Below are 58,671 nucleotides of genomic sequence, written 5' to 3' on the forward strand. Positions count from 1 at the left end.
GTCACGAATGAATATGCAAATTACAAATTACCATGCAAGTGTTGAGATCTTGTTCTGTAACGCAGGTACCATCATCCATCCGTGGAATATTACTGGTGTAAGTTCTACCACATTGAACTCTGTCCTTGGACGACGACGGTCATGTAATTGGTTTTTTACGTATGTTATTTTACTGAAAACTGAAACTCGATACAAGAAACGGTTTGGATCAGAGTTCTGATGCATGATAAAATATCATAATCATCGCATACTTTTGTCACTAAGGACACCTATTTTGATTGATGAGGAGGTACGTGTTCGGAGAGGTCATATAACTTTTTGAACGTCATGGAACATCACAATTCAATGAAGATTCTTGTAGAACCCAACTTAATTGGTATGAGATCTTTAGAAAAATATTAGAACGCTTTGAATGATGAGGAACATCATTATTGAGTGAGACATCTTGTGGGAAGAGCAAGTATAAGGTACATGTACTAAACAAACGAAACGGTCATATAACAAAATATATTGGTATTAGTTGCAGTGATTATAAAACAAAGAAAAATTGGGATCTTGATGTTTTTTTTTTTTCATTTATTTTGATCATTGAAACCATATACAAACCAACCATGAACAGAAAAACTACAAATTAGCCGTATTTTGAATTTTGTTTATTAATGGTAAGTTATTAATCGTGTCAGTTTAAAACCAAATCACTTTTTCAGCATTTTAATTTGCTCCTCAATCAACGCTGCATCTCTCTGAGGATCAGCTAACAGCTTCAATTTCTTCGCCTCAAGCTCCTTCGCTGCTCGATCGGCTTCCCGCTTCCGTTGGACTTCTTTTTCTTTCTCGTCTGCTTCATTTTTCTTCACCTTCAGGGACTCAACGTATTTCGAATGTGCATTACGTGCGTCCTGAATAAGTGTTTTTGTTATATCGACATCCTTCACTCCTCCAGCGTTCGTGATTGCATCATACACGATTCTCTGGGCCATGAGACTTTCTTCGGTTTGGTTTACTACCAAGCACTTTTCGTTAATACAAAATCCTCTCTCCAGTGTCGCATTACCATGTGAAAGAATGAGTACTTTCTTGGCAAACATGGTCAAATTTGGAAGTTCCTTCTTAGACTGGGCAACCAACTCAAACCAAAAACTGTCCAATCTTTGATCCTTTCTTCGGTATCCAGATAACAATGTTTTAGTTGAGAGCATTGAACACAATTGAACATACTCATCCTTCACTTTATCTGCGCAAGCACCGGTCAAATGTTGTTTATCGACGAAAGCTTCCAAACATAACTCCAACCGTCTCTTTGCGATGTCCGGAAAGTTAGAAATCACTTCAGGATTCATGCACGTTAGGTAACGAGTAGTGGGGTAAATCAACGGAGATCGATTGAGCAGTTTCTTCAAAAATCCACAGTAGAAATCCCAACAGTTACTAGCCCTATCAAGTCGTCAAAAAGGAAAGGGACCATCGGTGCCTCAGTTTGGTATTCTCTTAAAAACGATTCAACCATAGATGCTGAAGTAACGAGAAAACTCAGCTTTGACCCCAGCAGCTTGTCGTCCACAGCATTAGCTACAATCGTGAACACTTTCGACCGAAAAACTCCTTTTGAAGTTCGGATGACTTTGTTTGAGTTTTTTCTCCTCCTGTTTCCTTACCTCACAGACAAACTTCTTCAGGTGTGGTAGAAACTCGTTCGTTTTCCACCCAACGAACGTCACAAAATTTGAGCAGTGTAATCCGCTCTTCTTAAAGGTACATTTTTGAATAGACTATACAATGCCTGTAAAAAGTAATCCAAATGCCACTCCGTTTGGCTCAGCCCCTCTTTGAATGAATTGTGCACGGTGTGAAGTCCGCAGCTACCGATATTCAATACCTCAAACGCTGGATTGGATCGAAGCTGCTGAATTTCACATGGTCAATTCCTTGAACATCTTCCAGTTAACCGCAGGGCCATCCATGGAGCATTGAATAACTTTTTTCAGTAATTCAGGTTTTTCAGAAAAGCAGGATATCACACTGTTGACGAGATCATTGGAGCGTGTGGACGATACAAATGCTGAGCCAATATACCTTGCTTCCACTTGGTTGGTAGCTGGGTTCCAGAATTGAACTCCAATGTCCATTTGCTGACGCTGGACAATTTTATTGAGAGTTTCATCAAATCCAACGACGAACTCACTGCAACCTTGCAGTGTTTTGAAGAGGTCGTTGGCGAAGTACGGAGCGATTCCGTATGTGATCAAATAGCCGGTTTTCGTCCTTATCATTTCCATTCGTGCTGCAATCTCGCTGTCAGGAAACATCTTTTTGAAAATGGAAACATCGGCACCGGAGCTACGATAAGAGCTGTGAGTATACACAGTTTCTAGAGCCCACACAATTTCAGCTGTGATGACTTGCTCCTTCAGAACGAATTTTTTCAACACACTCGATGGTCTAATGTTTTGTTACTGTTTCGTCGGTTCCAGACTTGATGAAACGACACACGGAATTTCAATAGCTGGAGTTTCGTTGTCAGTTGGCTTAACGGTTGAATCAATTAGATGACCTAATCAAAATTGAAGTGGCTTCCTTACCTCCATTCACAGGTGTTTTTTAAAATGGAAAAGTTGTTGATTTGCAGGTTAGTCCGGCTCCGGCGAACTAGAATTTCGCGTTGATGATTCTTCCCTTTTTCGTGGCTGGAAAAGGCAACTTTGCCCATGGAATTTATCTTGAAGCTCCGATTACACCACTTGCAACGAGCTGAACCAGGATCCTTTGGATCAGCAGCACTCCACGGAAACTGTTCTTCATATCGAGAGGAATAACTTGTAGATCTAGTACTTGACATGATGCGAAATTGATTGATAACTTTATTCCCGAACTGAATCGATAATGATGCAAAACTTAAGAATGATATTGTTTCCCATTGAATCTCATCCTCACCCTCAGAACAAGCGGTTATTGTGAATGTATGCGTGTAAACACGGCAAAAATAAGAGCGAAAATATTGTCATCTCTTTCTCTCTATACTACACAACGTGAGTGTTGGAATCGTTGTTGGAAGGTTCGACCGTGCTGATCGAAAAAGCGAAACGAAAAAACATGCACATACATGTTCATTTTGTAGAGCTTTTTGACGTTTAATAGAGCTTTTTGACGTTTAATCGGCGCACACTATTGTACAATTTAAATCTAACAAGTGCGAGCAAGAGGGAAACAGATTAGTGGGAAAACAAACCGTCCATTCATCCATGTGTGCTAAAGGGTGTCCACGATGAAATTGCCACACACAAAATTGATTCGCAAAATTCGAGTTTTCATCCGATTGCCAAATATTGATTGAAATAGGGATTGAGAAATAACTATTAAACTTCATTTTACCATTTTACTCGTATTTTATTTACAGTCCATACGCAAATGCCCGCACCTTGGCCTTAACCCCGGTCATAAGATTCGGCACAACCTGTGAATCAACCGTTTTTTGCATGTAAACCCATACTTTCTTCAGTTCCTCGACTGTCTTCACTACCTTAGGTCGTTTAAGAAGGTGCTGCTTCATAATCGCCCAGTACTTCTCGATGGGGCGGAGCTCCGGAGTGTTGGGAGGGTTGAACATTTTCGGCACGAAATTGACCTTATTGTCCGCATACCACTTCAGCACGTCCTTGGAGTAGTGGCATGAGGCCAAATCCGGCCAGAAGATTGTTGGGACGTTGTGGGCCTTCAGGAGAGGAAGCAGCCGCTTCTGGAGGCACTCTTTTATGTACACCTGTCCGTTCATCGTGTCCTGGGTCACGAAAGGTGCACTCCGCTTCCCGCACGTGCAGATGGCTTGCCAAACCAGGAATTTCTTCGCAAATTTGGACATCTTCTGAGTGCGGACATGCTCCGGAACGCTGAACTTATCCTTGGCCGTGAAAAACAGGTTGCCGGGGATCTGTTTGAAGTCGGCGTTCACATATGTTTTGTCGTCCATGATGCAGCATTCAACTTTCGTCAGCATGTTGAGGTACAACTTCCTGGCACGGGTTTTGGCGGACTTGTTCTGCTTCTCGTCGCGATTAGGGGCCTTTTGTACCTTGAACGTTCGAAGCCCAGCCTTAGTTTTGGCCTTCTGGACAAAACTTCGGCTTAGGTGCAGCTTCTTAGCCACATCCCTAACGGAGGCGTTCGGATTTCGGTTGAAGGCCCCAACTACGCGGTTGTGATTTTTGGTGTTGTACGGAATACTTTTTTCTTCACTTCTGGGCTTCCGATCGGTGGTCAACCGTTCCTCGAACCGCTTAATCACTCGTGACACCGTAGGAATTCGCGATTCCCAACGTTTTAGCGATGGAACAATGCGAGAGATCCTTGTTCTCGTGATGAATGCGCAAGATTTTATCACGCACGAGCTGTTCTTTCGACTCCATTTCCGCGAGTTTTGATCACAGGACTTTAAAACTTGCAGGATGTAATAATGCACTATGAACTAAATCCACCCAAATTTTCATTAAATTCTACCCAACGGTTAAAAAGTTAGAGCAATTTCATAGTGTGGCAATTTCATCGTGGACACCCTTTAGATAGAGAAAGACGATTAAACGTCAAAAAGGTCTATAGTCTTTCTCTATTCAGCACACGATTTGCCTCTTGCTTGCACTTATTCGATGTGGAAAGTGCAGTAGCGTACCCCCCAAACACTGAAAAAACTACACCGACTGAAAACGTATGCACGGAAGGAAAAAATTCCCGACTAAATAATGCGTTTTTCCTCATGGATTTCAATTCCCGACTTTTTCCCGCATTTCCCGCTTTTCCCGAATGGGTGGCCATCCTGCCTAGAGAAAACATTAAGCATATCTTCGGAAAAAATTTACTCGTAAATGGTTGGTCCTATCAGTTTGGTGCCTTGAGCAATGTTGTACACGGATAGAAATATCCTTATACCTTTTGGCAAATTTCTATTGCTGATTATTCATAAAATGTATAAGTCAACTAATAAGCAGACGCCTTGCAAAAATGAAGATCATGTGTCAAATGAAATGTATAAGCGGTTACACATACCTTTTATGCATTCTTATAGGACCTATGTGGTTTGTCTTGTGGAATGTATAAGGCTGATGTTTTGGCAAAAATGTATAAGTGAAACGCATGAATAAAATAATTGATTTTCGTTTCGTGTAGGTAATGGCTGGGACTATTTGAAACAAATGCGTATACTTTAAAAATAATGCACAATATAAAAATAAAAGCTTAAATATAATTTTTCTGAAAAACTGATTTATTGTTATTTATTACTTTTTGATAGGATAGAGAACTACTTAGGCCCAAGCGCCCATTTTGGGCCTATCAAGCAGAAAATATCAAATAAATCCATGATTTCGGCTTTAGCAGGTAAATTACGCGCTTGGTACGATACTTTAGTTCAAATGCTACCGAACGAAGTCAATAAGAACGCGTGATTGTTTCCAATGTTCTTAAAAACAAATGAAGCGCTGCGACCGAATCAATTTTTATCTTCACCCGATAGGCCGAAGTGAATCCATAGACGTTTCAATGCGTTAGGCCGAGTTAAGAATCCGTAGGCTGAATTTGGCGTCAAGAAGCAGTGTTAGACTTTTAAAAATATATCAACAACTTGTTTCTCTTTATCAAATCTTATGGTTCGTACGGAAAGGTAAATGCATTTGGAAGGCATCAGTAATAATAACATTCCGTTTGGAGCTAAACTGCGCTAGATTAAGAAAGACTGAGTGCGGGTTGTGCTTAATAGGCCGGAAATGGGGTAGTTAACCCTATCGTCTATTTGGTATATGTTGCACATCAGAGATGCGCAAAGTATGTCAAAACGGCCAGGCCTACTGTGCAGCATTTAAGGGGCAAGATGATTCAGCAAACATCGGGCCTGTTTAAATCGTGTATAGTGTTTTTAGATTTTGAAGTAGCAGGAGATCGTTCTAACTGACTATTGACCTCCGTTGATAATTTTGGGGGGTAGAACTGCAACCATGTGGCATTCAAGGTGTCTTTTGAAATTTGATGATTTTTTTGTATGACTTTGGGAGTTTGAAGTGCAACAGCAGGGCGTTTGAGGTGCTATATAAAATTGCTGATTATTTGGATGATCTTGAAGTACCAGGAGGACTTTCTAAGTAGTGTTTCCTACCCGGGACATCCCGGGGAAGGTTACGAAAAATCACGTTTCCCGATTCCCTGGAATTTGTTTCAATTTGCCGAGAAACAATTTTAGAGGCATTTTTGGGTGAAAAATATAAGAATTTTCCCGCAAGAGTCATAAGAAACATCTAAGGAGAAAGTTTACAGAAACGTCCAGAGGAAGTCTAAAGATCTGGTGAAGTCAGAGGAATTTTCTAAGGGAAGCCAGAAAAAATTTCCGGGGATGTCTAGGAACAACTTGCGAGGAAATCAGAAGACATTTTCAAGCGTAGCCAAAAAGACATTTAGGGGAAATGGCTCTAATTGTTGGCCTATGGATCGAAGATTGGGCCCATCACTAAAAATCTGCTGTTTATCAATTTTATCTAGATGAACGCGTCATTTGGACGGTACTTATAGATATTTTTGGTCGCTATTGAAAATTTAGTCGATTGCTGAATTTATGTATAGGCCCAAATTAGGGGAAATTAAGCCAACATTACATCCATTTCCCCTATATCAAATTTACAATTAAAACCTCTTGCATAAAATTTTTCTAAATAACACCGTTTTCAAAATGTAGAGGTTTGAATGTGAATTTGATAATATTTGGCACTTTTCGAATGTATTTCGCGACTCTCCAGTTCCAAGAACATTCATGTTGATATCTAGTTCATAAGAACTTCAAGATTTTATTTTCAGTATAGTTTGGAGAGCATTAAATATCTTATTGATACCATTCCATTCAGATGATGTGTTGAATATGTCAGAAAAGTGTATATCATGCCACTTTCAGTCTATTATAATGATTAATGATTAATTTAGGGACATTCTTATCAAAATTCCAAACAATTCCGAATAAACAAGATCGTATGTGCTTCGTGGAAAAACTCCGCATCCCGAATCCCTACAAAACACACATTAATACACATTCATCAAAGTTTAATTGTTCACAGCTCACAGCACGGTTGGTTCTCACCGTGACAAGCGAAAAGAACGATTCTAGGCAACTGCAAATCTCCATCCGCAGCAGACTACCCATAAACTACACCTTTTGCGTTGTCTCGTGCTATGGCTTTGGGTGTAGCTTTATTGCAAGCGAAATGCATCAAAGCAAGCTTAGCAAACGTAATGCACCACGCAGGAGTAGGCTCCGCCAGCGAATCACACCCTTTCGGAGTAAACGAGATGCAGCGTCGAAAAAAAAAAACAAACCAAAACCGAGACAACATGTTTGCAGTAGGTTCTTCGATCTTTTCCAACGTGCGTTAGACCGACCGCCCGACCAACCAACCGACCATTGCCACTATAGACAGGCTTAGAACCTACAACTGCACTTGCGTATAAAAGCGAATTGCGCGCCCAGATTTAGTAACAGTTCTTTGCCGAAAGTGCATTCGTGATAACCCGTGAGTCTTAGCAACGAGAAGAAAAAAAACGCTTACAATGGCCTTCAAGGTATTTGGAGTTTAGTGTTTTGGTGTGAAGTGTGTGATATTAAAGTGTCGTTTTTTTCCCCCTCGCAGTTTATCATCCTGGCCGCCGCCATGGTTGCGTGCGTCAGTGCCGCCGGTGCTGCCACCTACTCGATCGCTGCCCCCAGCGCGGACTACCACTCGGTCGGAGCCAGCCACGAGCACACCGTCAAGGGACTGTACGGCCAGAATGTCCTCTCCCAGTACTCCAAGGCCGTCGATTCGGCTCACTCGTCCGTCCGGGTGCACAACTCCCGCCTGACCAACGATGGCATTGCATACGCCCCGCACTACGCCGCTGCCGCCTACCCAGCCGGTGAGTTACCAAGTAGTACTGAGTAGAGTTTATCCCTTTAACAATGACGGGCAAGCCACGTGGTGCTGCAGCTTAAGACGTCAAAATGCATCACAATTTCATCGCCACCGTGCTAAATCCCCGTTCGGAGAATAACACTTATCACGTTTGCGCCATCTATATCCTTCTTCTTCGTGCCCAGCAACCAACGGCGGGTGATATTAAGCGTGAAAGGATGTGCTTCCGTTTGACAGCTCTGCTACTTCGGTTGGTTAGCCGGGGAAAAAAAATCCAAGCAGTCATCTCTTTTATGAACGCGTGGCGTGGCTTGTGTATATCTCCTGGCAACGGAAATAGTGCCGTTTTTATTCACCTATTTGCATGATTCTGCACGTTTCGATGTAACTAACTTTTGATTTTTTATTCTCGTCGTTTCCAGCTCACATTGCTGCTCCAGCCATCCGTTATGCCGCTCCAGCCATTGGTGAGTAGGAAAGAGGGTGGGCGGGGGTGGTGGAACCTGAAACAGCTGAAAGTGTTCACGTTTTACATCGATTAGAGTCGCGAGAGTGAAATGTGAGTTGACTTGCTGCCGTGCAAAGCAGCATGCCATGAAATATTACTTTAGTGACTACCATATAGCGACGTAATGGTTGGTTAGTCGAATTTCTAGATTTGTTTTAATGGGATTTTATTCTTGAATATCAAAATCAACAGTGAAAGAGTCACCGCATAGAAGGATCATTTTAGCCAGTTACACTAAAGTGATGGAGGTAATAGACAGAACCGTGCTCAGCTTTTTTGCTTGGATGGCCCCCGCAACTGTGTTATCGGAAAAGTTCTGAGAACTTCAAGGCCGTTCGATTAATTTTAGAAAAATAGCAAACTATTATCAAGACATGTGCCAAGAACAAAGTCCAGAAAACTTCAGAGATTTTGGCAGTTCCATGAACGTCAGAGAAACCTTTAATGAAGGTACGAGAACTTTAGGAAAATTTTAACAACCTTATGTTAGTTCCACTTATGGCGGTAAGCTCCAACTCGGATTAACTTATAATACCGTCCCTGTTTGGATGGCCTGGAAACGGTTTTCTTAGAGTCGTGTTGATTAACTCTGATGTCGACATCAAAGCAGTCGGACATTCTTGATCGGGATTTAATCCAAGGACAATACCGGTTAGAGCTTACCACCGTTAGTGTTTCCAATTCCCAGCCAGTTTTGGCTTCCCGGGAAACGAGAAAATGCCGATGGCTCTTCCCGGGACTTTCCGGGAAACGGGAAATATTTTCGTTAAAAGTCTAGACATAGGTCGAATTCATGGCAATTATTCATCAGAATGTTTATCTCTTAACTTCTGTACAGCGATTTATAATATAGAAAATAGTTTAAGGACCCTCGGGAGTTTGTTTGTACCCAGAAGAGATTACCGAATTCTCCCAGAAATCTTTTCCAACTAGAAATAGTCATCGGATTTCTTTGGAAGCTCCTTCTGGCTTCCGCCGGAGCTTCTTTTGACTTCCGTTGGGAGATTCAGCCAAACTTCTCCAGAAAGCCTCTTAAAATGTCAAATGAAAATTTGAATTTAATCGTCCCCAGAATTTTTCCCGACATCTCCGGAAGTTACTCCCGACTTCCTTGATAAGTCTTTTTGCCTTCGCATGAAAATGTCCTCTGATTTCCTCGGCAGTTTTTTCTGGACTCCTCCAGAATTTTCTTCTAGCTTCCCTTGGAAAATTCCTCTGACGTCACCTAGAGAATTCTTCCAAGGGGACCAGTGAATCCCGATTAGCAATTTCCCGGTTTTCTCCAGGAATTTTGAAAATTTACCAGGTTGTGCGATAAACATTTAAATTAAACATAAAACCGAAAGCGGAAGGGATCTTGAACTTGGTTCTGCGTTCAAAGTCTTCAAAATTAGTTTGTTTTAACTACCTTTAATATTCACTCAAAACTCTTTATATGATTTTATTAAAATGATCTCAGAATGAATCTAAAATAAATTTTTTGATTCTACCTGGGAGTCTCTTGAAAATTACTTTATAACAGTCCACATTTTCTCTCCAGAACAATAAAAAAAATATGAAATTTATCCTAAGCTTTTCTCGAATTTTAAAGGTTTTTCTAAGAATTCATCCATAATTTAAAATTCGCAGTGCAATTCACTGAAGAAATGTCCTAAAACTTTGCTCGGAATTATCTTGGAGTTGTCCTCTAAATTCTTCTGAAAACTGACTCTCGTTAAAATACCCCAGATTTTTTTTTCCGGAATACCCTCAGAATTATCCTCGGAATTTCCTTAAAACTCAGAATTCCTTTGGAATTGTACCCTCAAATTCAGTTGGAGGCGAACCAGCGCAAGGCTGAAAGCCTCCCTAATAAAGTTAAATAATAATAATAACCTCAAATTCGATTCTCTTGGTATTTGTCAAGGACCCTGGAACCCATTTCACAATCGTCGTGGAATTTTCCACAGAGCTACTAAAAAATTCTACTCTGAACTCACACAACTTTGACTTGAAGTTTTTGCCAAAACTCTCTTAGGACGCCCCCCAGAGTAGATGCAATAAGCGACGTGACCCACACAACTGTGTACTATGGCGACCAGCTTAGAGTTCTCCTCTGAAATACCTTGGTGTTAACCCTGGAAGACATTCATTGGAAAACAAAATCCAAAAATCTGTTAAGGGACCATCCATAAATGACGTAGCATATTTTTGACCAATTTAGACCCCCCCTCCCCTCGTAGCGTGTTTGGCTATACCTAACTTCTGAACTCCACCCCTCCCGCCTAAAATGCTACGTCATTTATGCATGTTCCCTAATAATTCTAGTCCAATCCAATTTCCGGTCCAAAAATCTTATTTTTTTTTTCCGGTCCAAAATCTAATTTTTGTTTTCGAAGACTGGACGAAGTAGGCATATTTTTTTTCGATTTGTCATCGAAATTCCCGGGATTTTTCCCCGGTGACTTCAAATTCCTGTTTTTCCCGATTTTCCGGTTCACTGGTCATCCGAGATTTCCTTCTCTGGAAGTTTTTGCAAACTTTCTCCAAGATGTTTCTTTTGACTCTTCTGGGAAAGTTCTTATATTTTCCACCCAAAAATACTTCTAAAATTGGTTCCCGGGAAACTGGAACAAATTCCCGGGAATCGGGTTTTTCCCGGGATTTCCCAGCTAGGAAACACTAGTTTCACTAACCATAGAAAAAATGCGGGAGCCTTCAGGAAATTGTGAGAAGGAAATTGGAAGAATTTACAAGAAGTTCGAAAAATTTATGATAGTTCTGAGAACATTCAGAACTACGGGGAAGTTCTAAAGTCCTTTATGATAGGGTGCGACAGCTTCAGGGCAGTTCCATAGATTATACGCAAATTCAGGAAAATTGCAGGAGTTTTACAGAAGTTTCCAAAACTTCATTTGAGTTTAGTGATCTTAAGATCTTAAAGGACGTTAAGTGAAATTTGGATTGGTTCTGAGAACTTCTGTGCAGTTCCATGGAATCATCAGGCGAATTTGCGGGAACTTCAGCGAAGTTCCGAGAGCTTTAGGGACCTTCCAATACAGTAAAAGTAGTTCCATTAAATTCAGCAAAATAGCGAGAACCTTCAAGTTGTTCCAAAAATTAAATATATCCGAGAGATCATCAGGGAAGTTTAGAGAACTTAAGAATAAGAATTCGGAATCTTCGCAGAAACTTAGGGAAATTCACGGAACAGCAGAAAACTTCGGGAATTTCAGATATCTTTAAGGCAGTTTTCTCAATTGCAGGGCAAATCCAGTAGTTCTGAGAACATTCAGAACTACGGGGAAGTTCGAAAGTCCTTTATTTCAGGAGTTTTAGGGAAGGGTAGTTGCATTAAATTCAGGAAAATTGCAGGAGTTTTACAGGAGTTGCCAAAACTTCATTTGAGTTTAGTAACCTTAAGGGACATTACGTGCACTTTGGGGTAGTTCTGAGAACTTCTGTGCAATTCTGGATATGAGGAAAATTGCAAGAACTTCAACGAAGTTCCGAGAGATTTAGGTAAAGTTAGAGAAATTAAAGGCAGTTCCTTTAAATTCAGCAAAATAGCGAGAGCCTTCAAGATGTCCCAAACATTAAAGAAACTTCACAGAATGTTAGGGAAATTCACGGAACAGCAGAGAACTTCGGGAATTTCAGATATCTTTAATGCAGTTTTATTAATATCAAGGCTATTCCAGGAACATCATTAGAAGAGTAATGAAAGCTTCAGGGATGTTCCAAGAACTTCAGGGTGGTTCTCAAAAATTTTAGGAACTAGAAAATCGTTCCGAAGAATGGAAGAAAATAATGATATTTCCGGGGAAGTTTCATGAACAGACGGCGGGTTAATAAAAGGAGTTCCAAGAACTTCTATACAATATCGGGAACTTCAGGGAAGTTTTGATCACTTCAACGCCATTCCACCAGCTTCAGGGAAATTTCAGGAACTTTAAAGTAGTTCTGAGTAGTTAGAGTACTTCAGGGAAGTTAAGAAGACTTCAAAGAAGTTTCTGAGAAGTTGAGGAAAATTTGAAAAAAATCCAAAAATCTCACCGAAGTTAGGTCTAGAGAAGATCTTCCGGGAAGCTCAGAGACGTTTAGGGCAGTGCCAGTAACTTCAAGAAATTTAAAAATGAAGTTTCAGAAATTTCAGGAAAGTCCACAGCTTTTCAAGGAAGTTTAATGATTGTTTAGGATAGTTTCATTTATTTCCGGGCAGTTCCAATCACTTCAGAAGAATCAGGGAGGATCTGAGGGTAGTTCATTTAATTTAGAGAAAATTTCAAAATCAGTTAAGTTCGGAGATCCTAAAGGATGTCTAAAGAACTTTAGATAAATGTTGCACAGATGCAAAGGAAAAAAAGTTACGAAACCTTAAAATTGCAATACGTTTCTGAACCTTGAAGAAATGGTTCATGTCTAGGATCTCGAAAAAATTTGTCTAGTCCAAAGAACATTTCACTGGATTTAAATTGTTCCAGTGTAAGCCTTCTTTTAAAAAATCATTGTATCACTCTACATGATTGGTAATATCATTGTAGATGTAATGCAGTTATGAATAAGGATTTTTAAATATTTTCCGGAATTTAATGAAAATTCCCTGCGGTTTTCTAAGTTTACAGGTCGAAAATTAAATTCCCTGAGATTCCCTGATTTTCCAGGTTTTTTACAGTTAGTAGACACCCTGCCTTTTCAAGTCATTATCGTCGTTATTTTCCCTTGAAAAAGACCGAAAGCCACAGCCGAAACGTCCGGTAGATAATGGCTGAGAAAACCGTTAAAACAAGCAATTCCTTTCGGCATCACTAATTTAATCATGAAAGTGCAGAACTTTAGGAAAACACAAAGATCTTAAAGAGTAAGCTGCTGAGATTATTAGGCAGTTTCATTGATTTTGTAGGGACGTTCTTAGTACTTCAAGGAAGATCAGAGAACTTCAGAGCAGTTCAAGAACGTCATGAGAATTTAGCGAACTTCACGAATTAAAGAAAACTTCATGCAACTGCGAGAAATTCAGGTAGTTTTAGGGAGATTGAGATTTAAAGGGAAGTTCCGTGTGTTTCTCTGAGTTCCGAACTTCAAAGCCGAACGGAAAATTGCTGGAATTTTAAAAAAGTTCAACGCAATTCTGAGAAGTTTAGATTCAAAAACTACAGTGAGCGGATGCAATTCAAGCCCCGTGCAGGCCGCCATTACCGAGCGTGGAAAGCTGGATAGTTCTTGTCCATCTGAACAACTTTGCCAAAGATAGCAACCTTCTATCTAGTCAAACTGTCAAGTTACGACAATCAATTTGAAGCCAAATGACACGCTATAGCGTGGTGAGTGAATTGTGACCTGAAATGTCCACCATCCAATATGTCTTGTCAATGTGAACAACACTTCCAAAGACAGAAACCTTTTATCTACTCGTTCTATATAGTTAAAGCAATCCATTTGAAATCAAATGGAACACTAGCGCCGTCTGATAAGAACGTTGCCGCAGACAGCAACCTTCTAGCTACTCGGTCTGCAATCCAAATGGCACACTAGTGCCGCCTGATGCGTGAATTCTAAGCTTACTATTTCTCACCATTTTAACTGCAGCCGCTCCCGCTGTCCACTACGCCGGTCACTACCCAGCCGCTTCGGTCGTTAAGGCCGCCTATCCCGCCTACGGACATGCCGCTTACCCAGCCGCCTATGGACATGCCGCCTACGGACATGCCGCCTACGGTCATGCCGCCTACCCAGCCGCCTACGGACACGCCGCCTACCCAGCCGCCTACGGACACGCCGCCTACCCAGCTGCCTACGGACACGGTTACGCTCACTCCCTGGCCGCCCCAGCCATCGCCGCCTACAAGTAAGAACCACCACGAATCACGAAGAAAGCTGCCTTTGATTAAAAATTTACCCTTCTTTCCGTCCGATTAGGGCTCCGATCGCCACTGCCCACCCCGGAGCCGTCGTCCAGTTCGCCGGCCTTGGCGCCCAATACGCTTGGTAATCGATTTCAACCACCGACAACCGACAGCGAATCAACCGACCGGACCAACGCCTCCACCTGGCAATGCACACAGTCAAGGAAACCGCACACGAGAGCAATATCTTTTGTACATAGTATATAAAGCTAGGATTTTTTTATTTCTAGGTTAAGCACGGAATAACCGCAAAGGACTGAGATTTTTTTTAAAACTCCTCTTAGCGCGTAGGGAACAATCTTTCTTTTCTGCCACTAGACTTTCACAGGAAAGCTCCTTTAATGCGCACAAACTCCACTCGGAAAAGGAAAATAGCAGCCCTGAAGGGGTGGTGAATTCTTTGAAGGTGCGCCTGAGAATGGTTGTAAATATTTATTTACCTCATCCTTACCCCTCTCTCTTTCAACTTACTACCTACTATCTGTACAAAATAAATCGTCCATTTTCGACTGAGAGCAACTCATGTAGAATAAAGAACAAAACCAAAACAAAAACGGCGAAAAATTGTTCATCGATGTTCTTCGAAAAGACTGCTTGGCATCCCTACTCGGGACGCCCGAAACTGCAACTGTCAAAAAGTAGCTCCAATCCCAATCGAGCAAACAGCCTACTTTGATGCTGCAACCCGTTTGTCATTCTCCCGCAGTACATTAATTATTATCAATTTTATGACCAGCCATTCTTATTCCTTCCACCGCTCTTTCTGTGTGGGATGAGTCCGGTTTCGGTTCTTCGGAGAAATATCCAATAATTCTGCACCCCCACACAACTGAAATCAATGTTTTCCTAAGTAGATTGCTCCACCATTCTACTGTAGGCTCTGCTGTCATCTGTAATTCGATAGCTAAGTTTCGGTATCATGATTCATAAATCCTGTACGCTGAGCATTCAGTGAACCGACTAAAACTTCCATTTTTCGGCCGACCTAATCAGCACGCTGTCTCCGCCTCCGCCATGTTCGCGGAATCCGGTGGAAAATGAAAGACGGTTAATCGGAAACATTATAGATACCACGAGACGGTGGTCGTTAAGGTGGAACAAACCAACCCTGGCGACAAAATGATATGTCCCTTGGGAGGAGGGTGCTAACTCAGAATTGAAAAGAACGGAAAAGATTCTTCGCTTGGGTTTGTTCGGTTCGGCTGATTGCACTGCACCAGGTCGGCCGTGATGATTTAAAAATTATGAGAATGAACTTTCTTGTTGCCTTCTCGCAGGTCACACAAATGATGATAAATGCGTCATGAGAATATTCCATATATGACAGTGGTAGAGGAAACAATAGATGCAATTTAAAATTTTGAAACAACCGATAGAACCGTTTCCGCACATCGGACCTACATGAGCGAATCGGCGATCATTCCTTTTGCCAGTTGTTGAAATGTAATTAGTCATTATATCAAAGGTTCTGGTCGTTTCTGGATGTGGCACTATCGCGCTGAGGGTGAACGGCCATTAGGCCGAATGGTCATTAGCCCAAACATAAATAAATTTTGACGAACATTTAGATATTTGTTCTGACTTATGGACGATGCAGAATCTTGGAAATCATAAATTCTTCTAAACAGAAAATCTCAAAATTTATCTTGGATCTTGATTATTTCTGATATCCTTGAATATCTTAACAAAATTACTTCAATATTTTCTGAAGAATTAGCTTGAATTAGCTCAAAATACCCTCAGAGTTCATCTTAGACCTCTCTCGGGTATTTTTTTGGCCGGAACAAATCACAATTTTTTCTTTTGTCTTTTGTTTTTCTTAGCCTTCGCTTTAGCCTTATACTTCTTTGAAGCCGTGATTTTTGACACTAATGCATAACAGGAGCAACAAAAGTGGACTTTATTATGTGTAACACTCGGAAGAACATTGGTAATTGAGGGGGTTAGAAAGAAAGGGGTGTAAGTGACTTTGATCGATTCTCTTCATCGACTTTCTCTTTCGTTAATAATTCAGCTGCAAACACATTCCTTGAATAGCGCAAAATCTGTTCATAAAGCTGTAGCTATCAAAAGAGAAAATCGATGAAGATAATCGATCAAAGTCACTTACAACCCTTTCCTTCTAACCCCCCTAGGGGCAAGACAGCTCCTAATCATGAGCAATTTCTGAATTGCTTTTGATGCACCTCGAGTAACTCACATAGCTCAGTGAGAAAGATCACTGTCATTTGCTTTCTCATTTTTCGCATCACAGCAACATATGAACTGAAGGTGCACCTTCTAGCAAAGCCGAAAAGCTGCTAACAATAAAAAAACATGTTTAAAAAACTCAATAACTCAGCGAAATTTGGAGACACCTAAATTGATTGATTTGATTACCCTGCATCATATCTGCTTAATAACCTTCGTTCAACCCTTACCAACTGTGAACGTGAAGGAGGAGGAGGAGGAGGAGGAGGAGGAGGAGGAGGAGGAGGAGGAGGAGGAGGAGGAGGAGGAGGAGGAGGAGGAGGAGGAGGAGGAGGAGGAGGAGGAGGAGGAGGAGGAGGAGGAGGAGGAGGAGGAGGAGGAGGAGGAGGAGGAGGAGGAGGAGGAGGAGGAGGAGGAGGAGGAGGAGGAGGAGGAGGAGGAGGAGGAGGAGGAGGAGGAGGAGGAGGAGGAGGAGGAGGAGGAGGAGGAGGAGGAGGAGGAGGAGGAGGAGGAGGAGGAGGAGGAGGAGGAGGAGGAGGAGGAGGAGGAGGAGGAGGAGGAGGAGGAGGAGGAGGAGGAGGAGGAGGAGGAGGAGGAGGAGGAGGAGGAGGAGGAGGAGGAGGAGGAGGAGGAGGAGGAGGAGGAGGAGGAGGAGGAGGAGGAGGAGGAGGAGGAGGAGGAGGAGGAGGAGGAGGAGGAGGAGGAGGAGGAGGAGGAGGAGGAGGAGGAGGAGGAGGAGGAGGAGGAGGAGGAGGTTTCCATTTGAAACGCTTCATGTTGCTAGGCTTTAGCGATCACTAATAGAAATGGTTTGTTGCGATGAAAGGAGCTTGGTGGCTTAGCAGCGACCAATTTTGCTTACTGAGCATAATATGGTGGATTCAATTCAATTTTTTGCATCATTCCTAGATTTGTTAAAATTTGTATGGGTCGTGGATAACTGCCAACTGCCAACTGTTTACGAAGTTTATGAACAGCCCCTTTATGGTTCATTGTTGAACGTTCAATGGATAATATGTTTAGGGGTAACTCGTACAATTTCAATGCTCATTCTTTAGAAATTAAGCGGTACATTTTTACAATTACGTTGCTAAATTTTACATAAAATATGGATCATAGTGACATTTTAAGGATTTCACCGGAGTTTTATGGATCATTTAGGTGTTTTTAAGAATCGTTTATCAATTTGAAATGGTAGCGTATATCCAGGTGCTTCAGTCTCTTCTGGTCACAAGGTTCGTTGGCAATATGGATACACGATTGATTATCCTCGTAGAGCGTGGTGGGAGAACAACAATCGATTCCAAGGTCTCTTAGAAGATTCCTGAGCCAGATCGCATCGCATGCAGCCTGACTTAACGACACGTACTCTGCCTCAGTAGATGATAGGGAATCGGTCGGTTGCTTTCTTGTTGTCCACAGTACTGAATTTCCGAATACTTGGAACAAGCTGCCGGAGGTTGATCTACGGTCGTTGATGTCGCTTCCCCAGTCGGCGTCGGCGTAGCCCACCAGAGGTTCTGCAGTTTTGCTTCGCTGATATACAAGGTAGTATTCCGTTGTGCCGTGTAAATAACGCAAAACATGTTTCAAGTGCGTCCAATGGATGTCCGTTGCTTCACTCTGGAAACGGCTGAGGAAGTTCACGTGACGTGACGACAGCATGAGATACGTTAAGCATCCTACAAGTTCACGGTATGGATGTTTCGTTGCCGTTTCCGAATCGTTTCTCTTTAGTTTCAGATTGACTCCCAATGGAGTAGCCACTGGCCTACAGTCCTGCATTAGACTGATGCAAAATTTGACTTTTTCGCTCCACAGTGATTAAATGGTTTCAAATCGAGTCCTGATTAGCCTCCCAAAGTAACAACTCATTTGGTTAGAAACAGACTTCGCACAAGCCATTTGAAGTTTACATGTTAATTACTATGGGAAATCTCAACTTTTTGTTCATTGCCTTCTAGTCTTTTTCCTGGTTGAGCTGCGAAACAGTTCGATAGTCATTCTTAAAGAAAATGTTCGCAGCTACAAGTTTGCTGAAGATCGTTTCTATGTAAAACGAGACAGGAAAAAGTTATTAATTATTTAAGAGATTGATAAACTTATGACATGATCAAGCAGCTGCTCTGTAGGCAACACTGTATTTTGCAGTGTGACATAGTAGCCATGATTTTTGTGTCTTATTCAACGCCCCAGAAACACCAATGTTGCCTGGTGAGTTGGTTGAGCATGATCATAAGACATCAGCGCATTGAACCATTGATAACTTTTGATCCTTGCATTTAATCAAAAAGTAATTTTCAGCAAAGTTGTAGCTGGGAAAATTTCCTACAAGCACAGTTGAAAGCTTTTGAAGCAGATCGATATGGTGAATTATTAGATAGACATGAACAAAAATCTTGGTTTTACCATAGTAATTCCCATACAAACTTCAAATGGTTTGTGCCATCTCAGTTTCTCACCAAATGGGTTCAAATTTTGAGAGGTTAGTCAGGATCCGATTTGGAATCGTTTAAGTATTGTGGATTTGCATCACTCTAGTCCTGCATGCCAAATCGCTTCAAAAGTGCCCGAACGTATTGGGACTGGTTGATAGTTAAGACTCCTTTCTCTATGTTTCTTTCCACTTTCAAACCAAGAAAATACTTCAACTCCTTCATATCGTCCATCTCGAACTCCTTAGTCAAGCTACGTTTGATTATCATTAGCTCCGTCAACGAATTGCATGCTAAGATAATGTCGTCCACGTATAGGATCAAGTAATCGACCACGTCCTTCGTCTTGCGTACGTACAAGCAGCTATCGTATTGAGAGCGTCTGAAACCCAGTTTCAACATATACTCATGAAAGCGCTTATTCCAGCTGCGAGGCGCCTGTTTGAGGTCATACAAGGATTTGTTAAGCATACACACTTTATTTCCCCTCCCAAATCCTGGAGGTGGACGCATATATACGGTTTCCGATAGGCTTCCGTTCAAAAAGGCGGTGCGTACATCCATCTGATGAATGTGAAGGTCTTGCTGAACCGCTACTGCTAGCAACGTACGGACTGTACTAATACGAACAACCGGTGCGTACGTTTCCTGGTGATCAAAGCCGTGACGTTGGGAGCACCCTTTTGCCACAAGACGCACTTTGTACCTCGCGACACTTCCATCAGCCTTGTGTTTAATTTTAAAGACCCACTTACTTGGAATTGCACGCTTGCCAGCAGGAAGATTTACCAGGTCCCAAGTGTGGTTCTTTTCCAGCGACCGCAACTGCTAAAGCGTTTGTAGGGCTCCGGTTAACCACATGACCTGCTGCTTGTACTGCTTCAGTCCACAGGAGCCTATTCACACCCGATTAATCCAACATTGCCCGCGCGTGTTCGAGGATCGTTCTGTTCATACGTTCCGCGACACCGTTTTGTTGGGGATTATACGGCACACTTGGTTCCATAACGATTCCCATTTCACTGCAGTACGTTTTGAATTCTTCGTTCATATATTCGCCTCCATTATCACAACGCAGTCTGGCGATTTTCCGTTCGAAATGTGACGTAGCCATCGCAGCATACTTTTTGAATGCTTCCACCACATCACTCTTCGCTTTCAACGTATACACTGCCGTAAAGTGCGTGTCAATAAAAGTTACAAAAATCTTCTTTCCGTCCCAAGACTCCGGCTTGAACGGACCACACACGTCCGTATGTACCAGCTGGCTGGCATGCCGCCATGTTATTGAAACCAACATCTGAAACGTCACAATTCCAGTGTGAACTGCAAAAATGGCGCGACTGAATTGTCTTATTCCATCGACCATGCCACTTCGGATCAGTTTCAGCAAACCAGCATTACCAATGTGGCCAAATCTACGGTGCCACAGCGATAATTTGCTTTCTGATACACTCACCATCACAGACGACACTTTCATCACTTCGACGTTTAGTTCGTATAACCGACCTTTGCGATCCGCGGTACACACAATGTTTCCGTTTCTCGAGATTCGCGCACTGTCTTTTCCGAATAAGACTTCCATTCAGCGTTCCGCCACTCGTTTGACGGAGAACAAGTTGGTATATAGGCCAGGAACAAACAAAACATCGTACACTGTGCAACTCACCTGTTTTCCGTTCACTTCCGCGCTCATTCTGACGTCACCAGCGAAACGACTAATCAGCGACACACCTGACTTAGCAACATTGATTACGGTTGGTACCTCAAGCTTCCGAACGTTCACAAGACAACCCTTGTTATTCACCATATGCTCTGAAGCACCACTATCGAGCACCCACCGGAACTCATTATCAACAGTTTGCAGAGCGTCACACTCACACTGAAAGCAACATCGTCACTTTCTGCTTCAGCACTGTGCGCTCCAGAGTTGTTCTTCTTCTTCGTCTTCTTTCGTTCTTCAGTAGCACGATTCGACCACTTGATTTCAGGGCAATTCGCTCGTTTATGCCCCAGCTTTCCGCAGGCGTGGCACTTGAAGGGGAATTTTCCGCTCCTTCCAGCAAAAGCCGCTCCCGGTTCCAGCACTTCCACTATACTGGCGCTTCACGTCCTCACTGAGAAGCCTCGCTTTAACGAACTCCATGGAGCACTGCTCTACCGGAAGCGTCTCCAGTACGGTAATCAAATGTTCGTACGACTTCGGCATGGATTGCAATAAGAAAAACACTACTACTGGCTCATCGAATTTAATTCCTGCCGACTCCAGTTCCCGCACAATCTTCTCGAACAACAGAATGTGTTTCTCCATCGTCATGGACTCACCATACTTCATGCCAGTCAACTGTTTTAGTAAGAAAAACACTCCGGAAATACCTTTCTGCTCGAAAGTGTGTTGAAGCACTGCCCAAATAGCCTTTGGCGACGTCGTTCCACGAACATATTCGAGCTGTGAGTCCGCTATCTTATGAATCAGGATAGATTTACACTTGGCGTCTTCTTGCTTGCGCCTCTTCCGTTTTTCTTCTTGTTCCACCTTCACCGCTGCCGTATCTGCTGCATTTTCCGAGTAAAAATCTTCCTCTTCCAGTGGCTTTTCGATACAATGCAGTAAACTCAACTCTTCCAAGTATGCTTGCATACGAAAGCTCCACGTCGAGTAATTTTTCCCGTCGAACAAGTAGACCCGCTGCGTGCGCTCGTCTTCCATTGTCTCCAAAACAAAATGACGTCGTTCCTGACAAAATCTGCCGTCCAACTTTCCACCGAGTTTTCCGCTGCACTTTTCTGCACACTCGCGACCGAAATTCTGTTATTTTGTTTTTCACTTCCACGTTACTTTAGGCGTATCGTGTTTCGAATAAAACAAAACGGAAGATTATGGAAAAAGTACCCATGTCTGGGCCCATAACCTGACGAGAAAAAAGTCCAATACGTATGCACGCAGTGATAGTTATATTTAGAATAAAAGAAAGATCCAGAGCAATACAAATCAAGGTTGGAAGCTGACACTTGTTAAAACACTGTTAACCACTCAAGTTAAGGGTAAATATTACGCTTTTGTCTGGTTCACAACACGTTTGACTAGTAATGTCGCATTAATGACCCTCACCCTTCGCTCATTTTCAACTTCTATTCAATTTACATACAGCCGTACGCCAGCAAAACTGTTTACCTACCCTCTTCTCAGACCATTATCTAGCTCATAAACTATCGCACTAAAGTTTCACGTTAGATAGCATTTCTAACCAACTCTGAAAATCGTAAACTTCACGTATAAAGTAACATAAAAACACGTAGTTTTCAGTTTCGTATTTTTTCCTAGATAGCCCTTTTAAATACTTTTCATTTGCTAAAAAAAGTTCGAAAATTGGTGCAGTAGTTAAAAAATTATGAATTTTCAAAATTGGATATAGAAGCACAAATCGACAGTGAGCATTCATAAGGGCGTATACGCGATGATCGATTCTCTTAATCCATTTTCTCTTTTGTTAATAACTCGCTAGATTTAACGTTTGTCGGTGCGTTTGCTGTTGCTATTGATAGCCAATGCAACCTGTTACAACTCTACATTGAATAAATTCTACAAAATTGTTTCGCTTAGCTGTAGCAATGCAAAGAGAAAATCGATGAAGAGAATCGATCATCGCGTATAGGCCCTTATGCATGCTCACTGTCGAAATGTTGATTTTTAGGATCACCCTAACTCAAGAAGGTGCTCCTTAAGGGCAACAAATACCCTTCTAAAATGTTTCAACGAGGATCAAATATACAAGGTTTGAGCAAAATTGGAGCAATTTTTTTTTCGGTGGACCTTTTGGCTTCTTTAACTTTTAAAAAATTATCTGAATGAGCTTCGTTGTCTGAACACAATGATATTTTTTAAAACACAAAGACCTTCATCTAGAATTTTAAATCAAAATTTAAAGCAAAATCATAACTGTTTGACACTAAACTATCAAACTGACAGCTCGCTCCCATACAAAGTCTTACCGAGGGGCGCAAAGATGGTGATTTTTACTAATGTAATCATTTATTTAAAATAGTTCCGGAGCTCAAAAATTTATTAAATTTTGGATTTCAGTTCCATTTGACATACAGATTAGATTACAGATTTAGAAAAAAAAAAATTACATCCTGACTAAGCTTAAATTTAGAATTCAAGACGAGATTGAAACATTGTGCTGTGATATTATCAAAGTGGATTGAAGTTAACCACTAGGAAGCACAATTCTAATAATCTGCTCCAAAAAACAGTCAACAGCTTAAAACCAGATTTCAGCCGCAGTGAGGACAGCTTCTTCTGAACAAAAGACCAAGTTCTCTCAAATTATGAACAGCAATGAAAACCTTCTTCGCAGGATTATATTCAAGCCAAGACTCAGAAATGAAGAGAGGCAGAGCTGACTAAAAACTTTCAGGAAGTTTACAGCTGCAAAACACTTCTATGTTCTTTAGCTCAGCACAGCACTACTCCGCTGGTTAGAAGCATGCAAATTGGATAGCATTCAACAGCAATCTAGCAACCAGCGTCCTACTGACGAAAGCTTTCAAAAGCAAGACTCTCGACTTGTAAACTCGTAATTTATGATAAAACGATAATCCCCGCCTCGCTGCCCCGCTTCTTCTTCCAACTGTACAAGACAGTTACGAGCTGTAAGAAATTACTTAGCACAGGGAAAACTTTCTCCGTCCCACCATGGCGATGAATTAAACTATCCACTCCTTATTTTCATACTTTTCAACAAAAACAATTTTTTTATTCCATCGTCATCAGTCTCTCCGTGATTCTATCCATCTCCGTAGGTGGTTGATTTTTCGATTAAATGTAAACAGAAACAAAACTTTTTCCCTTCCTAGATTTAATAAATTACAGCACGTTCATACAGCGCAAACCTTCCGCTCCGAACTCCTCCGCACGTAGAAGTTGAACAGCAATAGACAGAAACAGTTCACGGCCAGGGCTGCCAGTATGCTTCAGAAGTTGTATTTGAGCCCGTTGCCGTTGAACTTGACCTGGGACACCTCGTTCGAGGGCGAGAAGGCGACTCCGATCAGCTTGTTGTGGGTGGCCTGAGCGGTATCGGCCGATGGATCCTGCTGCTGCGATTGTTGCTGTTGGTGTTGTTGTTGGGTGGCATCATACTGTTGCTGTTGCTGTTGCTGCTGCTGCTGTTGCTGCTGGACGTACTCGTACTGGGACTGGGGATTGGCTTGCGGTTGCTGCTGGGCGTAGTACTGGGCTTGGGCGGCCTTAGAGGAGGGGGAGGGGACATAAGTGGGGTGAAAAGTGTGTCAAGGGGTTAATTAATGGTGTGTCTTCTCTCGATCGATAGCTGGAAAATCGTGTGTAAGTGGTTTGTAAAAGCTGGTGTTAAGGGGGTGATGGTGGGTTATTAACTGATAAGAGATAGGAAATGGCTTCGATTACAGTGTTTTGAGGTTTGTCAGAAAGTGCGTATGAACGAGTTGAACGTTTCCATTTCCATGTTTCCATGCTTCAGGCAACGTTGACAATAATTAAGGGGAAATCGGGTTGACGACAATTGATGGTCAACATTAATTTCCTGTAGGTCAAAGGTTCCCTGTATTGCCCATGCTGCGGTCCCTTTCCAGTTTCAGTTGATATCTTTAAAACGCATGCAAGAATTAAAAAGTTCAACATACCTGTTGGCTTTGCAGGTAAGCTGTGATGTCTTCCTGAGAGTAGTACTGTTGCTGCGGTTGTTCTTGTTGTTGCTGTTGTGGCTGCTGTTGGGCCTGAGGTTGATACTGCTGCTGCTGTTGTTGCTGTTGCTGCAACAAACGCTGCTGCTGGATGGCTTGCCGAATGTTTGGGTTGATGTAGTTATCCTGAACCGTAGTGTACTGTGGTTCTCCATTGGCGGCGGATGCGGCTCCAAACTGCGACGTGAATCTGCTGTAGGGTTGCTGAGCTTGTTGTTGTTGTTGTTGCTGCTGCTGCTGCTGGTATTGCTGTCCGTGGTAGGAGTAGGCCGAATTGGCTTGTTGCTGCTGATGTGGCAGTGGCTGAAACGAGTACAAACGCATGCTTTGTTGAAAATGTCTGCTCTTGACCTTGTCATCGCGTCATGGCGAAGGAAAAAGAGTGAAAGCTCTACATCAAATTCAAAGCATACTGAGTTTACCAACTTTCAAGTGTCAGCTTGCATTCCTCTAGTCCCATTCTGAAATAGTTCTTTTTTCTTGCTACGAGTGGATGGTGTTAGGGTAAACATTTACTTCAGCCTAATCGCCCATTTTCGTCCTTTCGGGTAGAAAATATCAAATAATTAAATCATTTCGGCGATAGCGGTTCAACTATTCGGATTGGTACGATATTTTAATTGAGGGGTTAGAAGGAAAGGAGTGTAAGTGACTTTGATCGATTCTCTTCATCGACTTTCTCTTTTGATAGCCACAGCTCTATAAACAGATTTTGCGCTATTTCTGCCACATAGTTTGATAAAGGAGGTACTCATCTAGCATCCAGAATGGCACACGAATCAAGGAGTGTGTTTGCAGCTGAATCATCTTCATTTTTCAAAAAAGAGCGGTAAATTACGGGTTGCGCTTACTGGGCCGAAAATTGAATCGAAACCCTACGACGGAAAAAGCGACAGTCGGAAATGCAACAGAAAACGATTCTACTTTTGCGACGGAAAAGCACCTGATATTTCAGCACAGCAAATGGGGCGAGCAAACAGAGATCCGGGGAGAATCACTTCTGGTCGGCGAAATTGGCTGGTGCACTTCTAGGGAATGACAGTAGCAGCAGCAGCTCATGAATAGCCACAGTCATTTATTTTTATTATTGAAGATTGCTTTCTCGAGACGAAGTGGTTCAGTTTCGGGTAAATTTTATGCGGTGTTAAGTTGAGTTCTTCGGTTTGGAAGAATGAGTGCAAAATGCAGTTTTTATGAACAATAGACGATGATTTTCGAGATGTAGATGGCCAGTTTTGTGCAGCTGGAGCCGGATCTAACGATTGGAAATTGGGTGGATGGTGATTGAGGTTTCAATTTTATTCGAGATGAAGTTTTTCGTTGTTTCATTGGGAAGCTTATTTTGAAAGGGTAACACATTGGGCGTGATCAGATAACTAGATCCAAAGGGGTACAAGTCGTTTTAAGTAAATTAGAGAGTATGTATGCTGTGCATCGGTGAGTTCGGGAGTTTATCTAGGGAATTATAATTATTGTTTCGAGTATTTTGAATAATGGTCTCCTCTCTATAATTTACTTAAAACCTCTTAAAACGACTTGTACCCCTTTGGCTCTTTATGGTTCATCTAGTTATCTGAGGTTATGTCAAGGGGTAATCAACTCCGCACACTGTGCCTAAACACAGCATGTCAAACTGTTCGACACGCTAAAGCACACTTTGACAAGTAGGACACATATAACATAATATAAATTGCCATCACTGTTGAGTGTTGACGTTTCGCAAATCGTTGCCAATGTTTACTACTCGGTTGAATAGTTTGTTTACTCAAAAATGAAGCTAGTGAGAGAATTTTGTTGCTGTTAAAACTAGTGAAACAACAATCCACCGATTTTGAGGATCGTTGGACAAATTCTGTAACTATTCTCTGAATCGTGAATCTCTTCAGATCTAGCAAAATCCGTCTCTTCTGAATCACAGCGAAAATCCCAGCGGTTCGTGTTTTCATCTAAACAGCTACTATTCGGGCCTAACTTCAATCGAGTTCATCCACACCATGGCCAGGCTAGAGTGTCTTGTCGACACGGCAGTCAAGACGGCTGAAACGGATTACCTCCATTACCTCTAGTGACCATTCGTGCCAGACGGTTTCCTTTGATGATACATTTGGAAGGCCACACAAACAACAGAGATGGTGGAACACCTACACTATGCTGTTATTCGTACGAAAAGATTAATATCATGCATCCAACGACGATCGGATTTATATTTGGAGCGGTGAGCATCGATGAATCCTCACATTTAGTATTGGAAAAGTTCACCACCCTGCCCACATTCTTGTCCACATGCTTTACCCAAAAGCCTCATACTGGAGGCTTTATTCCAGAATAGGTTCTTATTTTTTAACTAAACAATTAGTACTACCAACCGGTGGAAACTAACGATTTTAAATTGGCTCACTACTTGACTAGCCTATTGGTCCCAAGCAAATCGTTTAACGTACCCTATTCTAGTCGAAATTCTAGTACTACACTATGTTTGTTTTGATTCACTATGAAAGTTTGACAGATAAAATGAGGGGCTCGTGGATTTTTCTATATTTCGAGGGGCGCATCGATTAGCTTGGGACCGAAGAGAGTACAGCCATAGAGGTAACTCTAAGACCACTGGGTCCCGAAGAAAATCATTATTATTTTTGGCTCACTCAGTACCAGAACAACGGTCCCAAGCAGTCCCAAGCTATTTCACTCACCCCTGCATGTTCTGCATGAATCCACACACCCCTGATGTTATCTGTCAAACTTTCATAGCGAATCAAAACAAACATAGTGTAGTAATAGAATTTCAACTAGAATAGGGTACGTTAATCGTTTGCTTGGGACCAATAGGCTACTAAAGTGGGGAGCCAATTTAAAATCGTTAGTTTCGTATTGATTGTTGGTACAGCTTAAGGGGTAGATGTTTGATAGTTTTAATCGATGATACATTGCAGTAGGAACCACAACTGCTTGGTAGGCTTGAACGGATGGTGGTGTGTAATGAGGAGGTGGTAGAAGGCATCATAATCAGCGATACGATACACTTGGGTGATATCTTTGAGGACCAGCACTTCTGAGTCGATCAGATGATTTACTCCTAGGGTGGGATTGAACTCTCTGAGTTCTGGGTTTACTTTAGTCGGGGAGGATTTAATAGACAGAAATTTCATTCATCATCGATCGGGTTTCTCCTTTGCTCCTGTACACCTGCAAGGAATCAACAGTTTAACGGAACATCGAGACAGAATTTTATGGATGCGATGAATTTGCTTGAACACCTAGATGAACACCCTATAGGTTTGGTGGCTTCCAGTTACTCCTCCGCCTCCCATTCCGCTAACGTTCTAATGATAATGCCTGCCATGATCCATCAGAGAAATAGAGAATGTAAACACAATAATAACTTTCAGGGTTGCCAAACTCATGGAATATTGACACCTTGATAGGCATGCTTTGATTGACCCTGATAGACACGTTCGGCACAGCGCTAGGCACAGCTGAATCACTGGGCACGAATTAACGTGTGCAGAGTTGAATACCCCTTGATGTATGTAAAGGATACCACTCATTGTTGCAAGGCACAGCCATTAGACAGTGGACTATCAAGTCCACCTCGTATGACTTGATCAAGTACGATACCTGATTGTATTCAATTTACCATTGTATTAAGGGCCAAAAAAACGGAGGATGGACCCGTAAGCAAAGATGCGGAGCAAGAAGAATCTGCTTCCAATGATAAAAATGTTCCAACCCGATACAGAACAAGCCATCATACGAGTGGATGTCCTAATGAGTGAGGAGAAGAATCCACCTTCCATTCACGAAATGTTAACAACAGAGAGTTGACAATTCCACTCTCCCCAACCATCAAGTTCATTGATGTACAGTGGGAAAAAAAATTGACCCAAAATGGCCAAAATCGTACTTATTTCTAGCCACTGGTTTCAAGTGGTCTGAGATACATATGTATAGGTAAAAAAATTCGTGAAACAGAATGCCGTTGGGTTTTGCCCGCTGCTCACCATTTAGTAGTTGTGACTGCATGTGATCTATAGTCATAAAATGCAATGAATGATATGGTCAGGGTGGCAACTGAATTAACATTTGAAAATTATACGTTTTACAAATTACAATTTTATACCCCGTTCACATTACAGCGTATATCACGTGATATACGCTGTCTTGCAATGAGCACTCATACATCTAGTTTTCACTGGAAATCCTATGTATGAGTGCTCATTGCAAGACAGCCTATATTACGTGATATAAGCTGTAATGTGAACGGGGTATTAGAGAACAATTGATTTTTTGGCAAGCAGAAGTCAACAAAAAATACAACTAAATTGATCTTATTTAAATAAAATTTTGATTACAAAATGATTTCAATAAAAAAAAATACCGCCTTTCAAAGTGGTCTAGGGTCAAATTGATCCCAACTTAACTTAATAACAAACGGCTAAAGAAGTTTTTTTTTTAATGTAATCATTGAAATAATGCTCTGGTGCTTGATGGAATTTTTCGAAGGTCCCTAAAACTTGCAGAACGTTAGTGGAGTTCCCAGAAAGTATCTGGGGGTCTGAACCTCTCTGAAGTCTTCTAAACAGCTCTGAAATTGGCAGATCCTGCCGAATTTCACTGAACCTAAATGTAATTCGTCAACGCTCTCAGGAGTATTTCACGCTTCCTAGCTCCTTCGTTTCATTATCGCCCTGATTACACTAGTCGATAGTATTTTACGCCCTTTGACCGTTGTTTGTACTCTCCAAACTTTCTCAGAAGACCACAGCTTACTTACTTACTTAAGGGTCCTGTGCACCACCAGCGGTGCAAAGGGCCAACGTGAAAGACTTCCATCCTGGGCGGCTGCTCGTTTTTGTCTTGACCTGGGCCCAGGTCAGATTTCTATCGGCTTGCTTAATTTCCTTATTGAGGCTCCGCCGCCATGAGCCCCTGGGTCTGCCTCTGCTGCGATGTCCTGCTGGATTCCAATCCAGCGCTTGCTTGCAGATTTCGTTTCCGCCCCGTCGAAGTGTGTGGCCGACCCACCTCCACTTTCGCTCTCGAATTTCTGTTGCTATCGGCTTCTGATGACATCGACGATGGAGCTCGGCATTCGAGATCCAGTTGTGAGGCCACCAGGCACGAATTATATACCGCAGGCATCGGTTGATGAAGACCTGCAGCTTTTGAGTGTTCTCCGCTGATACACACCACGTCTCGCTGGCGTATAACAACACAGATTTCACGTTCGAGTTGAAAATTCGGATTTTGGTGCGTTGACTTATCTGGTTGATTCTCCATACGTTTCGTAAACTCGCAAAGGCAGCCCTAGCCTTCTTGATTCGCGCACCTATGTCGCTCTTGGTCCCGCCGTCCGACGCTATTTGACTGCCAAGATATTGGAAACTTTCGACCTTCTCCACTGCTTGCCCCGCTACCGTAAAGTTGGAAGGGTTGCCCGTGTTGATATCCAACGATTTGGTCTTGTTGACGTTGATGGTGAGACCCGCCGCAGAGGAGCGTTCGGCTAGGTCATTGAGCTTACTCTGCATATCAGAGCACCGTTGTGCTAGTAGAGCAACTTCATCAGCCAAATCGAAGTCGTTGAGATGCTCCATGGTGATAGGCTGCCAAAGCAGCCCACGGTTCAGTACACGGTCAATTGCACCTACCATGATCTCGTCGATTACGATGAGAAACAGTAGCGGTGATAGTATACATCCTTGTCTCACACCAGTGACTACCCGGATAGGGTCGGACAAGGCTCCGTTATGCAGAACTCTGCACGTGAAAGCCTCATACTGCGCTTCGATGAGGTTGACGATTTTATCCGGGACTCCCTTGCGTCTCAGGGCGCCCCACAGATTCTCGTGATTGAGACGGTCGAAAGCTTTTTGGTAGTCAATGAATACCAAATAAAGGGACTCTTGGAATTCATTGACCTGCTCCAGGATGATGCGGAGCGTGACAATATGGTCCACACAAGATCTTCCGGCACGGAATCTTGCCTGCTGCCGTCGGAGAGTCGCGTCGATCTTCTCCTGTATCCGATTCAGGATAACCTTGCACAGAACTTTGAGAACAATACACAGTAACATGATGCCTCGCCAATTGTCGCACACAGTCAGATCCCCCTTCTTTGGGACCTTCACTAAGACCACAGCCGTTCTTTGAAATTCAGGAAATTTATCAGAAATCTGAAAGTCTTCCCTAAAGTGCCGAAAACATCTTTGCAGCTCTCTTAACTTAACTTAAGCAATTCTAAGATAACACTAGTCAGCAAAATTAAAACTTAGTATGTAATCTTCGACCAAGTGCAGGAATTAAATAGATTTTGGCTCACTGCATACAAATATGTACTCACATTTTTTTGTAACGCGTACAGTTTTTGGGAAAACCTAGTATAAATTCGGTATTGTTATGGAAATTTTGTTTGCCTGTTCTGCTCGATTTCTGCTCAGCCCTTTGAAAGTTAGGCTTGGGTTTTATCGAAGACTACAAATCAAGAAGACTGGCAACTGTTCCCTTCTTCCATTCAAATGTCAAACGTCACTGATAACAGCGCCTCTGACAATCAAAGGTGGAACTTTGAAGCACAAGTGTGACTTAGAGTCGGTGTATAATGAGTCACGCCAAGAGTGAAGCCAAGTCTACCTATTGAACTGTCAAACCGGCTACCTATCGTGCAAAGTAAACAAACATAACGATGCTATGCAAGGTCCACGAAAGGTATTGCAATAAAATATAAAATAAAATCGAAGAAATGATCATAAACACGCAGTGAGCATTAAATTGTCATGGGGTACGTTTGGTAATGATGAGTAATGGAAATTTCTATTATTTTTTGATAAAATAATTTGACATAATCACTGATATAATGATTAACTACAGACGCTATTTTTTGTTCTCGCTAGAAGTCATTTGAAATTGATGTAGAAGTCCTCTGTTGCCAAGTGAAAAGAAAGGAAATATTTCGAAAACCGTGATGCGAGTTCAACTGTTTTTCTCTTGGCGTGACTCATTATACACCGACTCTAGTGTGACTGTGTGTGTGACCTAATGTCACCGAAACGAATAATCATAACATGATACTCGTTGTTTTTGCTCTACAAAATTTCACGGCAATTTGTATCCCAATCACAGCAACCCGGTGGTTTTACAACTCCAAACCGAAAAACTTGTCATGGTGGATCAAGTAGAGGATTGAAACTCGGATCGATACCTAGGAATTGGCGGCTTCCACCTCCGTTGAGTGGACTACCGCCATTCGAAAGCAGCTTCAAAAAGAAGAAAGATCCGGCAGCTACATCACGATCCAACGGAAGGCGTAGCAGGATCTAATGTAGGAGAAAATGAAAATGAAAGGTTGAAGGACTACAATCCCAAACGGTACGTATTGATAAAGAATATATATATTTCCATTTTAGATGTTGCCAGAACATGAAACCACCGGATAGTGATCCTCTGTATGCTTTAACAATTCTTGGAATCGACCGACCCCTTCCAGATAATGATAACAACAGTGTCGGATTGGCCAGTCACATTCAAATGGTCAGCGAGTACTGTGCCAAGTTGCCGAGCGTCCCAACAGAACTCCCCCCGTTATGGCCAGGTGCCAAGGCCATGCGGAACAGGTATGCATTTTACTAATGCACCATACGAATGCCCATAAATGTATCACTAAAGGGCTTTGGAAAAGTGGAAGATAATTCTGAGATAGCAAATTCATGATCGAAGAACGTCCCCCCATTATTGTGAATGGCATCATTGCCATAGTTTTAATTTTCAAATTTACTTATGCATCTGTTCAATTTCAGCAGGAATTTTACTCATTGTCAGCATAAAGCAAAGAAAGAAACGTTTCAATTTTTACGACAATCTTAACAAAACCAATAATTGACAGCTATTTATGTCTACCTATGTGTGTGAATGCACTCGCGAATTAACACACACCATCATACACAGGTTCCAATTTTGCTCAGAAGAGGCGTTGCCGTTACTGTCTCCTGATTTTTGGCAAAGTTGCCAGTCTTCTTGATTTGTAGTCTTCGGGTTTATGGAGTTCTTTAAAATGGACTTTCAAAGAATGGAGCAGAACTTATTACAAAAAATCTGAGTACATATTTGGATTCAGCAAGGCAAAATCTATTAAGCACTTGGTCGCATTAAGCACACAGTTTTAATTTAACTAACTAGTGTTATATTAGAATTTATCTGCCAGGTTCAGCGAGCTCCAGACAAGTTCAGAGAGCTGCATAAATGTGTTATGCACTCTAGGGAAGTCTTGCAGATTTCTGATAAATTTCCTGAAATCCGGCCTAATTCCCGGCCCCGTAAAGCTAACGCGATTGAGCCTTCCCAATAAACGAACTAGATTTTTTTTAAGAGCGCAAGGAACTTCATTGCAGAAAACCTCAGAAATACTCAGGAAACATCTTTTGGGTGAATTACAGAAGAGTTTAGGGAACTCTAGGGAAATCTGGAAAATTGTAGAGAACCACCCGAAAAAAAATGAATCATAGAGATATAAAGAAATATATTGTAACCATGCAATAGCCCCGTAACGTGGGTAGATCACCTTTTCGTGGTACGTTACGGGATGTAAGATCTACCACCGATTCCTAGTCCTAACTTCTTCAAACTAGGGGAACAGGATTTTTCAGTAATCAAAGGAACACATCTTAGTCCTTGTTACTTTTTATGCCTTGTTGATAGTGATAAGTCCTCGGGTTGCCTGGACCGAGGATGATCTTGAAACAAGGAAAAAATGAGTTAGTTAGTCTTCATCTATGTGATTCCTAATCTTCTAATCGTTGTTCCCTAGTTTGAAGTGGTTAAGACTAGGGTTCTGATGCATGGTCATTATCGGTGTCATAACTTGTTTTTGTTGTTAAGGAATCTAATTTTGACTGACAAAGGGGCGCGCCTTTGGAGGGTATTCCAACTCCGAAGGGTATAAATAGCGGAACCTTTCAGTTAGAATCGATTCCTTGCGATGAAGGCAAGAATGACAACTGTATCAAAACCGAATACTTCATCATTTCTCAATAGTGATGGAGTAATACGACATGCACTAAACTAAGGACACGGGATATACTACAATAGATCAAATTACTGGTCGCAGTGGTGTTATGTCCCGAACAGAGGAAAAAAAAAACCATGCAATAGAATTTATCGTAATTGAAATAAATCTTATTTTTTCCTTGATTTGTTTTCCGTCGATCTTGTTTTCCGTGCTGAGCACTAGAGAGGGTCTAGTATAAGAGAGGAGCGGATTCAAAACAAACTGCCTTGGCATCCTATGCCTAGGTGGTTTCTAGCAACACTGCCAATGCAATCAAGATAGGCGTTGCTTGATTGGCTCTTGCTTTGACAGTTCGTTTGGCTCAAAACCAGCCAGTCCGCTCCTCTCTTATACTAGACCCTCTCTACTGAGCACACATCCCAAGTAACATTGTAAGTTTTATGAAGGTTTTAAAGCACTCTATAAGTCTAAATCATGGTCTACAGTTTCCTCATAAAACCCAAATTGTTACTTGGGATGCTACTGACGCCAGGGAGGCAGCTCTTATACCTGAACCCTATCTATCGACTCATCAACTCATGAACCGGCGACCAACGGCATTAGGGGCTGTTCATTAACTACGTAGCACCATAGAGGTAACTCCAAGACAAGTAGGTCCCAAAGAAACGTGCTCAACTTTTTGGCTCACCTCTGGTACTATCTTCGGTCCCAAGCTTGTCGAATCACCCCTCGAAACATAGGAAAAACCAATAACCCCTCATTTTATCTGTCAAACTTTCATAGCGAATCAAAACAAACATTGCGTAGTACTAGAATTTCGACTAGAATAGGGTACGTTAATCGTTTGCTTGGGACCAATAGGCTACTAAAGTGGTGAGCCAATTTAAAATCGTTAGTTTCGTATTGATTGTTGGTAGCACGCCGTTCAAACTAAAAATGGCTCAAATGTCAAATGGAATCGAGAAAAGCGAAATGGAACGCAGAATCAAAATAAAACAGCAAATAAGGCTACCTGTAACTCGCTTTTCCGTAGTTACCAGAAGTTCAAATTAAATTTGAACCCCGTTAATATGCACGAAGTGGCGTTCAGATTACCGAGGGTCCACGGTACAATAAGATCGATTGTTAGATTTGGTTGTGATTTTATCTTCGTAATAAATTCAGCGTAGTTCAAGTACAATCAGAAAAAAACTCAAGGGAGAACTTCAGAAACGTTACTGAACCTCAGAAAGCAGTGCTGCGTGCTGTCAACAATTGACGCAAGATTCGGCACAGCTTGGGCACATCCATCGGCACAATCTCGTAGGCATTGGATTGTTGTAAATATTGGAGCACTGCAGGACAACTGTCAATGAAGTTGTTCACAACATTCCGTGCTGTTTGACTGTATATTCAGGAACATCCTCTAATTGAATATGCCAGAGAAACTCAGACCAGCAGTTCACTTATAGATCTAAATACGAAATGTAGGTTCTAGCGTGGGCTCAAGAGAAAGAAGCAGTCCATCAGACCCCATTAGTACCCTTAATTTACTAAAATTTCACACACCCGCCACTTCCTGCGTCATTCTCAATCCGATTTATTCTTGCGATTTCAAACCAAAACATTGATGGTGTCAGAACTACCGGGTTGCCGGGATGGGTATTTAACAAACAATCGCAGCTTGCTCTATGACCGGCACAATCGGCACAACTGCGGCACACTGACAATAAAGATGACCCAAGATTGGTGTGCGGAGTGACCTACCCCTTGCTTGCGACACTGATATTCTTGGTAAGCATCAGGTTTTGATGGTACCATAGAGGTAACTCCAAGAATAGTAGGTCCCGAAGAAACGTGTTCAACTTTTTGGCTCAGCTCTGGTACTATCTTCGGTACCAAGCTAATCGATGCACCCCTCGAAACATAGGAAAATACACGAAACCCTCATTTTATCTGTCATATTTTCATAGCGAATCAAAACAAACATAGTGTAGTACTAGAATTTCGACTAGAATGGGGTACGTTAATCGATTTGCTTGGGACCAATAGGCTAGTCAAGCAATGAGCCAATTTAAAATCGTTAGTTTCCAACGGTTGATGGTACTATCCATATGAATATTACTAGGGAAAAGTTGAAAATCTTGCTTTTATCTAAATAAATCAATTTGATTGTATAACCATTGCATTGTTTGAATATTACTGATGAGTTTTCTAAAGATCGGTACTCGACTAGCTGGCGTATATAAGAAACATTTGCAACTGAATTTTGAATATCAGTGTTCCCTTCACGATGTCAATGTCATTTGTACACTGACATTGAGGCCAATGAGATTGACATTCTAACTGTGTGAACTGATACTGATATTAAAGGGTGATACGGTCAAAATTTGGTCAATATCAACTTGACGTATTTCTTTCAATTTTGCATTTAAAAAACCTGAACACCCCTCATTTTGAAGGTGTGTGTGTGTAGAATGTTGCTCCTATTTTGACTTTGGAATTCACTCTTCAGTTGTCAAAATGCCGTCCAAGCAAGAAGAGCAGCGTATCAAATCCGAGCTACTCGCACGCAAAGTTGGCAAAATCGCTAAAAGTTGCCAAATCAACCGTTACAAATGTAATTAAAGTGTTTGGGGAACGTTTGTCGACAGCCAGGAAGTCTGGATCGGGGGGAAATCGAAAACCGGAAGCCGCTGAGACGACAAAGAGAGTTGCCGGTAGTTTCAAGCGAAACCCTAACCTCTCTCTTCGAGATGCCGCAAATAAGCTGGGTGTATCGTCTACAACCGTGCATCGAGCCAAAAAACGAGCCGGACTATCGACTTACAAGAAGGTAGTGACTCCAAATCGCGATGATAAACAAAATACGACGGCCAAAGCGCGATCCCGGAGGCTGTACACGACGATGCTGACGAAGTTTGACTGCGTGGTAATGGACGACGAAACCTACGTCAAAGCCGACTACAAGCAGCTTCCGGGACAGTAGTTTTATACAGCAAAAGGAAGGGGAAAGGTAGCAGATGTTTTCAAGCACATGAAACTGTCAAAGTTCGCAAAGAAATATCTGGTTTGGCAAGCCATCTGTACCTGTGGCTTGAAAAGCAGCATTTTCATAGCTTCCGGGACTGTCAACCAAGAAATTTACGTGAAAGAGTGTTTGAATAAACGTCTGCTGCCTTTCCTGAAGAAACACGGTTGTTCCGTACTGTTTTGGCCGAATTTGGAATCTTGCCATTACGGTAAAAAGGCCATGGAGTGGTACGCCGCCAACAACGTGCAGGTGGTTCCCAAGGACAAGAACCCTCCCAACACGCCAGAGCTCCGCCCAATTGAGAAATACTGGGCTATTGTCAAGCGGAACCTAAAGAAGACCAAAAAAACTGCTAAGGGCGAGCAGCAGTTCAAGGCTTTCTGCGGCGAAGAAGGTGGACAAGGTGGCTGTACAAAATCTGATGGCAGGGGTCAAGCGTAAGGCCCGGCAATTCGGATTTGGAAAAGCGGAAGCCTAACTGAATATTTTTCCTGAATTTTATACTAATTGAACTTGAAAAAGAAATTTAATTTGATTTTTTAAATAAACGATTTCACCGATTTACACGCGTTTTCCCTTGACCAAATTTTGACCGTATCACCCTTTAGGTGGCTAGTGAAATGTTGATATTTTGCAGCACTGTCAGAAAGTCTCAGATCCTCAGGGAAGCTTAGAGTAATTTTGGAGAATTTAAAATCAACCAGCTGGAGTTCTTCAAAGAAGTGAAGAGAAATTAAAAAAAAAAAGGAAAATCTTGAAACTAGTTAGAAAATTGCTATTAAGATCTAAGAAAATTACAGGACATTTAAGGAAGCGCAGTACTTTAAATATGTCTAGAGAACCAAAACAAAATTCAGGGAAGCATAAAACATAAACCTAAAAGAGTATTTAATATGTGATTTTCACTTCGCTTGGATCTCTACACAGAGGTGCAATGTGGCAGTCAAATACCAACAATCGTCGCCTACCTCGTATAACTGGTTCCAAACGTAAACAAGTCTCAAGAAACCTACATGGTTTGTTTAGGTTTGGAACCAATTTCATACAAGACTGATCAGTAGGCTAATTTGACAGCACGTCTGCCCCTCCCACCTTTCCTTACACCTCTGAGATCAATTCCAAAGCTACGTAGTGCGGAGCTAAGACAACTGGCTTCTTACTCTTTCATCTCTATCTCAATACCTATCTATATCTACACGGTAACCGCAAAATACCCAATAATGACTACAAAGTAAGCATTTTCGAGGGAGACTGGGACTACCCATTAAATGAGTAAAAATATTACCCATTTATGAGTAAATCGCCGCACTTCAAATCGGCCAATCACGAGCTGGTTCGCGTCTCCTCTTCCTCTTAGGTGCGGATTCACTCGAAATGGTTGTCAAATAATTCAACTGGTGCTGTCAAAAAAAAAAACCCAACGGTCAGGAGACCAACACCAAGGGTTACGTCCCTTAGATAGATTCGTTCGAAAGATAAAGTATTAGGATCAACACTCAGAATGTTATACTTACATTGAATTGTTAAGTAATAAAACAAGTGCATCTTTAATGGCTGTCCAAATGTATTCATGTCTATAAAAAAAAGTGCGATTAAAGGGTGTCCCACATCAAATTGCATCACGGAAAAAACGTTCTAAAAAATTACCCATTGGGTGTTTTCTCGTGAAAATTTGGGTAGAAGTGGTTTAGAGTGTATTGTTTACATTGCATTTTTTATCGCTGTCAGTTTTTCGAAAGTTGAAAAAATTGCGTCTCCCGAAAAGCAAACGTCGCGAATTGATTTTGCGCAAGCACCTGGAAAATCCTCAACTTTCTCATCGGAAAACAACTCGGAATCGTGCAGTCAACGGTGAGTCGTGTGATTGAACGTTACTACGAAACTCTGAGCATCGAACGGAAGGAGAAATGCGGTCAGAATGAAGTTCTATTAGTGATCAGGATCACAAGCGTGTCATGAAAGCGTTTAAGCGGAATCCCAAAAAGTTGAATCCAAGTCTTTCGTTCAGAGAGAGCCAAGGACCGGGAGGGACTGCATACGTACAAAATGCAGAAGGCTCCAAATCGTGACGAACGGCAAAATACGGTGGGAAAGTCACGGGCCCGGAAACTGTACACCCAGATGCTGACGAAGCCTCATTGTCTCATCATGGATGATGAGACTTACGTCAAGGCGGACTCATGTGGCAAACGGAGTGCACCGTTCGTGACTACTGGGAATGGGGAAACGGGGAGATCTACCTCAAGGAGTGCCTACAGAAGCGTCTGCTGCCTCTGTTGAAGCAACACAAGGGCCCTACAATCTTCTGGCCGGATCTAGTTTCGTGCCACTATTCAAATGTGGTACCCAAGGACATGAACCCTCACAACGAACCGGAACTAAGGTCCCTCGAAAAATATTGGGCAGACACTACGGAAGCATCCCAAGGAGGTCAAATCTGAGGAATACAAGAAGAAAAAGTGGGTTTCCGTACAGAATAAGCTGCAGCCAGATGTTGTACAGAACCTGATGAGTGGAATTAAGCGTAAGGTGCGAGCGTACGGTTATGGTATTGAAGTTGAATGAAATAAATAAGCCAAAAGCTTACTAATGGGTTATATTTTATTGTCAGAAAGTTTGAAAAGGATCGGTCAACTAGGTAATTTTCTACAGCGTTTTTTCCGTGATGCAATTTGATGTGGGACACCCTTTGCATTGCAAATAATCACTAATGATTGTAGACATCCTCAACAAAGAAAACAGCAAATCGGTCGAAAATGCCAACCGTTTAACTTGATATTGATCAGTTTGTTACTTGATTACCATTTTACAGCTTATTCCGAGCTTTACAAAATATTGGCTCAATCAACCAATTGGAAACAAATGATGAGAAAGTCACGAACGAGTTCTTATTTTTGCGCCAATTTTTGAGCAAAGTTGAGAGGATGTAAACATAGCCAAAATAACTTGAAATTTTAAAATGATCGACTTATGAACAACTTCATAGGCGCAGTGTTGCCAGAAATCCGAAAGCAATCTTTCTCAGATTAAATTTCATATGAAAACAATTCCGAAATCTGTAATTCAATGCCCATTCTCCGCTCGGCTATCGCATCGTTCCAGCAAAAGCCGAAATTAATTACCGGTAACACAAACTGTTTGACATTCTCACATTTCCACAGCATCTGTGTGAGCAGCTGCCCACCAGGTTCAGATTCCAAAACACAAACCCTAATTTTTCCACTCCCAGAGTCATCGCAACTCACTGCCATAGCAACTAATAGCTCTTGGCTCTTGGCTCTTCTTCCAAGTTCCAACCGAACCGAGCATCTGAAGACCCGATTCAAAAATTTCACTTCATATAGTGGCACCAGCACGAAACCGAGGTGCGGCACTTTCGACGTCGAGGCCGCTCCTCGCTAACACTGTTGTATCCGATGCAATATTCCTGGTCAAATTACAACCAATTGATTTTGCGTCAATATGTTCATCAACGTTTGCGTCGTCAATATTTGCCTCAATATGATTGTCAATACTTGTGCATAAGGAGATCCGTGATGCCAGCGAGAAATATCGCTTTCACTCAGATTGATGTCAATGATGATTGACACAATATGACGTTGAATTTCGCTTCCTTCCACATGGCAACCGTGACTCGACGGATGAAACTTCAAACGACACAAGCCAAGCGTCAAATCGTATTCTCACCATCAGAAGTTCGCATTTTCGTCATTGAGGATTCCAACGTTTGCACTGAAAATTTATATTGAAATTTCCATTTGGTCAGGTAGCGAATGCAATTTAATTACCCAAAAAAGTATGCTTGCCTTCTCCCACTCCCCCTCACACCCATTTCACGGCATCTCTTCGGGGAATGAATTTTCTGGTGACATGAAATGTGACAGCCGAAAACCTGCTGCTGCTTAGTTTCATTCTGCAGTTCCTCTGTGTGCTCCATTATTCCGGGGAAGTTATTTAGTGTAGACAAAAAAATGGACCATCTGAGCCAGGGACATCGGGTCTGTCCAGATTTCTCCTTATAGGGGAAAAGGATGAAATGTCGGCCTAAATGGCCCTAATTTTTTTTAAATTCAGCAATCGACTAAACTTTCAATAGCGACCAAAAATATCCATTAGTACCGTCCGCAGATTTTTAGCGATGGGCCCAATCTTAGATCCATAGGCCAACATTAGAGCTATTTCCCCTATGTATTCGTTGGTATGCAATGAAAGTTTGTGTGCTGCTTCCGTTTGTTTTCTGTTTTGTTGGTCCACTGGTGCATTTTACTGTCGTCGGTCGTTAGAAAGCATACTTTTAGGGGAAAGTTTTTTCTTTCTACGCGTGCTATTTTAGTGGGGAATACACGGTATAAATTTACCGTTTCCATAGCAAGATCCAACTACTTTGTTTACTATACCAGTTAAAAAAAAATCATCATGCCTACTTTGACTTTCACTTGAATTCCCGTGCTTGACAGCTAACAGGAATGCTAACAAACAACTTGGTGTCGTAATTTTCACCGTGCACTGAACAAACACACACACCGTCCAATTTACCGTTATTCAATTTAAATGTCCTGATAAAAGAGTGCACTTCTTTCCGAGTCTTTTTCCACCCACTCTTTATCGAAAACAAACTCGTAAATTTTAATCACTTCCGTTGGTGGCGCTGTTGCGAAACTTTTTCCTTCGCCAGCTAAAAATGGGTTCATAAATCTCATCACACTTACGGCATACTGTGGCTGGCTGTTCGGATTCTGCTGCTGGGCGGCAAACAGACTTCCTTGCTGACCGTTGAAGTAACGGGTGAAGGATTGCTGGAATCCGGGCGTTCGGATCTGGAAGCTATTCTGCGAAGGATCGTTGCGGAAGGATAGCTGAGCGGTGGCCACCGTGGCCAGCAGCAGCAGCACGCTACCGACGGTGAAGAATCGGGAAGCCATTCTAGTTAAATTGATCTGTTGAAAATCAGAAGGAGACACATTAGTTTGCTTCCATCCACCGCTTCGCGATTTTGACACCCTGTGTCTTAAGCTGAACGCATTCTTTCGGAGTGAAATTTTGCCATCCGGTGGCTTGCGAGCGAGCAAGAAACCCAACAGAGCTTGAGATGACAGGTAAAGCAAAAATTCCGACAGACAAATTCACAAACCGCATCCAACCGACACTCACATTGGAAATTTTCACACAAAGCTTATTTGCCTTTCTCCTTGCAACCAGATGTCACCTTTCCCGAGAAGCACTCCGCACTGAACTGTTTGCTGTTCGTCCTTTGTTTCACTTTTTTATTATTTTGTATTGACCGCAAACGAAAAACGTAAAACGACGAGTACGGGTGGACGGTTAATCCGAAACGGACCGCTAAGTAAACTAAACTAAGCCGCAGCAAAGTTGGCATAAACGATTAAATAAGCACGTGAAGATGGGCGTGGAAGGAAGCAGGCGGCTGGTTGTCACGCTTGGCACTTCCCTCGCCTACTGTTTTATTTTGGTTTTACATTTCTTTTCTTTTTCCCTGTTCAGTAGTGAGTGGGTGTGGGTGCGGCTCTTTTGGGGGGGTTTATTCAATTGAACCATGTAACGATATCCGTTTGGAGGTGGCAGTGGGTGAGCAATTTGAATTATTGTTTGCGATATGGCGAATGATGAAATCAAAACTGATTGAAATTTTGCCACGGTGCTGGTGTGGGAGGCTTTCGAGGAGCTAAGAAGACGATTTATCTTGACCCCGTTGGCGGAATTATGAATTTTGTGGGGTATGTCAATGGTGTCGAATGAATAAAACATGGCTCAAGTTACTAGTCTAATTTCGCTTGTTTATGGGCTTTCTTTTAGTGGGCTACGTTTTAGTTGGAATCCTGTAAATTGGGCTGTAGACCACCTAAATCGAAGTCAATCGCCATTTCTAACCAGTGCTGATTCCTTTTTGAGGGACTAAACGATTGTGATGATTATTAACAATCGGTGTATCCCTCAACAAATTTTCAGCTTTGACAGCTCAGTCCAACCAACGAAAGTTTTTCACGAAGTGGACTGTGGGTTTAGCCCAACGAGCGAAAGTTGACTGTACTACTTTTTGGTCCGGTATCGTTTTGAAACGACGTTGTCGAAAATAATACGCAAATTTAGACGAACATGTGAACAAAGCAAATGAGTCGAATGACTTTAAACGTCGATTTCCCACGAATAACAACACACTCAAGTAATTTACCACCCCATCTGATAGAGCAAACCTCCTCTTTCAGATGCTGCTGTTAGTTAGTTGGCCCTTTTATCGTGTTCGTCTAGAAATGTCATTTAGGATGAGTCGCCAGTGTGAAAAGCAATAGTAACGAGAGCAGAATAGGATGCAATTTATTTGCTCATACCGTGAACCCCCACTCATCTGAACGACACTTCATTTTTAATTTGCACTTCTATTAACCTTATCAGCATCAGAAATGCACGGTCCCAAGCTAATCAATGCACCCCTCGAAACATAGGAAAATCCACGTCTGTCAAACTTTCATTGCGAATCAAAACAAACATAGTGTATTACTAAAATTTCGACTAGATGGGGTACGTTAATCGATTTTCTTGGGACCAAGCGGGTAGTCAAGTAGTGAGTCAATTTTAAATCGTTAGTTTCCACTGGTTGACTTCCTGGCTTTAGCCACCGTATTCTGTTTATCGGTTCCGCTAAACGCCTTTCTTACCTTCCAGACATGAAGTCCGGCCCGCTTCATTGTCTGCTGAACGAACCAGACGGAAGAATTGACCTTCTTGGCCACGTCCCGAATCGAAAGGTTCGGATTGCGTTTGAAGTAATCCCTCACCTTCCTTGCGTTCACGGGGTCGGTCGTCTTCGTTTTTCTACCGCTGCCAGCTCGCCGCTGGGTCGTTTGGGATACGGTCGAATTGTCGATTCCAAACTGTTTCGTGATCCACCTGGTGGGACTGGCCTGGATTTTCCATGACCGCTCCCATAACTTTTTGTCGAGGCACTTCTTGCTTGGAAGCCACTTGACAGATTTTGACGAGATTTTGCACATATAATCATTACACTCTAAACTAATTTTACTCAAAATTTCTTCAATTTTTACTCATGCAATAAAAAGTTATACACAAAAGAAAGTGTATTTTCAATGGTTCCTCATACAAATCGGATCCTTCCGGTTTTAGAACTGTTAAATTTCTCGTCTCTCCGTTTGTTGTTTACAACTCGCAGCTCATAGGGTTGGTGTGATGAACGTCAAAGCATTTCCGTCTTTAGGCCTTTTCGTGTAGTTTATTTTTCGTGCAGCTTCTCCACTGTTTGCTTCTATGCAGCTTTTGATGAATCGCTATTCCCGAAGCCTACTTTCTTAGAGATGAACTAGCCTTCGGCTAAAAATCTCTATAATAAAGATTTAAAAAAAGCCTACTTTCTTAGCCAGAATACAGAGGTAAGTAAAATAGCGTCTAGTCCGTAAGAGCGACGACAAAAGAAGAACGAATTTTATTCAAATAACTCATGACTAACTTAGACGTATATTATTTCTAATCTGCAGCTCTTCACGTTGCTAAATGCACCGCTTCACTCCTCCTCAACGTCGAAGAACTTTCAGACCGATCATGGTACGGAACTTCTCCAGCTTAACTCTCGCCACAGGCTTCGTGAGTATGTCTGCGACCATTGATTCCGTTGGACAGTACCTGACTTCCATCACGCCAGTCGACATCAGTTCTCGCACATAGTTGAACCGTGTATGAATGTGTTTGGTTCGTCGGCTCCCTCCTTCGGATGACAGCATGGCGATGCAGTTCTGGTTGTCCTCGTGCATCACCACTGGCCCATCGACGACCTCGCCTATGTCCTCCATTAGCTTCAACAGCCAGAGTAGCTCCTGGCTAGACTCGGATAGCGCAACGTACTCAGCTTCTGTAGACGACAGGCTGACACATTGCTGTTTCCTAGCGGCCCAGCTGATTGGACTACCTCAGAGCTTAAAGACAAACCCGGAATTTGATTTTCGATCTAACTTGTCACCAGCCCAGTCTGCAGCCACAAATCCTTCGAGACCGCCGGGTCCGCCAAGCTCAAGCTTCAAGTCAGCTGTTGCGTGGAGGTACCGTAAAGTCCTTTTCGCCTCGGAACAATCCGCTTCGGTAGGTTGGCTCACCTTTCGTCCCAGAATAGACGCAGCAATCGCAATATCAGGTCTGGTGCACACCGCAACGTATAGCAAAGCACCGACCAGACTCTGGTAACGCTCGCCGGATGGCATACACTCCTCCTCCTTTTGCTTCACGTTTGGATCCATGGGTATTTTCGATGGCTTCGCTTGGCCCATGTCAAACCTTTCAGCAATCTTCCGGATGTAAGCTGATTGGTTCATCAAGAAACTGCCGGAACACGTTTGCTCCACCTGTATGCCGAGGTAGTTGGTAACATACCCCAGGCACGTGAGCCTGAATCGTTTCGACAGGTAGTAGTAGATTCTCTCATATTCGTTGTTGTCAAGACTCACAATTAACATATCGTCGACGTACAACAATATGAACGATAATTGACTATCGATGCGCCGAACGTAGAGGCACGGGTCTGCCTTGGATTGCTTGTACCCAAGCTGCTTCAACGTTTCCGTGATTTTCTGGTTCCAGATACGACCCGCTTGCCTATCCTATTTGATAGCCCATTGGTTGCTTCATGTAAATGGTCTCGCTGAGGTCTCCGTGCAGGTATGCTGACTTCACATCGATGTGCTTGAGTTGCAGGGATCGACGAGCGGCAATCGTCAACAGCGTTCGAAGCGTAGCTACTGGAGCAAAAACCTCATCGTAGTCGGTGCCGATCTTCTGACTGTAGCCCTGTGCTACGAGTCGTGCTTTGTAGCGGATCACTTGGCCAGACTCATCCAGCTTCTTCTTGAAGATCCATTTGCATCCGACTGGTTTTTGTTTCGATGGCAGCTTCACGATCTCCCATGTCGAGTTTTCTTGAAGGATTGCGAATTCCTCATCCATTGCCTTCTTCTACTCGTGACGTTCCTGGCTGCGTATAGCTTCATCATAGGTACGGGGTTCATCGTGCTGATTGGACACTAGGCGGGTGGTTTCTTGATACCGCAACGGCAACACACCTTTGCTTTTACGGGTGGACCGTCGTACATCCTCCGCTTCGTCCTCGGTGGCAGTGTCAAAATCTTCTCCGGCGCTGAAGGATTCATCAGAAAACCCTTCGAAATCGTCTTCATCGGATTCCGAAAACTCCAACTCGAATTTATCGGCTGCAACAACGGGTTTCTCATCATCCTCAACGGAAATAGGTTTGAAAGGATAAAAAACGATACTTTCCTCGTGAGGTTCGGTTTCCCGAACCTCATCTGCTGGAATGAACCTGGCATCTCGAGATACGACGAGCTTGTTCATCGCTAGATCCAGGAAACGGTAGCCCTTGTGCTGCTGCGAATAACCAACGAAGGTCATTTTCGTCGACTTTGGGTCCAATTTCGTACGCTTCTCTTTTGGGACCCACACGAAGGCTTGTGATCCGAACAATCGAAGATGGGTGACGTCTAGTTTCTCTCCAGACCACAGTTCGTATGGCGTTTCCGGCACGGCGCTTGACGGCAAACGGCTCTGGAGGTAACACGCTGTGTTTACTGCTTCGGCCCAGTATTGCTTTGGCATTCTGGCATCAAGCAGCATGCACCTTCCCATCTCAACTAACGAACGATTTTTCCTTTCAACTACTCCGTTCTGCTGGGGCGTGTGGCTGGTACTAAACTGCTGCCGAATGCCCTCTTGACGACAAAAATTCTCTAGCTGCTGGTTCTTGAACTCACCACCTTGGTCCGATCGAATTACTTTCGGTGACCTGCCGAACGTTGTCTTCATCTCCTGCACATATTGCTTGATGTAATCAATTGCTTGCGACTTTTTCTTTAAAAACTACACCAGCGAGTACCGCGTGAAGTCATCAGTAATCGCCATGAAGTACCGACAACCGCCTGGCGTTGGTATGTTCATTGGTCCGCATAGATCCGTGTGCACGAGGTCGAGTGCTTGCTTCGTTTTCGTCTTGGATTGCTTGGGGAAGGGGAGCAAACTTGCCCTCCAAACAACACTCGCACACAGCTTTAACACCGCAGCTCACTATCTTGATCCCGGTAGCCAGATTCTTCGATTCCAACTCGGCGACTGCTTCTGGGTCTCTGTGGCCGAGCTTCCGGTGCCACGCGTGCTGACAATTTTCTGTGTGACTATTGCCGTTCGCCATATGGACCATATGGGTGATCTGAAGGATGTACAAACCGCCAGATACCGAGCCAAGAGCTATAACCTTGCTGCCCTTGGAAATCCGACATCCTGTATCGTCGAAAATGACAGTGGCGCCGTTCTTCGTTGCAGATCGTACAGAGAACAGATTCGATTCAAGATCAGGGACAAACAGCGCTGAATACGACACATACCTTTTCCAGCCGATTTGGTCTTCATTCCATTCGCCAGCACGATGTCTTCGGAGACGGACTCGTCCAGTGACTCGAAAAACTCCTTGTTGGCTGCCATGTGGGACGTTGCACCAGAATCAACTACCCACAAGTTGACGTCACTGCCTCTGGTTGTCATGAAAGCATACTCGTCGGAACCGCTTCGAACTGCCTTCGGCTTCGTAGGTCTGCTGGCTTGCTTCGAGTCATGTTTCTTTGGTGATTCTGCATCCTTGCTCTGGGCCAGCAAACGACAATCCTTCAGCTTGTGGCCAACTTCATGGCAATGGTGGCAAACGATTTGCCTCTTCGTACCTGCCTTCAGTACCGAATGTGCACCACCGGCACAATTACGCTTCGCTACCTCGTCCACCAGCTTCGTCTTGACTAGGTCGAACGTTAGGTCAGCATCAGAACGGCTTTCCAGTGCCGTTGTGCCATGCTTCGAAGGACCATCGCAACTTGCAAATTAGCATCCAGCACCTGGCCTGCTATCGACAGCCTTTCGAATAGATCTTGAATCTCGGTGATGTGCTTGTCGATTTCCTCCCTATCGGTGTACCGCATGTCGCAAAGTTTCTTGAGGATGGATCCCTTCGAGTTCCTTTTCAAGTTCTCCCACGCTTCCTTTCGTCTACCAGAAGACCGATTGTAGCCCTTGCTTTCTGGTCACATTTTCGCCACGCCGCTACCGCTGCTGCGTTTGCTTCCGTTTGCACTGGGCACGTGCCAGTCACGTACTCCCAGAGAACGGCGGAAAAAAAATCACTCTGTTTATCGGTTGCTAGGGTAACTTGCTGGGCCCATAACCTCTTGGGAGGAATGGAGCAAAGTAAAATAGCGTCTAGTCCGTAAGAAGCGGAATTAACAAGCTAGCAATATGTCTCTTCAAAAATACAGATGGAACTCCATCAGGTCCAGGATTGAAGGATGACTTGAGCAGAGTCGCGGCCTTAGAAATCATTTCTGCATTAACATCAATTGCACCCAGCGTTTGATCGTTTACTGGAACGTTCCTGGCAGCCAGGTTAATATGGTCGTAAGTTGGTATCTCATTAGTGAATACACTGGCAAACTTTGTCGGAAAAGGATGGCATATATCCTGAACAGTGGCAGCAACTTCTCCGTTGAATTCCATAGACGATGGGAGGCCGGATTCCCTGCGTTGCTCGTTCACGTAGTTCCAAAAGGATTTCGGGTGTAGCTTAAGTTTGCGCTGGATGCCTCGTTGGAAACTAGAAAAGCATTCACGACTGACTCGCTGGTACATGTGATTCAGCCTCACATGGAAGCGTGCGATACTTCGCAAATCTTCTCAATGCTGCTCTCTTGATTGACTTCAACCTATGTAGCTCTCTCGTCTGCCAGGGAGGGTGAGACACTTTGTGGTGAGTTCTTTTCGGGACGTATCTGTCAATGACATATGCCAAGACATGTGAAAAGGTTTGCGCTGCAGCCTCAACGTCATCTGGATCAAGGATGTTCTCCCATACCATACTAGACAATACATCTAAGATGCTACGGTGGTCAGCTTTACGGAAGTCATAAGAAACCGAAGCAGTATAGTCGTCGAAATCACGCACGAGTTTGTCCTCCACAGTGACAATTAGAGGAGGGTGATGTGGAACAAGCTTAGTTAGTGCACAAGGAGCCGAGGAAATTGATGGAGCCCTGTCCTGTGTACTCACGAAGCAGAGGTCCAAACTACGGCCATTTTCGTTAACTACATGGTTAATTTTAGAAAGCGTCGCTGCGCTGTAGTTGTAAGAGAAGGCTAATAGCTCCTGCGTGAAATGTAGAGCTATCAGGATCTGGATACAGGAATCCGCTATGAGATGGACTCCACGAAATGCCTGGCAGATTGAAGTCACCAAAAATGAATTTCTCATCAACTGGAGTGGAACTTTCGACAACTGTGAAAACTGACCGACAGTGAGTATCGATGAGTTCATTGTCGCGGACTCGATCAGGTGGAATGTACAGGGTGCATAGAAATAGTGTGCAATCACCCAGATTGATGGCTGTCCAAACCTGTTCCACATAGTTCCATGAATCGTTCCCGATGGCCTTTGCCTGCAACCCGCTACGGACAGCTACAAGGATACCTCCACCAGTGGATTTACGGCTGTTGTTAGGATTCCGATCACAACGAAAGACCTCGTAGTCAGGACCGAAGACTTGACTGGAAAGCGTTCGATAATCGAGCCACGTTTCGCACAGAACAATAATATCGTAGCAACGATCCGATACAGCTAGGCGGTACTCTTCAACATCAGAATTCATTCCACCGGCGTTTTGGTAGAAGATCACGACGTCCTGCTTGCGGCAAGGAATCGAACGACTGTTCTCCCTGGAAATCACAGATACATCAGGCAATAACTGACCATCATCAAGTCTCATTGGATACTCGCCATAGTGAGTGGGTTGGAAGACCCCCTCTCCACATCCGACAGTAGGTCCGGAACGACTATGATGAACGAAGGCTGCTGATGGCAGGACTGAGACGGAGGGATTGGGGGCTTCCATGGGGCTTTCTACGGCGCGCTCCGGGTTTCCAGGATTGGGAGTCACAGAGGCATCATCACAATGACTAACATAGTTAGAATTGCTGAAAATTTGATCGGCATCAGGCAGTGAATAGTTAACATATTGATTGTACTTGCTTGTAGAGGCAAGGTGGAAGACTCCTGATTCAGGTCCAGGACGACTATGCTGAATTGACTATGACTATGCTGGATTGTTCGAACAGTAAAGCGGATATTGTGAATAAGCAGTATCAGAAGTGCTTCTCAACTGGAAATAGCCGGCAGATGCTTGAGGCGTTGCACTGGAACACGGAAGCTGATCAGGAAAATTACTGTAACCAATGTATGCATATTTGTCTGAAAACGATGATTGTGAGACCCCACCACCGAACTCGACCGCAGGGCCAGAACGACTCTGATGGCGGGAAACAGCTAGCGCGACTGGATCGAGTGGTTTGAGGTCTCCCATAATGCGACAGGCATTGCGTTCTGGTCTACAGCGCTCCGATTCACAACGCAAAATCCAATTCTGAATCAGCAGACTGGGTCTAGTCCGGAAATGGGAGTTGAGAACTCGGAAGGTCCCGTAATAGGAGAGATCGTGATGGTAGGCGTGTTCAAACGAGGCAACCACATGTTTTTTGAACCGTCTTCAAATTCACGGAACAAAATTCCTTTCGGCCATGTATCCGATCTAACAGCAGCTTCGCGTAGTTTGGGATCCATTCCGACTTTGTAAGAGATGAAGCTCATCTCGGCTGATGTCGGATCCTTTTTTGAATAGCGGCACAACCTTAATCGGATCTTCGCACTGTACACAACCTTTCACCAGCTTCTCGATTGATTCCGATTTCACGCTAGGATGAATACGAGAAAGGTACAGCCAAAACATCTCGGTGGGTTCAGGGACAGTAAGGACATCGGTAAAGGCAAGTGGTTTGCTAGTGAGCGAGCCTTCATCGCGGCGCCGTTTTAAAGGCGGTTGACGCATGAAATCAGAGTTCGTCGGAGTTGTCAATGCGATTCGTTTCGATAGCTGAGCGATCTGCTGTTCTTGCTTAGCCATTTCCTTCCTAAGCTCAGCGTGTGCGATTTCCTGTCTCTCGATGATAGAATTAATCACACTGCCAAACGACGAGACGGCAGTTTTGAATCGAGCACATTTCATCAGCTTCGCGCACTCGTTACCAGGGCCCCACAAAGTCACTTTCAATCGAAAATCGTCAAGCGACGATGAAGCTGTCAACCATCGCTTTCAATTGAAAGCCATTCTGTCTTCTCTTCGAGCAGATCCCCTTCAACATCAACAGAACCACTTTCGATCAGTTGTCATGCTGTTTGTTTTGGGTTGACTCGTGTTCATTTCTTCTTTCATTGTCAAATGAACTTTTTGCGTTGAAGCGAAGCTGTTCGATCCAAATTCGTGCAGTTTTTATGACTTTTGTTGCTTGTTCACTCGGTTCATTTAAGCGTATGCGCATAGATCTGTGCACGTGGATGTCAAATTTATCACTGTCGGGTGGTTTGTTTACCCATCAATATGGGTATTTCGAAAATTGATTTGCGATGACATTTTAAAATCCAAGATGGTGGCTTCCAGTTTAAAAAAAAGTGGAAAATGCTGTCACATACCTATCAATAAAGGTATTTTTGGAATCGGGATGATGTCTAGAGGATGAACATCGATATCCGACGCCATTTCGAAATCCATTATGGCGACTTCTGGTTTCAGATTAAGTGGGAAATACTGTCTAATATCCATAAACATAGGTATTTTTGAAATTGGATAGCGTCTAGAGGCCGGAAATCAATATCTGAATCCATTTTGAAATCCAATATGACGGCTTCCTGTTTCAGAAAAAATGGGAAATACTGATGCCGTTCCAACAATATTGATATTTTTGTAATCGGGGTCACGTCTGGAGATTGGAAAACAACATCCGACGCCATTTTGAAATCCATGATGGTGGCTCCAGTTGGAGAGAAAGTTTTAAATTCTAACAAATACACATACAAACGTTTTTTTTTTAATCAGGGTAACGTCTAGAAGCCGGAAATCGATATCCGACGCCATTTTGTAATCCAAGACGGCGGCTTCTGATTTGCGGAAAAGTGTCAAATATCCAAAAATATGGTTATTTTCAGGATGGGGATGAGACGTTGATGCCCAAAATTGATGTCACGCCGTCTTTAAATCCAATATGGGCTTTGGTTCAGAAAAACTGTGAAATACCGTCAAGGAAATCGATGTCCGACGCCATCTTAAAATTCAAAATAGTTGCTACCGATTTCAGAAGACGTGTCAAATAGCCTACAAATAGCATCGAATATCGATTTTCAGCATCTACGCGTCGTCCTCGTTCCGAAAATACCCCGATCTTAGGGTATTTAACACTTTTTATGACCCGATGGCCACCGTATTGGATTCCAAAATGGCATCGGATATCGATTTTCGGCATTCACACACACTTAGATTTTTTGCCGAGATGGGCACCACCGAGCAGCTCGGCAATCTATTTTGCTGGATCTCAGTGAAAAATTTGCTGAGATTCAGTTAACAAACGGGAATTTTGCCGAGATCTCGGCTAAAAACCATTAATTTTGCTGAAATCTCAGTAAAAATAGATTGCCGAGCTCCTCGGTGGTGCCAACCTCGGCAAAAAATCTAAGTGTGCACGTTGTCACCATTGCAAAAGTGCCCATATTGTAGGGTATTTGACATTTTCTGAACCCTGATGGCCGCCATATTGGATTCCAAAGTGGTATCTGATATCGATTTTTGGCATCTCTCATTGGTCCCTGTTCCGAAAATAACCATATTGTAGGGTATTTGACACGTTTTATGAAACTTTTGACCACCATCTTGGATTCCAAAATGGCGTCAAATATCGATTGTCGGCATCCCAGTTCCGAAAATACCCATATTGACACTTTCTGAATCCTGATGTCCACCTTATTGGATTCCAACATAGCGTCGGATATCGATTTTTGGCATCTGCGCGTTGTTCCCTTTCTGAAAATAACCATATCTTAAGATATTTGACACTGCATAAAACCAATGGCCACTATCTTGAATTCCAAAATGGCGTCGGATATTAATATTCAGCATCTATGTGGCATCCTCGTTCTAAAAATACCCTATTCTAGGGTATTTGACACTTCTTCTGAAACCAGATGGCCGCCATTTTGGATTCCAAAATAACGACGAATATCGATTTTCGGCACCTTCGCGTCGTTCCCGTCGTCCCCGGATGCCATCCCTATCGGCAGCCGATATTGTGCGGATACTATCCGGATACTATATTTTGATGGATGCGTCGTCAGGTCGTTACAAGTCGAATGAGCCCCGAATTGAAGTGAAAGTGGAAAAAAAACGAAGGATGCAGTTTTCGAGTCATTCATTGCGTCAATTGAAACAAGTCTTTGCTTCAAATGAAATGAACTGAAGCACTTGACGAACGAAACAAGTGATAGTCCAGTCATGTTTGAAAAGAGAAATGTTCATCGTGGCTCGATAGCAAGAAACACGATGATTTACACGAAAATGATATTTCTCGAGGTGAAGCGATTCTGCGGAGAAATCATTTTCTTTGTTTCGAAAATGCAGAACCCTGCTCGTTACACATCCAAAACAGGTTCGGGCTAGTGTGGACAATGTTCAGAAAAGCCTTATTCAGCCTTATTCAGCTTTGTGCCGCCGCACTTTAGGTGAATCATCCTGTCGCAAAAAGCCATGCAGGAGACGGATTCTTCATCGCCTTTAACTGGCTTAGCGCATTGGTCACAGGCGGAAGTCATCCCGCATAAGCGCGAACCATAAATTGACCTTACCTAAAATGGTTATAAATTGTTTATAATCCCTGCTAAACTTCAACTGAAATGGTTATGGAACTTTACATGAACGTTTAATGATAAAGTTTTAACATTAAGTATTATAGTTTTGTGGAAGTGGACCTTACAAATAATGGGTTGTTAAGAACCATTACCATTCTAAATTCTTGTTTTCTCCATACATTTTCGGAAAGAAAACTATACTAAAACCTTTTAACTTATGGTTTGAGAACATTAATGGTAATGGTTATGGTAACCAGTAAGGTCCATGAATGGTTTTGTAACATCGATCAACTTTATGTGGAATATATCGCGAATTGGTTGCATGTAATTTACTGATTACCAATTCACGATATATTCCACGTAAAGTTGAGCGATAATACAAAACCATTAATGGACCTTACTGACTACCATAACCATAACCATTAATGTTCTCAAACCATAAGTAAAAACGTTCTAATATAGTTCTCTTTCCGAAGATGTATGGAGAAAACAAGAATTTGGAATGGTAATGGTTCTTAACAACCCATTATTTGTAAGGTCCGCTTCCAAAAAACCATAATACATAAGGTTAAAACTTTATCACACAAACGTTCATGTAAAGTTCCATAACCATTTCAGTTGAAGTTTAGCAGGGATTATAAACAATTTATAACCATTATCGGTAAGGTCATGTGATGGTTCGCGTTTATGCGGGATGCTGACTCAGTTTCCAAAAGTGATTTAGAAACAGCGGTGGAGATGCTCTAATACGCAAAGAGGAATTGGATTCTCGAGATCGCCCAATGTTAGTCGTGTACAATATCAAGAGCAAATTTTCATTACGTCGAATGTAACAAAGGTAAACAAAGTCGAGCTATCAGTGTCAATCGATTCTCCTGCTATTACACTATATACTGTTCGAATATAGGATCAAATCCCATTTTTAAATTTATTTACCAGTCAAATTGCTTTTTGACGTAATCACCTTCCGACCAAAATAGTTTTCGATGTTACTTAAGTCACCCAATTTCTATGGAGATGCCGTTTGATTTAAGTAACAGCGCTGAGAAACCCGTGAAAAGTGTACGTTCGTCGTTTCGCTTTCTCTTTATTAAAGTGAATAAATCGAACTGTTTGTTGCTAAGATGATTTCGGTGGTCCTAAAATGATGAATGGGTTGCACGTAAGGAGACGTAATTGATAATTCTCCCGAATATCCTGGTAAATACATTTTGACTTAAGTAACAATAGGGGCCACCAAACGACGTATAATAACTTTTGACTCAAAAACCAGTATTTTTTAGCATGAAAGCTAGCGATTTTCATTTGTATGATTAAAACCCTGCTAAATATTTTAAACATTGCTATCACTATGAGATTATATGTGTTTACTTGGAAATAGGAATAACTTTTCGGTCATCAAAACAAAACTTTATTTTTCTCGGATTGGTGCGAATGTTACTTACGACATAATGAAAATTTGCTCTTGATGTCCGATTGGATAATTTTTTTAACTGTTTTCACAACATAAAATATGCTCTAATTAGCCGATTATCGCAACGAACTACACTTTCCACTAACAACCAGTACAATATTACAAGTATACCGAACGGAAAAAAAACGAATAACGATAACCCGTGTGATAAAAAAATGACAAATTTAGCTGCGCAAAATCACGACGATGTGAATAACAACTTTGAAACTACTGAGTCATGATGAAGAGCTTGGGACTCATGATTTTCTGCTCAGTAAGTAAATGCGATCCCTCCAGGGTCATTGAGCATCTCAGAACCATAACTTTTCGCGACTAAAAGCGACTATGTTTGCTTGGTATGTAACGAACAAAATATAATATGTAATCAATCTGTTTGCGGGTTCGCTAATATGGCTTGTTTACTGGTTTGACAAAAACCAAAGTGTATTAACCATCGTATCTGTCACCATGTGTCATTGTTAATTAAACAAAAAGAAAGTGAAACTAATATCCCTCCCAACGGGAAATCAGAACATGTGACCATTAGAAATCCATTCAAAAGATTCCCCTTATTTGAAAAATCTGTATTATTAGGTGTAAAATCTGTATATTTCTCAAAAAACTGTAATCTGTATATACAGATATCTGTATCGAAACATTGAACAAATCTGTATGATTACTGAAAACATCTGTATATGTGGCATCACTGCTCACAAACGCAAGTGCCGTGTGGAGTTATTAGTTTTTGAAACAAAATTAATTACGGTGGAAGGTGAAAGAACCACAGCCAGGGAAATATTCCCACCGTCGTTTTCACGATAATAAGGGCGGTTAAGTGCTAAACAGGCCTTCTGGATAAAGTAATTACTCAGTACCCGTTGGCATTAGTATGGTTGTGCGCTCGAATGAAATGAATTCGTACATACAGCGATAACCTGAAATGCATCGTTTTTACTTAAGTTCGTACAATGCACCCAATTTAAATTTAGAATATACGAAAGATTCGTACTTTTTTTTTTCTATAAATACGAACATTTCGTATTTATTTTACGAAGCATTCGTTCCGATATGATATAAAATCAGTAGCGAGTGTGACAGTTTTAGCGAAATTAGTTTCGTACAGTGTACGAATCTGTTTCGTTGCAGATAACAAAATATTATTTTCAGTGCAACTTACGTCCCCAGCTTAACGGATATCGTGGCGAGGCTCGATCAGCAAAATTAGCAAGGCTTTCGGATCCTAGATTGCTAGCCATAACCATTAATGGGGGGTTCAAATTGGAGGACTTCTGCTTGGCTGAGCTGGTGCTGTTCATCAACTGTACGCCCTCGCAATTTCAGCCCGAAACAATGGGTCCTAATGGGTATACAAGGGGAGGTTTTAAGACTGGGAATTTGCGACTGGGATTGTATTAATTACACATTATATAAACCTACCTTTCTCCTTTAAAAACTGCTACCGTTATTCAGCACTGTTTCAATTCTGTTGTTTTACTTTAAAGATCAAATGGTTAAAATAGAAAAAAGTTTTCGATTCCCTAGTCAACTTCTTATCATAACAATTAAACACAGACAAACAGACATAACACATTGAATACTTATCACTGTAAAACATCGTCGCTAAAACATTACCGCCATCTGTTGAATACACTGTGGTGGGTAGTACACTGAACAGATGGCGGTAGTGTGTAAACGTCAAACGCAAGGGAATTGACTATGCGCGCCACAGGTGGCGGTACTACCAACTACGATACTTTTAAATTGACCGTTAAATGCTTGTTCGATGAACAACTTGCGAGTGTTATGTCTGTTTGTCTGTGAATTAAATGTCGAAGAGCCCTGGTGTAACTTTCACAAATGTCTTATTATATTAACCATGCAAACGATAAGTTCACAAAGGTGTCCAGCCCCTTGGTAAAAACATACTGGATAGATCCTGAAAATGACCTACACTTATAAAATTGAAGCCGCAGTCGTCATTGCATTCCTTTAATCATTTTACATAAGATGACGACACGAAAGCTTTTTGCAATCTGAATTGATGCGTTGAAAAAAAAACTTTATTTGGAATGTTCAAAAATGCACCAAGCTTTAAAGAGGCTGAATTGAACTTTAACTCACACAACTCAATTAGACAAGTCAAATACACGGTTCACAATTAAATCCTATTTTGAACATTTCGTTTCAGTTGTCAAAACATCATCAGGTACCTTTCAAAAGCGGGTATTTAAAACTCTCCAACATAACCATAAAAACATTATCTCACTCACTCATATGAGAAGCGATCAATCCGCTTCCCATCCATCCATCAGCGATAATTGCTTCTGCCGTATGTACACAAATAGTTCTACCCTTGTTTAAGCATCAACAACACAAACCGAACGGAACCAAGCAACGGAAAGTTCAAAACATTCCATCCACTTTTGGCAGTCATACTTTTCCTCTTTATCAATTTAATTTCCCCATCGAACGAGCATCGGGAAACCCAACGAGGAGCAAAGTTTATCATTCGTCTGCTCCGCCTCGCACCTCTATTATGGAAAAACAAAGCAGGCCAAAATTGCGCAACTCTTGAACATTGCTGGCTGTCATCGCCGTCGTCGTCATGACGAACGGAATTTAAACGGGGTTCCTTTGTTTTGCGTGCTCTGTTCAATCCGATCCTTTCTCTTAAAGCCTCCATCGAAATTGATGGTGATTTTATTAGCCACCCGTGATGAGGGTTAAAAAAAATGAAACTTGACCACGATAAAAGTTGATAAAATCCCATTTTTGGCATGCTCTTTTCTACGGTCTCAACATTCGAATTGATAGAGGTATTTATCGGTCCTCGCAGCTTTGAGTCATCGAGAACCGCAGCAGTATGAGTAGGAAGGTAATCCTTTCTGATTGGACCGCGGACAATGTCGGGGGGAATTGGTTGGTGTCATTAATTTCCCACTGAAATGGCTACAATGTCAGCGTCGTGTTGTCATCGTGCTTTAACGGTCGCATTTCTTATCAACCAGTGAACGAACGAACGACCCCGTGTCGTCGGTGATGAAGCCCAATTGATTCTTCGCTATGGTGATTTTAATTTTATTACGTTTGGTCGGAAATTTAATTATGTTCCCATTCGTGTCACGTATTTGCATTGATAGCTTTGAATGACAAAACAATTGAGCTAGATTTGCCGGTTGCTAATCCGATGAATCATAGGCTACTCTGACCTTTTTTGAGACTTGGTTTAAGACGAATGAGTTACATACGAATACAACCGGCACTCATCCAGGCAAATCCAATCGCTGAAATTTTAAAGACCTTAATCCAACGGCCACCTGGTATTTCAGAATTCCTGCGAACTTTCATCGTGTCCGTTGCCTCCGAACTCGGTCCCTCTTCCCTTTTTAACACCATCGAGTTAAATTGTCGAGAAAATACCTCCAGCTGTGGTTTTCCACCGTACAATTTTCATTACCGTCATGGTTTTTCGTTCTCTCACACCCACTGAACGAATGCGAGAGAGAGAGAGCGAGAGATAGAGAGCGAGAGAGAGAGAGCGAGAGAGAGGAAGTTCTGTGTAAAGTGAATGAATGGCCTCTTGCCAATTTTCCGGAAATTTTTCGCCTAGTTAAGCATGTTCCTTCCCCGCGTGCTAGAATTCCGGGATCTATTAAAATTCAGCAGACAGAACGGAGTTTTTCATGTAGCAGCTCTAGAAATGACTTCGTGGTATAGTCAATATATTCATAGCCTGGCAGATTATACAGCATCCGGC

The 58,671-nt window shown here is 42.4% G+C and overlaps 3 protein-coding genes and 1 pseudogene across 3 annotated transcripts; 1 reads left to right on the forward strand and 3 right to left on the reverse strand.

Moving 5' to 3' along the window:
* Positions 1-1,910: 1,910 nt before the first annotated feature.
* LOC135700827 (uncharacterized) lies at positions 1,911-2,785 on the reverse strand (annotated as a pseudogene).
* Positions 2,786-7,511: 4,726 nt separating this feature from the next.
* Positions 7,512-14,685, forward strand: LOC135700775 (cuticle protein 21.3). The gene is made up of 5 exons (XM_065221420.1): positions 7,512-7,584; positions 7,653-7,882; positions 8,343-8,380; positions 13,990-14,248; positions 14,320-14,685. The coding sequence occupies exons 1-5, from the start codon at positions 7,573-7,575 to the stop codon at positions 14,390-14,392; spliced, it is 612 nt and encodes a 203-aa protein (XP_065077492.1). The 5' UTR covers positions 7,512-7,572; the 3' UTR covers positions 14,393-14,685.
* Positions 14,686-23,702: 9,017 nt separating this feature from the next.
* Positions 23,703-41,611, reverse strand: LOC135700813 (putative uncharacterized protein DDB_G0271606). Its single transcript, XM_065221472.1, has 3 exons — positions 41,382-41,611; positions 24,599-24,961; positions 23,703-24,184 (listed from the first exon to the last, which is right to left on the reverse strand). Exons 1-3 carry the CDS (start codon positions 41,592-41,594, stop codon positions 23,909-23,911), a joined length of 852 nt encoding a protein of 283 aa, XP_065077544.1. The 5' UTR covers positions 41,595-41,611; the 3' UTR covers positions 23,703-23,908.
* Positions 41,612-43,271: 1,660 nt separating this feature from the next.
* On the reverse strand, positions 43,272-43,682 carry LOC135700828 (uncharacterized). Its single transcript, XM_065221484.1, has one exon. The coding sequence runs from the start codon at positions 43,680-43,682 to the stop codon at positions 43,272-43,274; it is 411 nt and encodes a 136-aa protein (XP_065077556.1).
* Positions 43,683-58,671: the final 14,989 nt, after the last annotated feature.

The sequence above is a fragment of the Ochlerotatus camptorhynchus genome, unplaced genomic scaffold (assembly GCF_037179485.1).
Source record: "Ochlerotatus camptorhynchus isolate MF236.1 unplaced genomic scaffold, CSIRO-AGI_Acam_v1.1 ptg000142l, whole genome shotgun sequence".
Taxonomy (NCBI): domain Eukaryota; kingdom Metazoa; phylum Arthropoda; class Insecta; order Diptera; family Culicidae; genus Ochlerotatus; species Ochlerotatus camptorhynchus.

Coding starts and splice junctions, on each gene's coding strand:
- LOC135700775 (XM_065221420.1), top strand. Junction 8,381..13,989: donor TTATGCCGCTCCAGCCATTG/GTGAGTAGGAAA, acceptor TTTTAACTGCAG/CCGCTCCCGCTGTCCACTAC. Junction 14,249..14,319: donor CCAGCCATCGCCGCCTACAA/GTAAGAACCACC, acceptor CCGTCCGATTAG/GGCTCCGATCGCCACTGCCC.
- LOC135700813 (XM_065221472.1), bottom strand. CDS start 41,594: ATGGCTTCCCGATTCTTCACCGTCGGTAGCGTGCTGCTGCTGCTGGCC. Junction 24,962..41,381: donor ACAGCCAGCCACAGTATGCC/GTAAGTGTGATG, acceptor TACTCGTTTCAG/CCACTGCCACATCAGCAGCA. Junction 24,185..24,598: donor CTTACCTGCAAAGCCAACAG/GTATGTTGAACT, acceptor CCCTCCTCTAAG/GCCGCCCAAGCCCAGTACTA.
- LOC135700828 (XM_065221484.1), bottom strand. CDS start 43,682: ATGTGCAAAATCTCGTCAAAATCTGTCAAGTGGCTTCCAAGCAAGAAG.